Raw genomic sequence first — 70,339 nt, 5'->3', positions numbered from 1 at the left:
GTCCCAATTGATGTTAGATTTCTTTGTTGTTACAACCCTTTTTCGTTATTATAACAACACTCCCACAATAACATATAAACCCTCCTCACAAACTAACCATGAATTCCCAACTATGCCAACGATTATGCTCTAAGATTTGCTTGAACAACCACATAATCAACTTTCTTTTCACCTTCAACTTCAAAAAACTTGCCTATCATGCAACAATGATGCTCCAACAAGTGTTATTGACTACCTTTTTGGATAAGTAACTATTGGATATTTTCAGCTATATATAAAAAATGGCAGAAAAAAATACGATTGCCACATCTTATGAATGCTATATTATATAAAAGCACCTTTTTACCACACAACGGGAATTCGATCAATAGCGATTTGGTTTGTTATGGTACCGCCATTTGCTATTTATATTTAATATAATTTTCGACACCGAAAATATAAAAGTTATGTAACATTAGCAAAAAATACATTAAACACAGGCACACAACTACTTATTTAAACTTTTTTTAATTAACGAACGTAACTAAATGTATATAAGGCAAATGATGCAGGAAATCCATAAATACACAAAATTGTGTTGATGAATCAAAATATAGAGGTTTTTATATTTTGGGTCAACCCAACTATGATCCTTATAAAAAGTTGTCCATTTTTTACTTATGACTCAAATCTTAGGTCAGTTAGTCTTTCCTCCAATCGCTACGTTTCTTCAATCTTTTAAAGGACAAAGATGTTAAAAAACATGTATGAACACTCATAAATGTACAAACATATGGAACCTAAATATGCAAGAATCATCAAAAAACCACCACTGTTTGTCACGTTTTGTCACGTTAAAACTGATTTGGTAAGTTTGACCTAAAGAGCAATTTAACCAAAACCTTTTAAAATACTGAAAATGCCCTTGGTTATCAATGCAGCAACCGAAATCTAAAATGTGTTGCTAAATTTTTGTTTTACACTTTGACTGGATTAGTTGAACATATGACCAGAAACCAAACTGAAACACATGATATTTAAATAGCCTTTTTCAGCCATTGTCTTGATCAATATAACAAAAATGTCATGTGAAGGTTTGACAGATGTATTTTGGTCAAACGCATGGCAAAATTGCAGATTTTGCAACCCAATTCTATTATACCAAAAATCAGAACCAATGTGCCCAACAAACATATTTTAAAATCATAATCAATACATTATAAGAATGCCCCTACACAATTTGATGTCAGAATATGTATAGTCAGTACAAACGGGATTTTAAACCTTCAAATTTATTGAAGTCCTTTTGATTAAACCATAAAAGTTTTATAATATAGAAATATTAATTGGTTATTTTGTTGTCAATTACTTTTCTTGGTCTGCTTGTTGTACTTTTAGGCTTCTTGCTAGTTGCACGAGGTCCTATTCGTTTTATTTTTAAATAAAATTTGGCCTTAAAAAAAGTTACTTCTAAGCCATCCATCAAACGTTCCGGTTTCAACTGCCATCTAACAATATTATTTTGGTCTCTTGTCTAGCTAATCCGATTTATCTAAAAATTAATACATCTAAACATAGCACCCGATAACTATTTTTTTGAAAGCTTGCAATCAGTACCGATTTTAGAAACAAAAAAACTTGTATGTAAATAAAATTCACGACTCACAAAGTGAAAACCCATTTCATCGATACAAACTCAAAGTATACAAATAAACACCAATTTACTATCTATCGATGCACAATAGCACCAAGCACATCAAATCCAGTACAACAACACCAATTGTGGTTGAAAACATCAAAATTGCTAGGCTTTTTAGCATAAATTTAATGTTCTTTATTAGTCATCATTTTTTTAGATATGTTCTATGCATGAATTGATTAGTATGAAATTTAGAGTTTAGACATTCAACATTAAAAATAAATACATTTTAAACTTATAATTCTCTCCTAACATCGATTACCAGTTAACCAGGTCTTCATATGACAGCTCACTGTCAACCAGGTCTGCACCTGTTCCCTTACCATTGACCACAATAAGTTGGGTAGCAGATATAAGTGCAGCCCCGTCTGTTAATTTAAAGATAGCATAGTAGCAAATTTTAAATAATATATGCATAACGAAAACTTTAAAATCACAAAATAAGAAGCAAATATTAACTGAGATAGTTGGCGCTGAACCCTGTTCTCCATAGCTCCTCTTTGCAAGTATTTTAACCTTACGCTTCTCATCTACACACATTCTCCTGATCCCATTGGGAAACACTATTTTCATCAAACCATAGGTATTAATAGATAGACCTTAAAATATGTTATTACTTTTAAGATGTGGGATTTATTCATACCTTCATAATGTCATACATTTGTGAAAGCATTAATATGGATATAAATGTTAAACTAAAATGGGGCGAAACGGGCCATGATGAGTGTACCTCATGCATGTATCTTTAGTTGAGTTATCTTATAATCATTTAATTTAAAACTAATAAAGGTCACAATGGGTATGAACAACTACCAAAAATCATGGATCTTTTAATAGTATGTAAAAGCATGATTATGTACATGAATTGCTTCATTAAAATGTGAAAGCATTAATGTTGTTGCCTAATTGAGAAGTCAGCACCCAAACCAAATAGACCACATTTAAAATGACCCGTTTACAGTTTTATAAAAACCCGTTTTGGCCCACATCAATGTTAACGTTTTTAAAGCGACTTGTTCTTACCTTGTAATCCACCAACCCGTCCAAACTCGCATGATTATTTTCTTTCAACTTGACTTCAATTAAAAGGAATTAATTTAATATTCGAAGTAGTTTGAAAATGAGAAACTTTTTGTTTCATAATTCTTGTTATGTGGAAGTTAATGGTAATTTGACAATTTTTCCCCTTCACAACTAACAGCATCTAAAAAGGGTCTTAAGCCTCTTTCGCCAGGTAAGCAAGAGTACTTCCAGAATCAATTATGGTTCCTACTCGATTGCCTGACGTGGCAAACATTAATGGGTCAATGGATAACGTTTGACTGTTGACCGGAATGGTCACTAGATTTAAATTCTAATGTGACCTGGAACATCAAGATAACATGTCTAAGAGAGGTATAATAGTCAAACCATGGACAGGAGCATAATAAAGTCAAAGGTCAAAGCTTTACAAATGGGGTCGATTCATATCACTAAAACAATAATGTTAATAATGTAAAGATAAAACAAAATGTGTGGAATGCCTCAATCAAGGTTTTAGTTTTGAGTTTAGGTGTCTCTAGGTGTAAATGAGTCAAGTCACTCGTTAGCCACTAAAGTTCGGCTTGCTAAAATCTCGAATCGAGCCGAGATTAAATGATCTCGAGCTTAAAAATAAGGTTATTTAATAAACGAGCCCAAGCTCAAGCTTCAGTTATCCTGCTCATGTGGCTCGCGAGCGTAAACAAGCCTATTATTTATAATTTTATACAACTTTAATTTAATATATGAAATATAAATTTTTGCAATAGTAATGATCATATTTAAATATACGGTGTAAATAAGTAGATATCATACATTATGTTATATAAAACTTATAACATGGATATACATAAAATATTAAATGTATATGAATTAGTAAAAAATAATACATGAGCCAAGCTTGAGCAGACTATTATTATTATTATTATTATTATTATTATTATTATTATTATTATTATTATTATTATTATTATTATTATTATTATTATTATTATTATTATTATTATTATTATTATTATTATTATTATTATTATTATTATTATTATTATTATTATTATTATTATTATTATTATTATTATTATTATTATTATTATTATTATTATTATTATTATTATTATTATTATTATTATTATTATTATTATTATTATTATTATTATTATTATTATTATTATTATTATTATTATTATTATTATTATTATTATTATTATTATTATTATTATTATTATTATTATTATTATTATTATTATTATTATTATTATTATTATTATTATTATTATTATTATTATTATTATTATTATTATTATTATTATTATTATTATTATTATTATTATTATTATTATTATTATTATTATTATTATTATTATTATTATTATTATTATTATTATTATTATTATTATTATTATTATTATTATTATTATTATTATTATTATTATTATTATTATTATATTATTATTATTATTATTATTATTATTATTATTATTATTATTATTATTATTATTATTATTATTATTATTATTATTATTATTATTATTATTATTATTATTATTATTATTATTATTATTATTATTATTATATTATTATTATTATTATTATTATTATTATTATTATTATTATTATTATTATTATTATTATTATTATTATTATTATTATTATTATTATTATTATTATTATTATTATTATTATTATTATTATTATTATTATTATTATTATTATTATTATTATTATTATTATTATTATTATTATTATTATTATATAAGTTTGGTTTAATATATTAAATACATATATTTATATAATAACTTACATTATATGTAAAAGTATGATAAAAATAACTAAATAGTATACATTTTATTAAATAGGAAAGTTATAATTGAATATTCATACATATAAAATAAAGACAATCCCAAGCGTTTAAAATAAAGCTCAAAATAAACCAAGCTCAAGCTTGGCTCGTTCACACCCATGTCTTTGAGAGGCATAATGGTCAATTAACTTCCAACCAAAAGTCGGAAAGAGAACTTACTGTGACAAAATAAGCGTAGTACACATCATGTTCGGCTCAATAACTTGCCCTAGAGTGCATCCAGTGCCACCCCTTGTGACGAAAGTTGCTAAATGCCCGTTAACCCCTATTAACCAAACCCAAATATGCTATCAACCACTCTATCAGTTTGGTCAAATCTCTAGTCTGACTCAAACTACATATGTTCAATAGTTTAGATAAAACAATAGATTATTATTTTAATAATCAAATCACATTTTAACACCTTAGGTTAGACCGTAGGATATATATATATATATATATATATATATTTGCAGTTTATAGGAAGTGGTGTGAAGTGTATAGTATTAGTAATTGTATAAATAGAGGAAGTAAATGTACCATGTTGATACCAATGCAAAACTTGGCTTCAGCTCCCAAACCTCCAACATGTCCCATGATAGAAAATGCATCTTTCTGCATATATGTAAAAACAAAGGCATCTTCCTGCATATATGTAAAAAGTAAAAACACACTGCATATGGTCATTTATATACCACCAAAATGTAATGATATGCAATTCAACTGGGATGACCCTATATTTTGTAACAAAAAGACTACCTATATATGCAATAATATGTAATTCAACTACATATATGTTGTAGAGAATCAATGTTTTGAAATCTATACAGGATCAGTTTGTGCATTCCGGTTTGAAACACACGATCCCCTCTAATGGCTCCAGGGTCAGCTTGAAGTGAATATGTTGCTCCTATCAACTTAGGAGCAACACATACTCCCTCCCACGCCTTGCCCGATACATTGTCAAAAGTGAAAAACAGTAATCTATTACTTTTGATAGGCTATCAAAAAAGGAATGTGAAGGTACCAGGAATCATGATTCATTACCATACAAACAACCGGACCAGATGTAATATAGGAAATAAGTTGGGGGCAGAAAAGAAAGACATACACTTCACCTTTGATTACAACTTATGTGTTAAAAGAAAAATAAGATAAACCTATAGAACCTCTAACTTCATTTCCCAACCAATTGAGTTCGAGTTTCATCATCAGTATCCTGGAGCCTCCCTCCTTCCTTAAAGATCCGGAGACATTAATATAGGCCGTCGTTTCCAGGGACTCGGTCAACTATCATACACGAGCCATAAATTAAAACCTCAATTATTTATCACCAATTTTAGTCAATAAGTTATCAATTCCATTCAACAGAAAATTTGAATGAGACCATACCTGTTTCTTCAATTGAATGAGTCCCTAGTCGTCATCGAGATTTGGGGGATTTATAAGGGTTTTGAAGAAATAGCAGGATGCATTATTAATTATGTAACAGATATGCTTTGAATTCGCGACGGTAACAGAACTGTTAAATTATTTAAGAATTTGAAGGAACTCTTGAAAACTAACGGTTTTTGTAAAAATTTTTGTATGTTAATGTTATTTGAGTTTAGTTTTATTATTTTGTTATATCTAAATTTACGATTACAATTTTGAAAATTAGTTTTTATACATATATTTGTTTTGTTTTACACCTATGAATTTGTTAGTACATAAATTTTGCACATATGTAAACTTGTGATTAATATATGTAATCAAATTTTTTTATATAAAATATTATAAAACTATTCTTAAATAATGTTAATATATAAATAAAGTTAAAAAAAATGTTTGTTTGTGTAGAGTTTCAAGAGTTCTTAAATTTTTTAGAGTTTTTAAATGATACCAACTCTCTCTCTCTCTCTATATATATATATATTAAAATCAAATGTTATAACCCATTTAAGAACTATCCGGGTTTGGTGAGACCTATACCCGTGAATTTGGGTCAAATGCATGAGAAACCTTCATTTACAAATAATGCAATCTGGTGACTTTAGGGAATATATGGAGCAACCAATGAGCTTTTAAATGTTTCGTTTGTATATATTATAGATATTACGTCACATGGCGTTGACTGGACCTATCATTCACCTCTTCCCATCGAGCCACCGTTCACTTGAGCCCTTTGAGGTCCGTTGGCCTTTCGCACTCATATCCTTTCACTACATTGCCTATCGCGACCGCTAGACGAATAGCTCTTGTCCATCACGCCACCGTTCGCTTAACACCCGTTACTATGTTCGCAAGTGACGTGGCTCAATTTATTTGTTCGCTGGACCACAAGGGACAATCTAAAAAACATCAAACCATATACAGGGGTGTGATAAAGGCCCATAGCATTTTGCACACCGCCAATGAGGCGTCATGAGGTTTGTTTGTTTTTTTTGTTCAAAACGTTATGTAGATGGCGCCTCCATTCACCAATTTCAAAAACTGGGGGGGGGGGGGGGGGGCGTTGCATGGGTATATTATAACAAAAATTAATCATTTTTTATTTTATTTGAACTCAATCACTATATTTTCTCAGCGCCGACTGACCACCTTCAAGGAAATGCCTTGACTCTAACTCAATTGAAAAGTGATAACATCCATAAAATAATAAATGAGTAATGATTACAACGGGTTATTGGATCGGGGTTATACCACTACACTATTTTTTTTGTCATAACCGCCATTGCGGATGTGACTGACACGTATCACATAAGTCACTTTAGCCCTTACAGTCCCATTGACTTAGAATTTCTTTGTTGACTTATGATATTCAGTTTTATTTGACTTCGTCAGCAACTTTATGAATCATCCGATTACCCGAAACATTTCATTTCTATTCTCCCCTCAAATTAATACCTTCCTAATTTGAACGTTGTCAAGTATTTTTATCGGCTATCTTGATTAAAAATGTATTAGCCTAGCCTATTAGGCATGTGATACAGGTTCGAACATCCACACACTAATCAATCCCGAATAATACAATTCTTTAATCTGATGATAAAACTCTTGAAAATATATATTAAATTATTCAAATATTTTCCCCAATAGTTAAATAAGGCCACATTTTTGGGTTTGCCAAATTTGAATAGTCTGATTCGTCTTTTAATTACAACTCGTTCGATAGTCATTACCTTATTAAGAAGCAAATCTAATACTCGTAGCCCATGCGAAAAAAACAATAATCAAATGACTCGAAATCAATATTGTAAAAATAGAATCTTGAACTCGATCAAACAATTGCAAAAACTTGACTAACTTTGACTTTATTTGATCTACCCGATCACCAATCTCCTGAAAATTCCAAAATACCCCTACTACCAGCAAATTCTCGCGATATATTAAGGTTATCGTACAAGATGTCGCATGAGGAAAGTTATCGCACTGAGATTTATTGCAAAATGTAGAAAGTTATCGCATCTAACTTAACGCGCATCAAAGTTATCATATCCAGAAAGTTATCGCTTAAAGAAAGTTGTCACTAACATAAATTATCACTAATTAGCTTATTAAGCGATAACTTACAAATTAATTAAAGTGTGCCATATGGCACATATCTTAAGAACATGATGAAAAACTTGACAGTTATGATGCGTATTATGTAAAGTAACATCAATAAATCCTCAACCACGAAATCTAAGCATGTATCATAAATTTATCAAGGAACTAACCCTTCTTGGCGATTCAGGGTAATATAAACGTCATAGAGCATGAATTGAACACCAATTTTATCATCTTGAATCGATTTGACTAACATCGATCTTGAAATCCATATAAACAGAATTTGAACATGTTTTTAAGTTTTGAACCTGGTAAAATCAAGCCTTGAACGTGGGGATAATTGAGTTTGAACATGATGAATATGAGTTTTGAACACTGTAAACTTAAATCGAATGGGGTAACTTTCAAATTAAACACCGTAATCTTCACCTTTGAACATGTTGAGCACCCAAACCCCTATTAACGAATACACCCGGCTATTCATAATAAAATCCTCATAAAAACACCAAATTATCAAAATAACTTTATAAAGTCTTCATCGAATCCTCATATATTTATTAGAAACTTCAAAAACTTCAACAAAGTAACGTCTCAGTCGGATAACAGTGGAATTAGAACTCGAAAATCAAGAGCAATCACGAATCATACGACTGTTAAGCACGATTTAATCCATAACTAACTCTGATACCAATTGTAGATCATGATATGAATCTAAATCCCACTTGTAATTAAAACCGAGGTGGATATGCCAAGTGAAATCAAACAAACAAATAAAAGATTAAAATGCATAGCAATGTGTAATGATTCTATAGAATAACCGAATGTTTACAATATAGTGAAGGAGGATACTTATATTATATTAAGCCACATCCAACCCTGGGTGAGCTTCCTTTGGGTGACTGATTTCGCGACACACACACGTGATATGAACTATAAAAGCCATATTTATACTAAGTTTTCGCATAAACATAAGGTTCTCGCGTCTAATATAGTTCTTGCATGCCATAAGCAGTCTTGAAGTTATAGCTTATTATAAGTAGTCGTTAATCCCTTAGTGATAACTTCAAGTAATCGCTCGACTATCATAATTTTTTAAGTTGTCGTTCTTTGATGTTATAAATCATCTTTAGCCCTTGCAAGTTACAAATACCTATTATTGTTTTATTATTAAAAATACATATTTTTAGTATTATACTCTAAGCTTTAATATTTTCAAGGTTTGAAAAGTATAATTTACTAGTTTTTATCTCCCGTATTACGAGGGGTGTTTTATATTATTTGTTTCTAATATTTATTTATTTATTGAGTTTTTATTCTTTTTATTGTATGAAAGTTAATAATATATTTATGGTTTGATGATAAATTGTTTCACAAATAAATGAGATGTTATAACCCAGTTTAAAAGCTATATGAGTTTGATGAGACTCGAAACCCGTTTATTTTTTTTACTATATAATTGGTTTTTTAATTATAAATAATATATATCTTTTTTTAAATAAATCAGATATTAATTTTTTAGTATATCCTTACTTTATAGGATTTTATATCAAATATTTGGTGAAATTAGTTTTTAATTTAATGAGATGTTATAACCCGTTTAAGAAAAATCTGGGTTTGATGAGACTCATACCTGTCAATTCAGGTTAAATGCATGAGAAGCCTCCATTTAAAAAATCAAGTAAATCTGATAAATCCAAAAATGGGGAAGCGAACACATCGCGACACGTAGGGTTTTTATATTTTCGTTTATATATATTATAGATTTTATTATTTAAAATTTTACTCAATCTTTTTAACTATACAAGCGAGAACATAATCCATCAATATATATCACCTGAATACAACTCATCACATGTAATAATGTTACACGTTATGAGATAGATGATACAATATATCTGACGTAGTTTTGTTTGTTACGTGTATCAAAACTACTTCACTTCATATAATTTATTTTATGGGGAAAGTTATAATACAAAGTAAAACAAAAATAAAAATTATGAGAAGTAATTTAATCTATTGATTTTAGACTAGTTTGAGACTAGTGTATTACACGGATAATTATTGAAAAAAAATAATATTTAATAATTAAGCGAAACACAAAAAAATAAACTTATCATGCATATTAAGAGACGACGCTATATAGTAATGTTTAAAACAATTTTGATATTGATTCATTTATTTCCATCGTTCAAATTAGTATTTACTATTTAATGTTATTAATTAACAAATAATAACAGATAATGAATGATTTTTGTAGATTTAGTTGGTTTTAAATTGTGAGGATTAATATGAGAGTGACAAGTGACAAACTATTGCAGGCTTTTATTAGAGAGTTTAGATTTAAATATGGATGGTGGAGATTAATTTAGTAATAAAAATTGATTAGAATGACATGGATGTAATAACACACTTATAATGACTTTCTTTCTTCACATGCAAAGCAAATGTCAATTTCTCCATCATTAAAACGTTTAAAATATTTTCATAAGACATTTTTTAGAAATTTTTTTACCATAATAAAAAGCGTCTTTTTATATTTAATATGAATATCATATTGTTATATCAAAATAAAAAAAAAAGTTAATGAGTTTTTTTATATTGTGTTATTTGGTTGTCCATTATGTTTTTTAATAAGATTTTTCTATGCATGTGTAATGGATTTTGGTCATTGTGTTTTTCAATTGGTACTCATATTAAAAATAAAAATTAAAACAAAGATTACGTCATTGTGTATTTTTGTTTGTCATTTTGTCTTTATGCTTAACATTTGTCTTTCTACTTATCATTGTGTTTTAGTCATTTTGTTCAGCATTCACTTAATTTGAGAAAAATAATATTATGTTTATTGTGTATTACGTTCAAGTCATTGTTTAATATGTAGATTCCATTGTGTTTACGTTTCAAATCATTGTCTTATATGTATTACCATTGTGCCTTACGTTTCAGGCCATAGTGTTATATGTATTTATTATTGTGTTTTATTTTTTCAGGTTATTGTGTAATATGTATTCATTATTGTGTTTTAGGTATTAGATAATTTGTTTGTAGTTTTCATTATATTTACATATTATTACACAACGGTGTTATTAGTATTTAAAAAAACAATGATCAGTTGAAAGACACAATAGCGAATAAAACACAATGAGAAACAGAAACACACAATGACGAAAAAAGATACAATAGTAATCAAAAAGACACAATGACGTGTTTTTTTTATTTTTATATAACAAAATCGTATTTATATTAAAGATAAAAACGTTTGTTTTATGGTGAATTTTATTTAAAAAAAATATCATATGAAAATGTTAGACTACCTTTACGAACAACCTCACAATGTGAGAGGTCGTTACACTATTTAACAATTAAAAAATAAATTAAATCAAATTAATATCACAACCCAGCTGTCCTCACACTCATGACTCTCATCATTTAAATATTCTTTTCTTTCTTCTTTTCTTTTACATAATTTATTTTCTATAAAAGTTTGATTTTCTTTTAATATTTTATATTATTTAACTTATATTAAAATTTTAAAATCACATTTTTGTTTAGTTTATTTTTATGAGCATTTCGATGTAAATTTTATTAAAAACGGATCATTTTTAAAAACTTGTATTTTTTTAATATTATTATATGTAAATTATGTATATGCAGTATTATCTATCGTATGTTTTATCTTTAGTTTATTTTTAATTAGCATGTAAAATGTTTAATTATCAAGTTACGTGTGTGTAAGATATTGATTTTTCAACTTATGTGATTTATGTATGTATAAGATAAAAATAATATGATATTATCTGCTCATTCTAACATATATTCATAGACCTGTGACTAATACATGGTGACTAATACATGGAGTATTAGTCTTGAGACTAGTACATGGAATAAGTCTTGATAGGTTTTTTTAAAATTTTAATAGATTTTATATAATAAATTAAAACATAATATATATGTATTATGTATTAAAATAATTGGGTTTAATTGGGTTGTGAATAAAAGTGAAACATTGGATTAGGTTGGGTTGTGTATGTGAAAGAGAGAGAAATTAGTTTTTTATTAAAAAGTTGGGTTGGGTTGTTGATAAACTTAGTCTTATCCACGTTTAAAAATGACAAATGAATTAACATGTGACTTTCATGTGGAGAGAGAAAATGTGTACTAGTATTACTTTTATACCCTTAATCTCTTTGATCTCCATTTTACACATGTCAATTAATTATGATTTCTCACCCTTCTCTTTTTTTTTTTTGCCTTTGTAGAATATCTCTAACTCTTTGTTTTATATATCAAGCTAATACCCTTTTTTTCACCAACAATTTTATATAATATGTACTTCACCATAAAATCCTTCATTTCAAGGGTACATATCTTTTTTAACACGTTTGAAACCAATACTCGAGTGAGTATTACTGAGACGGGATGTCAACTGTTCACACTGATTTTGACATTTCATGTTTGACTCACCCATTAACACAATCAAAGAGAAAATTCATCACTGTGAGAAAATCCTATTTCATCATGTTTCGAACCTAAGACTATAACTCTATAGGATATCAAGTTTTAACTATCACCCCACTAGATGATCAATGCCTCTCTAAGGTTACATACATGTCAAAACGATGTTTTAAAAGAAAAAACAAAAATATTTGTATGTAATAATTTTTGTAAATATTATCCTTTAGTAATCTACGCACCGTAATTTCCACTGTGGAACAAGGCGAAATACACCGTATTTATATGTGGGAATTTTATTTTGTATTTTTTTTAACTTTCACCAAAATAGAATAACGCATTTGTTATAAATATTTTTTGTGAGATAAACTTTATGGTACATAAATATCATGTGATAGTTTATTTACTTTTTTTTCTTTTAATAATTTGATGATGTATCTTAAAGTTAATGCGTACTGCCTTTTTTTTCCCTTTAGTTTATTCGAAATCCGTAAGAGTTCTATTTATACGATCTCATCATTAAAATAGTGAAATATCGAAGGGTCCTGTAAGTTATTTTTTTTAATCTATACTATATAGTATATATGAGACCTCTTAATTTGTAAGATGTACAAAACTTGTTGCTTTTAGTACAAACAACAATGCATAAGGTTAAGGTTAAGACATTTTAGGGGCAATTTTGTCTTTTAATAATTTTGTCTTTTAGCAAAAGCAAAATCTTATGGTTTATTTTTAATTTATTTAAAAATAATTACAAATTTGGTCCTTTAACTTTAATAACATTTTGTTAATTTATATAATAGTTACATATATACTCCTTATTTTAAACCAACAACCCCAACGACGTTTAAACGTTTATAACTTTTTCACACGCTAATGTTTTTTTAAATACACCGTACCATAAAAACGAGTATTTTATTCTCTTTAATTTGAGTATTGTACTGCTATACTTTTTTCATTTTAAAATCTTAGCGTGTTACGTGATTACCATTAAATAAAGACTGACAAACGAATCGAGCGGGTTCGGCCGTTCGGGTCATGGGTCAAAAAGGTTAAGGTTGGAATGAGTCGATACAAAAAGGTTATTTGGTTTGGGTCGGGACGGGTTTGGGTTGAAATGGGTCAAGTCATAACGAATTTTGGCTAGAACATTGTCAAGCGGAACGGGTTGCGGGTCAAGACGAGTTCAATGTAGCGTTATGTGCGCACCAACACCTGACTGAGTGTGCACAGTCGTTGTGTGACGTGCTTACTAACACCGGTTAATATTCCAATGCCGCAATACGAGCATACCATCGTCGGGTTACGCGTGTACTATTGTGAAGTCACACATATACAAAAACAATAACACCGGTTACGCATCCGATGTCATGTTTGCGTGCATACCCCGCCGCATCGCGCGGACACGCAACTAGTTATTATGTATGTATGTATGTATGCGCGCGCATGTGCCATGAAATGATAAATTTCAATGATGATGATATTAGTAAGAATATTTATAAAACCGTTGAAACTAGTCAAAACCGAGTTAAGGTTAATGCATATCTAATGCATATCGGTTTATGATGTTCAACCAGGGTTCATTGTACGGTTTATAGTTTGTAACCGATCGAACCTAACCAATGAATATATTAAAAACTTAAAAAAAAGATACTTGTTTTGATCCTTAGGTTTAATAAATATAAATAAAATATTTTTTTATGACTATGTAAATCTAATAACTATTTTAATTACGATAGACATATATAATTAACTAGTTTTTATCTCCCGTATTACGGGGTTGTATTGTATTAGTCGTTTCTAATATATATATATATATAGAAGGTTAGTATCATTTGAGAACTCCAAAAAAGTTAAGAACTTCTAAGAACTCATAAGAACCAAACATTTTTTTAATTTTTTTCATATATTAACATTGTTTGAGACTAGTTTTACCATATTTTATATATAAATTTTTGATTACATATATAAATCACAAGTTTACATATGTGTAAAATTTATGTAATAACAAATTTACATATATGCAAAAAACAAATTTAGATATGTGTAAAAACTAATTTTCATAATTGTAATCGTAAATATAAATATAAATAGTGATAAAACTACACCTAAATAACACTAACATACAAAAAAATTTATAAAAAACATTAGTTTTTAACAGTTCCTTCAAGTTCTTAAATAATTTAAGGGTTCTGTTATGATACTCATCATATATATATATATATATATATATATATATATAAAGGGGTTCAAATAAAAAACAATTGTTTTGTGAGAAGTGTGAGAAGGCCTTAAAATAAAATACACCACCTAAAGAGGACACTATATCATGCAAATAGGAAACTATACAACTTTTAGAAAACTATCAATCTCAACCACTAGATCCTATATCCAAGGGTATACATTTATTCTTATACTTCTCACAAAACTATTGTTTTTTACGTTAACCCTATATATATATATATATTGGAATTTAATTTTATTTGTTGTGAAGAAGTTAATAATATACTTAAGATTTGATGATGAAATGGATTCACAAATAAATGAGATGTTATAACCCGGTTTAAAAGCTATACCCGGTTTAAAAGCTATATAGATTTGGTGAGACCCATGACCCGTTTATTTTTATTTATAAATAATATATTTTTATAAAAAAAAACATATATTAATTTTTAATATATCTCTATTTTATAAGATTTTCATATAAAATATTTGTTGATACTAATTTTTAATTTAATGAAATGTTATAACCCGTTTAAGGACTATCTGGGTTTGGTGAGATCCATATCCGTAATTTCGGGTCAAATGCTTGAGAAACCTCTATTTACAAATAATACAATTTTGTGGCTTAAGAGAATGTAGAGAGCAACCAGAGAGCTTTTAAATGTTTCGTTTATATATATTATAGATATTATCAATTACGTTCTAAGTTTTACTTAACATTTTTCACATGATCCCTTTATTAATCTTAATATAAAAAATCAATCCTTTTAAGTCGACTCATTTACTAAACTTCCGAACATTTAATGGTACGATTTCCATGCTACTAAAATCCAACCGAAAGCCAACCTGCTTCAGCTAGTCCAATTTAGTTAAAGTTAATATCATAGTTACCCGCTTAACATAGATATCTTATCAAGCCAAACCGTTAGTACATCACTTTGAATAATTTATAAATATTTTTGAATAATTTGGAAAACTTTTATAGCATTACCAAGCACCATTAGACATTTGATCTAATGGTATATGGTGGTGTAATAATTGCATTCTCTCTCCTTTTCAAATTTAATAAGAGACAAAGTTAGGTGAATTTAAGACTTATACACTAACCGTTAGGCTGAGGGGTGTGGGGGGCGCGAGAGGGGGCGCGAGTGGAGGCTCCAGCCAATAATATTGTGACGTGTGGCAGAGAGAGAAACTTGATAAGATGGGTGTTGGAGCCCCCGCTCGCGCCCCTGGCCCTGGTGTGGAGGGGCGCGAGCACGGGGCGCGAGCGGATTTTTTTAAACATTCCCAACGGCTATATTTAACATTCCCAAGCCTTTCTCGCGCTCTTCCCAGCCGCTACCATTCTTGCGCCCACCTGGAAATCCGCGCTCGCGCCCCTCTCGCGCCTCGGTGGCCTCACGCGCCCTTTCTCACGCTCCACACCCCTCAGCCTTAGAAAAAAAAAACAAAAAAGTTATATAACATTAATGCACAGCATTACAAAAAATTAATGCTTATCATTTATGTTGTCTAACTATATATTGTTATGAGGCTGAGGGGTGTGGGGGGCTCTAATGGGGGCTTTAGTGAGGGCTCCAGCCAATAATATTATGACGTGTGGCAGAGAGAGAAACTGGATAAGGGGGGTGTTGGAGCCCCAGGCCCTGGTGTGGAGCTCCAGCGATTTTTTTTTTTTTTTTATAAATATATTCAAACAACGTAATATTAAAAAAACTCATAAATTATTAAAAAAGCACACATTAATAAAAAAACACATTAATATCTAAAAATAAAATAAAAATTAAAGTACTAAAAAAAACATTATTCTTATTCTTCGGCTTGGTCTTCTTCGATCAACCTCTTTCGGATACGTTCATTTTGCTTTTCCATTAGCATTTGATCGACCGGATTTAGGTTACTGAAGTCTCTAGTAAGGAAGTCCAAATCTCTCATTCGACTTTTTTCCTTTTTGTCATTAGAGACCACCTCCATGGTTTTGTTGAATTTATTGAGGGATTCAATATAATCCGGATAAAACATCGGTTGGTGCGGTGACGACCATAAATCGTCGTCAATATAATCTGAATCTAGGTTTGGGTACCAATTTCCAGCCATTTTTTTAAAAAAAAGTTGGGAAGATGGGTTGATTTTGGGTTTTATTTTGAAGTTGTGGTGATTGATATGGGTGAAATGAGGTATTTTATAGATGAAAAAACGTTTTTTTTTTAATTAAATAAGAGCCCAACGGCTCTTTGTATATGTCCAACGGATCTTTGCACACTCCCCTATGCCACTTTACTCTCTCTTCTGCCGCTATTCCACTCACGCCTGCATGATTTTTCATGCTCGCGCCCCGCTAGCGTCCCGGTGGTGTGGTGTTAGCGCCTGGGGGCGCGAGCGGAGGCTGAGGGGTGTGGGGGGGCGCGAGAGGGGGCGCGAGTGGGGGCTCCAGCCAATAATATTATGACGTGTGGCAGAGAGAGAAACTTGATAAGATGGGTGTTGGAGCCCCCGCTCGCGCCCCTGGCCCTGGTGTGGAGGGGCGCGAGCACGGGGCGCGAGCGGATTTTTTTAAACATTCCCAACGGCTATATTTAACATTCCCAAGCCTTTCTCGCGCTCTTCCCAGCCGCTACCATTCTTGCGCCCACCTGGAAATCCGCGCTCGCGCCTCGGTGGCCTCACGCGCCCTTTCTCACGCTCCACACCCCTCAGCCTTAGAAAAAAAAAACAAAAAAGTTATATAACATTAATGCACAGCATTACAAAAAATTAATGCTTATCATTTATGTTGTCTAACTATATATTGTTATGAGGCTGAGGGGTGTGGGGGGCTCTAATGGGGGCTTTAGTGAGGGCTCCAGCCAATAATATTATGACGTGTGGCAGAGAGAGAAACTGAATAAGGGGGGTGTTGGAGCCCCAGGCCCTGGTGTGGAGCTCCAGCGATTTTTTTTTTTTTTTATAAATATATTCAAACAACGTAATATTAAAAAAACTCATAAATTATTAAAAAAGCACACATTAATAAAAAAACACATTAATATCTAAAAATAAAATAAAAATTAAAGTACTAAAAAAAACATTATTCTTATTCTTCGGCTTGGTCTTCTTCGATCAACCTCTTTCGGATACGTTCATTTTGCTTTTCCATTAGCATTTGATCGACCGGATTTAGGTTACTGAAGTCTCTAGTAAGGAAGTCCAAATCTCTCATTCGACTTTTTTCCTTTTTGTCATTAGAGACCACCTCCATGGTTTTGTTGAATTTATTGAGGGATTCAATATAATCCGGATAAAACATTGGTTGGTGCGGTGACGACCATAAATCGTCGTCAATATAATCTGAATCTAGGTTTGGGTACCAATTTCCAGCCATTTTTTTTAAAAAAAGTTGGGAAGATGGGTTGATTTTGGGTTTTATTTTGAAGTTGTGGTGATTGATATGGGTGAAATGAGGTATTTTATAGATGAAAAAACGTTTTTTTTTAATTAAATAAGAGCCCAACGGCTCTTTGTATATGTCCAACGGATCTTTGCACACTCCCCTATGCCACTTTACTCTCTCTTCTGCCGCTATTCCACTCACGCCTGCATGATTTTTCATGCTCGCGCCCCGCTAGCGTCCCGGTGGTGTGGTGTTAGCGCCTGGGGGCGCGAGCGGAGGCTGAGGGGTGTGGGGGGCGCGAGAGGGGGCGCGAGTGGGGGCTCCAGCCAATAATATTGTGACGTGTGGCAGAGAGAGAAACTTGATAAGATGGGTGTTGGAGCCCCCGCTCGCGCCCCTGGCCCTGGTGTGGAGGGGCGCGAGCACGGGGCGCGAGCGGATTTTTTTAAACATTCCCAACGGCTATATTTAACATTCCCAAGCCTTTCTCGCGCTCTTCCCAGCCGCTACCATTCTTGCGCCCACCTGGAAATCCGCGCTCGCGCCCCTCTCGCGCCTCGGTGGCCTCACGCGCCCTTTCTCACGCTCCACACCCCTCAGCCTTAGAAAAAAAAAACAAAAAAGTTATATAACATTAATGCACAGCATTACAAAAAATTAATGCTTATCATTTATGTTGTCTAACTATATATTGTTATGAGGCTGAGGGGTGTGGGGGGCTCTAATGGGGGCTTTAGTGAGGGCTCCAGCCAATAATATTATGACGTGTGGCAGAGAGAGAAACTGGATAAGGGGGGTGTTGGAGCCCCAGGCCCTGGTGTGGAGCTCCAGCGATTTTTTTTTTTTTTTTATAAATATATTCAAACAACGTAATATTAAAAAAACTCATAAATTATTAAAAAAGCACACATTAATAAAAAAACACATTAATATCTAAAAATAAAATAAAAATTAAAGTACTAAAAAAAACATTATTCTTATTCTTCGGCTTGGTCTTCTTCGATCAACCTCTTTCGGATACGTTCATTTTGCTTTTCCATTAGCATTTGATCGACCGGATTTAGGTTACTGAAGTCTCTAGTAAGGAAGTCCAAATCTCTCATTCGACTTTTTTCCTTTTTGTCATTAGAGACCACCTCCATGGTTTTGTTGAATTTATTGAGGGATTCAATATAATCCGGATAAAACATCGGTTGGTGCGGTGACGACCATAAATCGTCGTCAATATAATCTGAATCTAGGTTTGGGTACCAATTTCCAGCCATTTTTTTAAAAAAAAGTTGGGAAGATGGGTTGATTTTGGGTTTTATTTTGAAGTTGTGGTGATTGATATGGGTGAAATGAGGTATTTTATAGATGAAAAAACGTTTTTTTTTTAATTAAATAAGAGCCCAACGGCTCTTTGTATATGTCCAACGGATCTTTGCACACTCCCCTATGCCACTTTACTCTCTCTTCTGCCGCTATTCCACTCACGCCTGCATGATTTTTCATGCTCGCGCCCCGCTAGCATCCCGGTGGTGTGGTGTTAGCGCCTGGGGGCGCGAGCGGAGGGGCTCTAGCGCCCCCGTTGAAGCCCCACACCCCTCAGCCTGATAACAAATTCAAGCATTCACACTCACACATACTAATTATAAGACGCTAATGACATGTGACAGGTTAAGGAATTAATTAATCATTTTTCATTTCATTTGACTTTAAATAGTGAGAGACTTGTCTGAGACTCAAAAACCACCACCCCGACCGTTTTCTTCTTCTTCTTCTTCTTCTTCTTCTTCTTCTTCTTCTTCTTCTTCTAAACGTTATTATCGTACACCTCAGTCACAGTTACATCTTTTACATATATATATATATATATTCACAGTTAGTTATACACACATCACATCTAAGGGTTAAAATGAGGAGAGATACTAGTCATGAGTTGTTGGTGACAAAGGAAACGGCCGATTTGAGGAAGGTTTTGATAGCTGCACACTTTCCCAAACGTCTATCCAAGAAACTCGTTGAAGAGACAGACATCTGCCTGGCCGTTGGTGAGTTTTCGGTTGTCCGTTACTTTTGATCAACTTGATTTTACTGGGTTTGGTTTGTGGTGTGTGTCTGCTTGAGTCTGAGTCGGTGAATGTTGTTCTTCTGGACGATGATGACTAATTTTATGTCGTTTTGTCCTTTCTTGTATTTAGCTGCCTTTCATTAATCTTTTTTTTTATTAATTTTTATATAAATTTCCGGGAAATGTGAGTATTAAATTAATATAAATAAAAACGTTTTATGTTGATGTTCATTGTGTATTCATAACCTAGGTTTTTTTATTTTTGTGGTTTGGGTATTTTGGTAACAGAACAAATCTTCATCATTTAATATGTTGGATAAATTGTGTGTACAGTTGTACTTTTGGCTACTCAGGTTGTAAATTTGTGCATAATTGGTTAACTTGTTTGCACCATGAAGCTTTATGTTATGTTATCAAGATTATCTAGGAAATGAATTGTATAATGATGATGATATGTTGATTTGTGTTGCAACTTGTTTAAAAGTGAGTTTCCTAAAAGAAACATTAGAGAAGTAATATGTGTTGTACTACAATTTGTTACTTCTAATTTAGTTCTTGTTGTGTGGTGTGTTTTAATTCAGATGAAATATTGGACGAAAAGTTTCCTGTTGTGACTTATAGAGTGCTTGGCTATTATGTAATCGGGTTGACGAGGATATACTACATGAAAGTGAAGTATCTGCTTGATGACTGCAATCGTAGGCGGAACGAAAGGGAGTTATTTTCCGATGGGAGGAAAAAGGTCGGTGCTAATTATGGTGGTACGCGTAGTTATACTTTTGTTGAATCTATACGTGCACAATGCGGTTCACTCAGCCTACCGGACTGTTTTGATCTCGATTCATATGATCTAGACGTTGTGCTAGATGATACCAGCAAGTAAGTCTATTTTATTGATTGTTTTCGTTTTACATTTTCATCATCATTAATTTATTATTAACCGTTGTGTGTTTGTTTCTCTGATATTACAGTGACCATGTAAAGCCGCATTTGGAACTGGTGCTTAAAGGTAAAGCTTTTAGGTGTACATGTTTTATTGTGTAATAGTATAATTTACATGATCGTTTAACCTAATCATATGATTCTTCTCATACAATAGATACATGGGAAGATCAGCGAAGGGTGTGTCACGCGTTGGGAAAGGTACATTAATTTTCTCCATGGAAGCATAAATTATTTATTTGGCAAGTCTTTTTAGCTTATTGAAAATAAATGTTGTGATTGTACTTGACAGGAACACGCGTCGGCTTCTACTTCAACTTCTGCCATGCCCACAGAGTATGTAATTAGTAATTTATTAGTATGTAATTAATATATATACTTGCACTCAAGTTATTTGTTATATCATTACAGTGTTGAACTAGACGCAAGTGTGGAGAAATTTATGCATAGATTTGTCCTAGAAGAGCGTTTGGACCCAATGGTACTAAGTGTCAGTGATGATGAATTGATTCTCGATTCTGCACCGTTAATTCAACAAGAACCCGAACCCGAATTGAATAATGACATTGAACCTTCTATGATCTCAGAAGGTGTAGCAAGTTTTGATAATCAGTCTGGTGATGAAGAGGGTACAACAACTGAGCCGACAGTGGTGTCAGAAATGGCATCACTTGACAACTTAATAATTGAACCAAGTCCCGACAAAGGTCAACTGTCGGTTGCGGTCGATGTGACTCCCAGGTCAAGGGCTCCCGTTGTTACAGGTAACATGTAATCAGAGTTGACCTATTGTTGTTAATGGGCTTTTAATTATGGAAATGTTGATTCAATGCAGGTAAGCGTAAACAAAGATCCGTGGCTGTTAGTACCCCTGCTTCGAGAACAGATCTTCGGGCACCACGGACGCGCAAATGCGTTTACAACTATGCTTTGATGTTTCCTGATGAGTGAGTTCATCATGAGCATACCCTGATTTATTTTATTATATTTTTTATGAACCCTAAATGGTATTCTGTTCAATCTGGCAGGGTGTATAGGGCACGGGCTTCCGATGAAAGTTATCCGGTACGCAAAAGACGAACCCAAACTGCTGCTATAGAAAGAAAAGACAAACGTGCGTCTACTGATCGTTTCATGCAGCCAGAATTTTCTAGTAAGATTTCCTTGTTTGTTAGTTATTCTGTTATCAAATTTAACATATAAAACAGTTCATTTAATCATTTTTGATTCGTTTTTAGTAAATTTTCTGCCTCATATTTAACAATCTTTGTAGTTTCTCCAGGCTTTCAAGCAGATCTTAGCTCGGCGATTTCCGCAAACGTGCGGGTGGTGGTAGAACAAGTTGAAGAAACGGCGGGGCCCACAATATCAAAAGGCGATGAATCAAAGCAAGTGGCGGTAGAAGATGTTGAGGCGGCAGTGGGGCCCACAATGTCAAAAAACAATGAAGTGGGACCGCTTAATGTGCATATGGTGTCTGAGGAAACGGAAGCTGAAGTAATCGCTCCTCTAACGCCTGGAAACCAGTCAGCGTCATTGAGGTTTGATGAAGCCTGTGAGACATCCATGATCAGCGAAATGGGACCCATAAGTTCATGTGAAAGTCAAGAGAGAATGATGTCTCCAATCAGGGATGGAGGTTTGGATGAGATACAAACGGCCGAGGTAATCTAGTTGTTACTTTGTTAATCGTGTTATGTATAAATGTTCTGATATAATTATTGTTGTGTCTGAACAGTCTCAGGGGCCGAGTACTTTGGGAGAGGAAAATCAAGAAAATGGTAACAAAGTTGCATGTTTTCGGTTTTCCTACTTTTTGCAACTTTATTTCTGTATAAATCCTAATGTTTTCCTTTTTTGACAGTGACTTCAGTTCTCGTTGCAGAAAAGTTGTCGGCTGCCACAAAGTAAGTTTGATAACATTTTAACGTTATTTTGCTTAGAATCCATCTTCAAATGTGTATTAAGATTTACCCTATGTATTATACAGAAGCGTTGGCAGTTTCTTGCGCAGTAAGTTTGCGCACAGCAAAGAAAAGGGGGAAGAGGAAGCTGTAAACTTATCCCGGATTTTAATGCACAAAACAAAGAAAGAAAGCGCAACGTTTTTTTATCAGATTCTTGTAAGCCCCTAACCACAACAAAATCTAAACATGTTTACTTACATTGAGACTAATATTTACCTTTTTTATTCAATAAAAATCAAATAGGTGCTTAAATCAGGTGGATACGTCGACGTAACACAAGAAAAACCGTACGATGAGATCTGCTTGAAGCAGACCGAAAAAATGACGTCGGCGTTTGTATAAAAAGATTATACCGGGAATAGTTGATCTATAGTTGGTCGGTTGGTGTTTGAACTTTTTAGGTCTTTGTTTATTTATGGTATGAACTTATAGTTAGCTTTAGATCCGGACTTAAATTATCTGGTTGTCGGGTTTAGTTTTGACTAGTCTTTCTAGTTCAACAATGCAAAATTGATGTTCTTTCCTTTACTTGTTTCTATTTTTCTCTTTCGGGTTCATTGTGGTTTTGTTATTTGGTGCTTTGTCTGGTGGTTAATAGAGCCTAGATGGTGAGGTCTTGACTCATATTTTGTTTGAACATCCTACTTGACAATCTCGACATCCCGATCACGATGGTAACCAATGCCAAAATGGTTTTGAGACGGGCACGAGAAGCAAAATTGTTCTTAACTTACAGCGACAGGAGACCAGATGGAAAGAAGAAAGTTGATGTGATACAAAGGGACCCGTTCCGTTGGCCAGGTATAAAAAATTCGACACCTAATGACGGGAAATCACCCTCCTGCTACCAGAATCTGTAAACATTTTACATATAAATGCCATGTTTTTCTCTTAACAAAAACATAAGTTGGACCCCTACAATATTGGTTATAACAAAATATTTGTTACCATTGTTGACAAGTTAGAAAAGAACCCTTTGAAAGCGGATATAACCTATGATAAAGTTTTGTTGGTGTACACAATGGTGGGAGTATTGAAATTGGAGGTTGATCATTCACCATCGACCTAATTCCAGTAACCTTCCTTGTCGACTTAATTCCAGTAACCTTCCTTCCACTGGTTATGGTGAATTAGAAGTTATTGTATTCGTGAAATGTTCCATATATGAGTTTTCAACGTTTAATTATTGAAATCATCCTTATTCAGAAGCAACTTACATGCAAATTTTTAGATTCGTGTATAATGTGTTGTTATAAACAAAAACTTGTTTAATAACAAATGACATTGTTACTACAAGGATCCATCTAGATTCTATCAGCGTGGTCACAACAGGTGAGAATATTTCCCCGTCTTGTGAAAGCTCGTCTGAAGGGGTCTATGACAGAGGCTCCAGGATCACTCTCAGTTGCTCAAGTCAGCCCATGATTCATCATAATCAACATAATATGATTATGAATGCATATGCATTAATAGAAGGTAGGCAGGCAGCAGCAGAGAGATATATAAAGAACATATATGGGCTAGGATGTTTATGACTTGTTATCATCGGATTCTTTTACGTTTGTCATATAGGATAGTTCATGACTTCATGTTAGCATGTGGGCTTCAATATAAGGTTTATTGTAGATCAGTACGTATTGGGTTAATACTTAACATGTGTTTGATAAGTCCTAGCTAGCAATATACCAAATAAATTTATAAAGAGAAAAATATATATATTATTTATCAGGATATCAAATAATAGTGATTCACGTATATATAATGAACTTAAGGGTTTAAGTAACGTATTAATAAGTTAGGTTCAAAAGTTAGGTTTAAGTGAATAAAATGAGAAGGATGATAATGATTTGTAGCCACACAAAAAACATCTAAAAAATTTAAAAAAAATCATAACTAAAATTTAATAAAAAAACGAAAAAAGTAAAAACACAAAAATGTTTCCGCCCAAACCCTGACTACTCATTCTCAAAAAAAAAAAAAGATACAATGACGAGTGAAAAAGATTATTGTATATTTTTGTTTATCATTGTATTTATGTTTATTTTTGTCATTAGTTGTATCTTTTTTTCTTGATATTGTGTTATATTACTCAAAATTGTGTTATATTTTGTTCGACATTGTGTTATATTTTGCGACCTATTGTGTCTTTTTTAGTTATAATTGTGTCTTTTGTTCATTTTCGTCATTGTGTCTTTGATCATGACATTGTGTCTTTTCATAAATTTTTTTTTGAACGGGAATAACGGGAGAAACATTAGCTTTTTTAAATTTTTTCGGTTTTTATTTATATAGTTTGTTATGATTTTTGAATTTATTTTCAAGGGTTTTTTTATATGGTTACAAATCCCAGACTTCTTATTTTTGCCACTTTACCCTAATAAGACATACCCTATTTGGGACTTTAGGGTTGTTTCATAATCATACCGTCCGTAAACTCGAATACTACATAAATATGTTACCCCGTTGAATCGTAAGTTGAATAAATAATAAAATAAAAATAAACGTGTGATACTCCAATGTGAGAAATATATAATTACATATAATTTCCCTCCAATCGTAAACCACTCTTCCTTATCCCTCCGTCTACTTTCTCACAACTGAACTCAACTCAACGCCACCAACAAAACAAAAATATCCATTTCTGTTTCTTCACATTCACAGTCCATGTTTCAATCTCAATCCAAACCCTAATTCCCATTTCAATTCATTCAACACCAACACAACTAACCAATGGACGTCTCGTATCTACAACTATCCAAATGCATCTTCAATTTCTCTGTTCATCCCAGTTTCACTCCCAAATTCAAATACTGCTCTTCGCGCTTTGGTGCTCTCAACATGTGTCTGGCTTCCACCTCCGACACACTTCTCTCCGGCAACTCTTCTCCCACACTTGATAACGACGAAGACTTGAAATCATGGATGCATAACAACGGTTTACCGCCCTGTAAAGTTGTTCTTAAAGACAGGCAAGCCTATGATTCACGCCATCCTCCCATTCATTATGTCGCTGCAAGTCAGGATTTACAGGTTGATGATCCATTTCGGGCATTTGTTCTTTTTAATTAGTTCAATTAGGTTTTGTTTGATGATTATTATCTTTTACTCAATCGCAGGCAGGCGATACCGCGTTTTGTGTTCCGAATTCGTTGGTTGTAACGCTCGAGAGAGAGTTCTCGGGAACGAGACCGTCGGTATGATGCTCGAGAGACTTCTCACGTTTTAATTATATGATGATTACGCATATGCAAATGTAGACAGTACTAGCATCTTGCTGTTTGATTGAAAATATGACTGACTGTGCTTTCTTTGTTTTGATTGCAGCTGAACTGTTAACCACTTGCAAATTATCCGAGTTAGCTTGCCTCGCATTGTATTTAATGTATGAGAAAAAACAAGGAAAAGAGTCTTTTTGGTACCCGTATATCAGAGAGCTTGATCGTCAGCGTGGTAGGGGACAGCTAGCTGTTGAATCGCCACTCTTGTGGTCCGAATCTGAACTAGATTATTATCTGACTGGCAGTCCCGTTAAGGTATTTCGTCTTACTCATTATATCTAAAGGAAGCTTTTCACATTAACCTTCGCCTGTTTAATATACGTTTCTTAGGATGAAGTTGTTGAAAGAGCAGAAGGCATCAGAAAAGAGTACAACGAGCTTGACACTGTTTGGTTTATGGCTGGATCTTTGTTTCAGGTGTTTTTCTTTGTCATTTTACTCATTTTTGGTTGTAATGGTTTTGTTTATTTAATTTCAATTCTTTACATGATGCAGCAATACCCATTTGATATCCCCACAGAGGCTTTTTCATTTGAGATATTTAAACAAGCCTTTGTAGCAGTTCAATCTTGTGTTGTGCATTTACAGGTTTGTTCTACCATCTGATAACACTTGGTTGTCGTTAGTTTGTTTCCAATGTGTTTTATAGCTTTACAAATCTATATATATGTTCTTGCTTTAAATGTTAACTGGTCTGTAACTTAAAATTCAGAATGTGAGTTTGGCACGAAGGTTTGCATTGGTTCCTCTTGGACCTCCTCTGTTGACCTACAGAAGCAACTGTAAGGCCATGTTGACCGCTGTGGATGGAGGTGTTCAGTTGGTTGTTGACCGCCCATATCTAGCTGGACAGTCTATTGTAGTGTGGTATGATATTATTGATATCTGTTTTCTTTTGGATTATAAGTTTATAACCTGTTTAGCTTTTTTGTAAGTGCATTGTTGATCTTTATTTCACAAATCACTTGCAGGTGTGGTCCACAACCTAATTCAAAGTTACTCATAAATTACGGTTTTGTTGATGAAGATAACCCTTATGATCGCGTGCTGGTTGAGGTTAAATTGAATATCTCATATCTTCCGACTTCCATGCAATTTTTTATTATTTCATTAATCTTTTTTCTGATCTTGGTTGTAGGCAGCATTGAATACTGAAGATCCTCAATATCAAGAGAAACGATTGGTTGCTCAAAGAAACGGAAGACTAACCATACAAACTTTTCAGGTTTAACTTATCTTACTTACACTATTAATTAATATATACTGCAGATGGTTGTTAGATATCAGATTAAATTTTATCTTTCATTAGGTTAAAGTGGGGAAGGAAAGAGAAACCGTTCTAGATATGCTTCCATATATGAGGTTAGGTTATGTTTCAGTTCCTTTAGAGATGGAGTCTGTTATATCTTCTCAGGGTCCAGTATGTCCGGTAAGTCTGTTATATTGTCGGTTTCAGATCTAAGTTCTCTATTTTTATTATTTTCCTTATTATTTTTTCCGTGTTATGATATTACAGGTAAGCCCATGTATGGAGCATGCAGTTTTGGACCAACTAGCTACTTATTTCAGAGAAAGACTTGCAGGTTACCTAACCACTTTAAGTGAAGACGAAGCGTTGGTAATATTTTCTGTTTCTTTCAAGTTTGGATTGCTACTTGTGAAATCTAGCATTTAAGTAATGTGGTTTTTTGGAATTCAGTTGGCAGAGTGTGATATAGATCCCAAGAAACGAGTTGCTACAAAACTTCTGATGTGTGAGAAGAAAATACTTAGCAGATGCTTGGAGGCAACTGTTGATCTGATAAATCAGTTACCAGATCTTTCTTTATCTCCATGCCCAGCTCCTTATGCGCCTCTATTAAGATGAAATTCGATCTAAGATTTTGGTTCTATAAAACTTCATATGTTTTATGCAAAGGTCAGGTAAGCTGTTTATTCATGTTTGTGTTTTGTTGCATACATTAAGTGGGGTTGTTTTTCATTTCCTTTTGTTACTATTCGTTTCCAGATTATCATGGAAAACATCAAATCTCCTGGTCATCATTGATACCCTGTCCTGTTTGATTTGTTGTACAAACCAGAAAGTTTCAAGTCTTGTACAGTTTATGGACCGAACATGCTTCTGATATATTTGAGCCTATATGTTTCTTTTAAATAGCATAGTTACAAACTTGACAGCAAGTGATAAAACTATATTCGTGTACATGCTTCATAGAACGCATCATCAATACCTTCCTCACTGGTAGTACTAGGTAAAACGTATGCCCAAAACAGGGAAACACTGCTAGCGATGGCTGCCATCACTAGCAACAAGCTTAGTTTGGATCAAAAATACCCGACACTAACAACACAAACAACAACGGTTCCCGCGAGATACAGTCACACCAGCCTCAAGTTTCGTTGAGCAGAATAAAATTAGCCCGGATTCTCGATACAGCCGAACCACGAGAACATGAACTAGTCGTCCAAGATCACCTTCCAAAACCTGCCAAATTCGAGAATAGCAATGGAACAAAATACCCTCTGGGTGCAGAGAATAGTATTTTTTAGGAAACTCAAAAACTGATCATTCAATTACGAACTGCAGTACAAAATGAGAAAAACTTATAACTACCCACGCTTGCTACACTTAGGGAATTAAAAGCTGCTTTGAAAACTTTAAACAAATTAAAATAAAATAACAACTATTGCAACACGGATAGGATTTCGTTGGACTTGATTAAGAGTTGGGCTAGTACTAAACTGACCCATGTAGTATCCAATGGGTTCGGATCTTTAGTTGTAATCGGGTCCTCAAACTTGGAAGGGGTTCTGCATGATCAAAATAAGGCTGTAGGTTAGCAATATTAAAAGTCGTGGGCACACCGTAATCGCCTGGGAGATCAACCATGTATGCATTATCGTGGACTTTGGCCAAAATACGAAAAGGACCATCTGAACGCGGACTCAGCTTGGATCGACGTTTGGAAGGAAATCGCTCTTTACGAAGATGAACCCAAACGAGATCACCAGGCTGGAACAGAATGTGCTTACGCCCTTGTCCCGCCGATATTTAATAAGTTCGTTGTTCTTGCTTATCTTGTCATGAACCTATTGGTGTAAGCGTTTGATATCAACAACAAAATCACTAGTTTTTTTGCTGAATTTAGAAGTATCAAGGGCTGCGAGATCAAGAGGTGTCTTAGAATTCAATCCATATACAACCATGAAGGGACTAAACCCGAGAGTTTTACTTGGGGCTCGGTGTATGCGAACTCAGCCTGTGGTAAGCCATACCACTGTTTCAAATTGGTTTTGATCAGAGCACGGAGTAAGGAACCAAGGGTATGATTGGTCACCTCCGTTTGACCGTCTGTTTGGGGATGACTTGACATGCTGAATTTGAGAGTAGTGCCCAATTTTCTCCACAAGGTCACCCAAAAATGACTGAGGAACTTAACATCCCGGTCACTCGCCATTGTCACTACTTATGATCTAAACAACATCATAAGTAGTATGACAAGCAACAAAATGGGTCATTTCTGAGAAACGGCTCACCACAACCATAATAGAATACTTCTGGCGCTACGTACACAGGGCAAACCTATGATAAAATCGAGGCTAACGTCTTCCCAAGGAGTCACGGGAACATGTAATGGCATATATAATCCATGGGGGGAAGAGTGACATTTAGCCCGATGACACAGCAGACGTCTGACGTATAAAATGTTCCAAGTCACGCAGAAGCTTGGGGAAAAAAATGAGTACAGAGCATTAAAATAGATTTCTCAATCCCATGATGATCTGCTAAACCTCCTTCGTTAACTTCTTTAATTATCAAATCCCAAAAAATTTTGACGATGTATAATCCAAAGTCACCCAGTGTCTTCTGGAAACTCCGTTCCTGATCGGCTACAAGTACCTTGTTTCTCCTTTCACTCAATGTTTCTTCGATTCAACCGGCATATCCAATTACAGGCTATGCCCATGCTTTGGAGGGTTCTGAGCACTATCGAGAAAATCATCGAGGAGCAAGAAATCGACTTTGGTCTTCCAGAGTTATCACACCTATACACCCTTAAAACCCACGGTCATTTTTCGAACGGGCACAATCTTCGGGTATTGTAATACCCGAAGATTGTGCTCAGAGGGTTCTGAGCACAATACTGGAAAATTCTCAAAAATGACTCTTAATAGTCTGGAAGACCGAAGATTGTGCTCAGAACCCTTAAGACCGTGGGTTTTAAGGGTGTATAGGTGTGATAACTCTGGAAGACCAAAGTCGATTTCTTGCTCCTCGATGATTTTCTCGATAGTGCTCAGAACCCTCCAAAGCATGGGCATAGCCTGTGATTGGATATGCCGGTTGAATCCAGTATCCGTTGCGATGTATAATCCAAAGTCACCCAGTGTCTTCTGGAAACTCCATTCCTGATCGGCTACAAGTACCTTGTTTCTCCTTTCACTCAATGTTTCTTCGATTCAACCGGCATATCCAATTACAGGCTATGCCCATGCTTTGGAGGGTTCTGAGCACTATCGAGAAAATCATCGAGGAGCAAGAAATCGACTTTGGTCTTCCAGAGTTATCACACCTATACACCCTTAAAACCCACGGATAATTATTGTTCCGATTCATTCGTATGTTTCTAAAATATTGTATGGAAGTCTCTAAGACCAAATTTCTGATCCGATTCAGTTCTCAGAGGGTTCTGAGTATGGGTCAAACCACTGAATCGGATCAGAAATTTGGTCTTAGAGACTTCCATACAATATTTTAGAAACATACGAATGAATCGGAACAATAATTATGCCTTGACGCCACCCCGGGCACAATCTCCTTTCACTCAAATTTTTCCAGTATTGTGCTCAGAGGGTTCTGAGCACAATCTTCGTATGTTTCTAAAATATTGTATGGAAGTCTCTAAGACCAAATTTCTGATCCGATTCAGTGCTCAGAGGGTTCTGAGTATGGGTCAAACCACTGAATCGGATCAGAAATTTGGTCTTAGAGACTTCCATACAATATTTTAGAAACATACGAATGAATCGGAACAATAATTATGCCTTGACGCCACCCCGGGCACAATCTCCTTTCACTCAAATTTTTCCAGTATTGTGCTCAGAGGGTTCTGAGCACAATCTTCGGGTATTAACAATACCCGAAGATTGTGACGAGGAATACAAAGTTGTTGCTGCCGAAAAAGAAACCTATTACAAATGTGATAAACTCCCTTAGCATGATTCTGGCAGCTTAAAAACACAATACCAAAATCCGGGTCAGTGGCATATTCATCTTTTAAGATGTCAAAACCAAGAATTCGGGGCTGTAGTGAATTAAGCAGTGAGTATTTGCGTGACAACGCATCATCACCTTTATTTAACTTCCCGGACTTGTGTTTGATACCTCACAAATCTGGAGGAATTCCATCCACTTTGCATGTCGATGCGGGAGCTTACGTTGGATTTGGATGTATTTGAGAGCGTCGTGATCAGAATGTAGAATAAACTCGAAATCAGGTAATGTTGCCAATGGTCTTATGCTCGGATTATTGCGTAAAACTCTTTATCACACGTTGAATAGCGTCGTTTTGCATCATTTATTTTTTTTCACTAAAATATGCAATTGGACGCCCTAATTGTGATAAAACGGCCCCAATTCCCACCCCGGAGGCGTCACATTCAACCTCGAATACTTCGTCAAAACACGGTAGAGCTAACATTGAAGTTGAGGACAAAAACCGTATGAGTTCTTCAAATGCAGTTTGGGCTTGAGGATTCCATATGAACTGTTTCTTCTTTGTGATTTCAGTTATGGGGGCCACAATAGTGCTACAATTTTTAAAAAAACGTCGGTAAAAAGAAGTAAGCCCAAGAAAGCTGCGTACTTCTTGTTTAGATTGTGGTACGCGCCAGCCAGAATTGCTTGGACTTTCCTGTCATCAACCTTAATTCTCTGGGCAAATACAACATATCCAAGAAAAGTAGCCTGATGAACAAATAACTCACACTTCTCCAAATTCCCGTACAGTTTTTCCCAATCAAGAACATCAAACAGTTGTTGTAAATGTTGTTGATGATCAATTGCAGTAGAGCTATAAATTAGTATGTCATCAAAATATACAACAATAAATATGCTCAAAAAGGTTTTAATACTTGATTCATCAACCACATGAAAGTACTTGGAGCATTAGAAAGCCCGAATGGCATGACGAGCCACTCATACAATCCTTCTTTGGTCTTAAAACCCATTTTCCATTCATCACCCTCATGTATAAGTATTTGGTGATACCCACTTTGTCACACCGGACTTAGGGCCTAGTTGGTACTGGTTTTGTAAATATATCAGAGTTGCGGGTTATTTTTAGCAGAAGATTTTGGTTATAATAAAATATTAATTTACATTGAAAATTTATTTGGAAATTAAATACCCAAGTATTCATTTACAAAAGACTTGTTTGTATTACCAGGATTTCATTATAAAAAACTGAGCCATCTTGTAGCGTGAGCTTTTATCTCCATGATGGCTCCAATCCTTACTATTGCTTACTAATACTTGGTTATTTGCAATGGGTGGGAAAAATACGTCAGCTCTGTGCTGGTGAACACGTATGACTCTAAAAATATTTAAAGTATAGTTACTGTTTCGGTCAAAAATTAACGAGGTAATTTTATAATTAATTTGTATGAGTCTCTACTCTACCAATTCATTGATATGAATACATATTCATTAAGTCTTTTCCAATTTTGAGAATCCCAATGAATCCCTCATTCAAATTCGTATGTGAGGTAGAGTGCTTGATAAAAGATATGGTGAACACAATGATTTGATTCGAGGGAAAAAGCCCTTGATCTTGAGGATCTCCGGCACAAATGTAACATCCTAAAATTTTTAATGTTGAATAAAGAAAGTTACGTTTAGTGATTTCGCGTTATTAATTAATTAATATCGAGTAAGGAGCGGATCATGGACTTAGATTAATTGAGATGGGTTAAATGAGAATGGGCCTTAGGTCCATGAGCTTTAAGGGATATAAATATCCCCTAAAACCCTAAACCATCATTCATTTCCATCTTATTCTCTAACACACTCCAAAACACACACACACCACACACCGCCATACGGCCGGCGGCCGAGGGAGAGGAACGAACAAGATCCGAGAGAGAGTGAATGATTAGTTGTGATTAAACAAGTTAAACGAGATCCAAACGAGCACAAAAAGGTATGTTCTTGACCTTTAAAGTTTAAAGATCCAAGCTTTATAGTATATACGGGGTATATATACGAACGGTTAGGGAACGTAGTGGGTGATGTCGAACCATAACAAGGGTGTTAAAATCGCCAAAATGCTTGATGAAAACCAAACCCGTGGCTGAACTGGGCAACTTCGCCTTCAAAACGATAACTTCGCCTTCAAAACGATAACTTCGCCTTCAAAGCTTAACTTCGCCTTCAAGGCTTAACTTCGCTTACGGCCAAGTTCGCCTAACTGGTAACTTCGCCTAAAGCTAAGTTCGCCTAAGGTTTAACTTCGCCTAAAGCTAAGTTCGCCTAAGGTTTAACTTCGCCTAAAGCTAAGTTCGCTTAAGGTTTAACTTCGCCTAAAGCTAAGTTCGCCTAAGGTTTAACTTCGCCTAAAGTTAAGTTCGCTTAGAAAATAAATTAAAAACCAAATGGAAAATGTGTTAAGACAGTTAATGTAAATGAAATTTTTCCAAGCTGACCTGGCAGCTCGACCCCAGCCAGGGGCTCTGCCCCTTGGACCCTGCTAGGGGCTGCCGCCCCTAGACCCCGCTGCCAGGGGCGCTGCCCCCGGACCCCCGTTCGTTGTGGGTACTAGTTAAGACTAGAAAGATGATATGAGTAGTGATAGTTAATTGATACGTATACTTGTTATATAGTCAGCCGTGCACAACTGAAGAAGGGGATTACGATTAACGGTGAACGTAACCACATTCAGGTGAGTTTCTAGCCCCACTTCTGTGTTATGTTTTCGAGGCTGTGTGCATACTCGATATGTTTGTTAATACACTTATCCTAAGTGATAAGTGTATGCCTTATATGAATGATGTGAAATGTATGAATGATTGCTTGTCAGTACGTGAACGATCTTTGGATATTGTACGTACTGTCAGGTTGTAGTGTTACGTATAAGGTAAGTATAATGTATTTGCTCATATATATGAATGCGATAAAGTTAATAAACAAAGGAAATGCATGGTTGTATGGTAACGAAGAGGGACCAGACCCTTATAATATCTGTGATGTTAGGGACCAGACCCTTATAATATCTGTGATGTTAGGGACCAGACCCATATAATATCTGTGATGTTAGGGACCAGACCCTTATAATATCTGTGAGGTTATAGGGCGAAAGGCTCTTTAAAACGTATGATTATGTATGTAAAGAAAGTATGAAGGTAAGAATGAAAGTATATGCACTTATGTGTGTATGAAAGAAAGTTAAGATGTTAAGTATGAAATGTAAGAAGGTATTGTATGATTATGTGATTAACTAGAACTCACTCAGCGTAGCTGACTTTTAGTATGCACGCAGGTGAGTAGGATGAGGCAGCTCGCTTGAGGAGACACGTGGCACCGAATAAGAGGCTGGCATTGGAAGACTCAAGACGTTTAAGTTTAATGTTTCGTTTATTTTGAAAGACAAACTGATGTTTTAAGACAAGACGTGTTTTGTTATGAAATGTTTTATGAAAGCTTTTATATTCCGCGAATGTTTTAATTAACTCTGATATTTAGAACTGCGTTTATGAGTAAATCCAACACGAAAGTAGGGCTACCGGTAACGGGGCCTTACAACAAAAAACCCCGGACGGTGAAAACTATCACCGTTTATTTATTAATAACAAAAAATGTTGATTACAAGTGTTGAAGCTGATAATCGATCAAATACTAAGTGTTACAATGAGTTTCAGTAGCTATGAGTGCGAGGTGTGTGTTCTAAATGACCAATTCAGCTCGTTTAAATAAACAAAAGAATACAACTGAAATTCCGAGAAATCCGGGATAAACCCTAGACTAAGTTTTCCACTATCCGTTGCTTCACACGTTTGAGTTGACGAAGCCTCATAAATAATCGTTGCAAACCCATGTCTCTTATTAGCACATTAAACACGTGGTTATATATGCAAAACAAACAAAACAATAAAGAAGAATTGGACTAGCGAAATGTAATCCTCAGAATACTTGCACCGGCAGGATAGGTTGAAATCCTTAAGTCATGATAAATCCTGAGGATAAAAATCTGCTCCCAACAATCCCATTATCCTCAGGATTCTTGACTCCCATATCTTCATCATCGTCAGATATTTCATTGACACCCTGCTCTCCTATTGCTGGGCTTAGGATATGTATAATAGGAATCTTGACACCTTCCGGTATCCTGAAGGATGAAGCTAAATACGCTAGGGCATCTGCTTCAACATTCTCTTCTCTAGGTACCTGTGAAATATCAAATATTTCGAAACACTTTGCTAGTTTTTTGACTAGCTCTAAATATTTCATTAGTTTTTCTCCTCTAACAGCATATGAACCATTAAAATGATCAGTTAATAATAATGAATCAACATGTACTTGAATAAACCTGATTTTCATGTAGATTGCTAATTGTAATCCTGCTATCAAAACTTCATATTCTGTCTCATTATTTGTGGCTTGAAATCTGCAGGATATGGATTGAGTTATAATGTCCCCCTGTAGCGATTTCAGCAGGATCCCGAGACCTGTTCCTCTAACATCTGAATCACCATCAGTGTATAGAGTCCACTTATCTTCGGTTTCCTCAAGTTGTTGGACTTCCAAGTCTGCCTCTTCTTTAAGTTCACTGGTGAAATCAGCCACAAAGTCTGCTAATGCCTGAGATTTGATGTCAGTCCTAGGTTCATATGCTATATCATATGCACTCAGCTTCACAGCCCATTTTTCCATCCTACCTGACATTTCTGGTTTTCTCAAAACAGACTTAATAGGGTAATTAGTTTTAACACAATTAGGGTGAGTTTCAAAACAGTGTATAAGTTTAGTAGATGCCATAATAAGTGCTAAAATTAATTTCTCAAGATAAGAATACTTGGCTTCAGCATCCAAAAGACTTTTACTTACATAATAGATGGGATGCTGTTGACCTTCGTGATCCTTGGCTAAAACTGCACTTACAGCATCATTTGATACAGCTAGATATAGAGATAGAGGTTCACCTTCCTCGGGTTTTACCAGCAGAAGAAAGATAAGCTTTCAAGGATATTAAAGCTTCCTCATGCTTACTGGTCCACTCGAACTTCTTATTTTTCCTCAGGATATCATAAAATTCTTTGCACTTTTCTGAGGATCTGGATATGAATCTGTTGAGCGCTGCTATCCTGTCAGTTAGCCTTTGAACATCCTTGACTGATGCTGGGGATTTCAGATTCAGGATAGCTTGTATCTGCTCTGGACTCGACTCTATTCCCCTTTTGGTGACCATATATCCCAAGAATTTGCCAGCCTTCACTCCGAAATGGCACTTCGAAGGATTCATCTTCATGTTATATTTTTCGAGGATATCAAATGCAGTCTTGAGATCCTGGAGGTGATCCTCAGCTTTCTTGGACTTCACCACCATATCATCAATATAAACTTCCATCGTGTCCCCCAGTTGCTCTTTGAACATCATGTTAACTAACATCTGATAGGTTGCACCTGCATTTCTAAGTCCAAAGGTCATAGCAATATAACAATAAATACTTGTGGGAGTCATGAAGGCAGTATCTTCTTGATCTGAAGGTTCCATTTGGATTTGCTGAAATCCTGAGGATGCGTCCATAAATGTCAGCATTTCGTGGCCAGCTGTAGCGTCTACCATTGAATCTATGTGTGGTAGAGGGAATGGATCCTTAGGGCAGGCCTTATTCAAGTATGTGAAATCTACACAAACTCTCCATTTGCCATTCTTTTTCTGTACAACCACTACATTTGCTAACCATCGAGGATATTGAACTTCCCTAATCATATTTGCTTTCAAAAGTCTTTCAACTTCTTCTTGGATGATTATGTTTCTCTCAGGTGCAAATTTTCTTCTCTTTTGATGGATTGGCCTTAAAGAATTATTAATTCCAAGTTTATGTGTTATAATATCTTTGGAAATACCTGTCATATCTTCATGTTTCCATGCAAATGTTGACAGTCTTGACTTGAGGAAATCGAGCAACTTTGACTCAATATCTTCAAGAATGCTCATTGCTATCAGCACTTTGACTTCAGGATCCTCGGGATATGGAAGTATTTCTTTAATTTCTTGTTCCCTGGCCTCCATTACGTCTTGTGCCGGCTTCTGTAATTGCTACGCCTGCTGGGATTTGGCAGTACACTTCATATAAGAGGTGTAGCAATTCTTTGCATCTTATTGATCACTGATGATTTTGATAACTCCCCACGGACGTGGGAGTTTCACACATTGGTGATAAGTGGAGGGGACTGCTTCCATGTCGTGTATCCAGGGCCTGCCTAATATAATATTGCAACAAGACAAACAGTCAATAACATAAAATTTTTGCATTTTGTTTACCCCTTCAACATATACTGGGAGCTTGATATCCTCAATAGTGTTCTTAGTCTCTCCACTGAATCCAACCAATACTGAGGACCTAGGGATAATCTCATCCTCAGGAATATTCATCTTTTTCAGCACATCTAGTTGAATAATGTTGACAGAGCTTCCACCATCAATGAGGATCATGCGCACATAATGGTTAGCCACATATAATGTTATTACCAAACTATCATGGTGAGGATCCTGAATATTGACTCTATCGCTTTCATCAAAGGATATGGTCTTTGCTTGAGTGAGAATGGATGTCTTTGTTGGTCTGTCAACCACTTCTAACTTCCTTTGATCAACATTTCTTTTCGCAGCAGAATAAGAGGTTCCACAGATGTCAGATCCTCCGGATATGAACATGATTATTTTTGCATTTGTTGGTGGAGGAGTCGCCTTCTCAGGAACTTTTTCAGGATTTTGTTCTTTTCCATTCTTCCAGCCAAGTAGCTCTTTCAAGTGTCCCTTGCCGAGAAGATAGCTAATCTCCCTTCTGAGTGCAATGCAATCATCAGTCAAGTGCCCGAAATCCTCGTGGAAGGCACACCATTTTGACTTGTCTTTCCAGGTTCCTTGTTTCTCCATTTTCCTTGGCCACCTGGCTTTTTCACCTAAGTCCTGCATGGCACACATTAATCCACCAACATCAACATAAAAACAATATTCAAAAACCTTGGGATATTCTTCATCATCCTCATCGTCTCCATCATCTACTGCATTAATCCTGGGGTTATCAGGCTTATAGTAAGGTTTTGACCGATATGATTTTCCTGGGGATTCTGCCTTCCTGTTTGTCTGATCATATTTTGGGATATCGATCTTCTTATGGCTTTTCTTATCATCCTCTAGCTTGATAAACCTCAAAGCTCTGCTTCTTGCTTCATCTAACGACCTGCACGGAGTCATAACAAGATCATCATAGAAAGAGGAGTCTTTCTGTAACCCCAGATTAAGAGCTTACACTGCCGAAGCAGGATTTAGATTTGGGACCTCCAGCGACTCCTTGCTAAACCTGGTAATAAAATCTCTCAAGGATTCCCCATGATTCTGGGTAACCCTATAAAGATCACATGTCATCTTTTCAAACGTTCTACTGCAAGAAAACTGGTTATTGAACAAGTTAACTAAATGAGAAAATGAGGTGATGGTGTTAGGAGGAATACTCAGTAGCCATTTCATGGCTGCTCCAGTCAAGGTAGATCTAAATCCCTTGCAAAGACATGCTTCCTTGATCTCCATAGGGATTGGGTTGATCTTCATACGCTCCCTATACTATGCAACATGTTCCTTAGGATCCGTTGAACCATCATACAGTTTCATATTTGGGGTTTGAAACCGTTTTGGGATCTGTACGTCACTAATTGATGGCACAAATCAGGATATTTTGTGACTATCTGTGGGATCTTTAGCTATGGGACGGATTACACCAGGAACATTCGAGATCATGTCCTTAAGCTTCTGTAATTACCGGGCTAAACTTGAACTTATGCCTGCATCCTGTAAAAATCCTTGATTAACATTAAAGGGAATTGTATTGAAAATGTTACCCTGATTAATATTCTGAGGAATAGTGTGGGTGTTGTATCTTGTATTCCAAAACATAGTATTTCCTGGGGTAGCAAATGGAGTGGTCAAAGTGTTTGCTTGCATCAGGATAAAGTCTCCCTGGTGCACCTCAGAGGATCCTGCGAACTGCTGAGTCTGAGCAGATGGTTGCTGAGGATTATGGAATCCTGGTGAAGGTACTCCTGAGGATCCTGCCTGTTGTTGAAATCCTGAGGATACTGCCAGCTGATATGGACCTGAGGATCCCGTCTGATGGAACAATCCCGAGGGCCCGGACTGTTGAAACAATCCTGAGGGTCCTCCCTGCTGCGACAATCCTGAGGATCCTGCATGTTGAAAAGGCCCAACAGAGGATGCATGCAAGTATCCTTGGGATCCAGATGAGTGCAATCCTGCAGACCCTGAGTGCTGGAATGATGAGGATCCAGGGTTGTATTCCATGGTCGACTCCGGACGGACCAATCCTGAAGATCCTGGAGGAGTGAAATCCTGAGATCTCGAGACTATTGGTGTGAATTCTTCCACCGGCTTCTTGGCTTTCCTGATATCTTCCAGTTCCCCCATGAGCATCTGGTTGGTCTTGTTCTGGTGATCCATCTGTTCCTGTAACCGTCTATACATAGACAGAAGGTCATTGTTAGATACCATGATGGGATCCTGGGGAGACGGTCTCGATCCTGAGAACACGGGAGTAGCAGGTTTCTTCTGAGTGTTGTCAGGTTTCTTCGGGATACCACCAACAGGAGGAGGAGGAGGCATAGGAGGCCTCACAGAGGAATCTGAAGCTGCGGCAGAAGAGGAAACATTCTTTGGTTGGGAAGACATGTTGTGGATGTTGAAAGTAGGGTTTAATTTGAGGGTTAATAATGATCAAAGCACTGTTTGCCCCACGGTGGGCGCCAAATTGTTTCAGTAAAAAATTAACGAGGTAATTTTATGATCAAATTCGTATTTGAGGTAGAGTGCTTGATCAAAAATATGGTGAACACAATGATTTGATTTCGAGGGAAAAAGCCCTTGATCTTGAGGATCTCCGGCACAAAAAACCCCGGACGGTGAAAACATCACCGTCTATTTATTAATAACAAAAAAGGTTAATTACAAGTGTTGGAGCTGATAATCGATCAAATACTAAGTGTTACAATGAGTTTCAGTAGCTATGAGTGCGAGGTGTGTGTTCTAAGTGACCAATTCAGCTCGTTTAAATAAACAAAAGAATACAACTGAAATTCCGAGAAATTTGGGATAAACCCTAGACAAAGTCTTCCACTATCCGTTGCTTCACACGTTCGAGTTGACGAAGTCTCATAAATAACCATTGCAAACCGACGTGTCTTATTAGCACATTAAACACGTGGTTATATCTGCAAAACAAACAGAACAATAAAGGACATTGGATTAGCAAAATGTAATCCTCAGAATACTTACACCGGAATGATAGGTTGAAATCCTTAAGTCATGATCAATCCCGAGGATAAAAATCTGCTCCCAACAGTTACAATACAAATATAGTTGTACAAACTCAGCAGAAAGTATTTCACTCATGGGATTTGTACCACTAACCTACACACACAAAAGTGTTCCCCGAGCCACGAAGCCCCTAATGGAGAACTAAATTATGACTGTTAGCCCGCGGCCACGTAGCCTTTGACTGTTTAGACTAGACAGTTATGTATGGATCCAGAAATATGTGTAATCGGTCTAAGTCGCTTTTGTTTTCTACTTTGTATTATAAAATTTTAGAGATCACGTACTCTCATGTAAACTTTGTCTGACTCTTTAAGATAAACAAACCGTTCATCTTATAGAGTATATATATGTTTTGACTATTTGTAAAGGTTTAACGTATTCACCTGTATCGTCGGTGTGCGTTTGAAAACCTTCTTGATTGTGATTGAGAATGATATTAACCTATACATAAATAGGTAAATATTTGGATGGTGTTTCTTGATTAAGCTATTGCTCTTAAACTTAGCCTTGATATAGTGTTCAACTTTGTCTTTGAATGAAAATACTCGTTTTACCGTGGCGTTTGATGTAGCATGCTTTGGCTTAATAGGTTATAACACGTTGGTGAGTTTCTCCAGGTAAGTAAACGGGTCCTGCGGTTGATTGAGATTTATACGGATTACTTTCCTTTGCCAAGAAACTCACTACTAGTGATATCCCCCTTACAGTTACTACATGTCCGTCAAAATATAACTTTGTTAACCTTACTTCATCAATAAGTAACGTTTTTTGAAATCTCTTTATGAATAATTTAAAACCTTTTCAAGGTTAAAGACCATAACCTCCTCTTAATGTCTAAGCTATAATTTAAATAACTTAAACAAAAACCCTGCCTAAAAGCGAGCACTCGGAATGATAATAATAATAAGAAGAAAAAGAGCGACAAGTCGTTGGCAGGGCTTCAGGACTTCGTTTCTTGCATGTTCTTCAAGAAAACGAGTTGTCGGTTGGCCAGTGTAACAACTTGGTTTTTCCAATTTATATTACCCGACCTGTTTTACATTCGGGAAATTTCACCAGTAAAAATATCGCGTTTATCGAGTCATTATTATTATTTTAATATTATTAAATATTTATTAAACATCTTTGAAAAATATACATTTTAAACCATAAACTCTAGTTTTAACCTATTATGTTTCCACCTTCAATCTCGAGGGACTAAAATGCAAACTATGCTTATTATAATCAGTTAACCCGTTTACCCGTATTCCAAACCCGCAACCGTGACCCAATTAGCAAACCCGCAACTCGTTTATTATTCTTGGACCTTAATTCTCGTCGTTTATTTGGAAATTGAATCAATATGTGTGTTAATCATACCAAAACGGCCTACGGACATAAGAGAATTAGGAAACTACGATTGTTTATTATAGTTATTACGTATATGAACAGCCGTCTATAAACCCGTTTATGATTATACAATGAAACAATCATAATAATTCAATTAAATGTACAGTTTGCGTCCTTTAGTCATCGCCAACATTAGCCCCATCTTTTATTACATTAATTTTCGTGTCTAATGTCGTGTTCTTGACCTGTGGCTGCCGTAATATGTTGTAATCAATTAAGTTTCGTCTGAACATCCAATAAGGTAATTAATTATATGTCTACGTTCTTCGTCATTCACTCTCCAATAAACCTATGATTAATTTGTTAAACGTAAATGAGATTAACCGATTAAGATTGTTAGGGTTTATAGAGTAAATTGGGTTTTGATGTCTGTGGTTATTTATTTTTGTTTCTGGTTCATAACCATCTGGCACACCAGCCACCGTGTGTGTTGGTGTGCTTCTTATCAGCGGCCACTGGTGCGGGTTCGATTTCCAGCCATGGCAGATTGTTGTTACTTTTTTTTGTTTTAATTACTTTATGATCTAAAAGGTTTTTTTATTAATTTAATATTGGTAATATTAATAATAAATAAACATTATTCTATTAAAACTGATATATAAACCGACCATTTTCTGAACTTTGGTTAAAAACCATATATATATATATAGGATAATTAAAAATTATTTAAGTTTTTATAATAATGATATTAATAAGGTTTTAATAATTGCAAAGGGTTTTTGTATTAAATATTTAAAACGAGTTTTACTTTAGAATATACCTCATTAATTTAAGTTCAAGTATTTTATAAAAGGTTATAGTTTAATATAAATATTATTTTTTATTATCTTATATTTACAATATTAATGAAATATTTATTAATACTAAAAATGTATATAAATATATTAAACATATTTTTAGTTTAAAATAAACATTTAAAACAAACCTCTTTATGTAAACTGTGAAATCTTTATAAATATTTATTTAGATATTTTTATGTAACTTTGTATAATTAAATTATGTTATTTACGATAAAACTATGATAATAAAATTAATAATTAGTCTAAGTAATAGAACAATCGTAAGAAAACTCGATCATCAAATTCCGAACCTCCATCTAGTTTTAGCTTCGTATTCAATCTATATTTATTTTCTTTCTCAATTATTGTTACTTGGGATATCTCGTCGGTATTTCCCGAAGAACTTGATCTACCTTTATATCTTAACGAATCTTTATCTCTTGTTTAATTTCTAAGGTGTGTATCTCACTCCCCTCCTTTTAACTCACATTTAACCGTTTTGGGGATATATACATTTGTAGATATTTTACTATTATTTAATACTCAAACTTGCAACTGTTAGTCTTGTGTGCTTAACAATTTATGCCTAACGTGTTATATGCTTTACTTGAATACATGTCAGAGAGGTCCATCATATTCTCAGATTAGTATGATCATACGCCTGTCGTGTTAGCCATCGTTCAGTTCATCTAACATCGAGCTTACCGACAACATTATTTACTTGCTCATTGGTTAAATTATTTATCTCACTTGACACAGTTTGCTCTTTTATATTATTACTATTATGGTGTCTTAAATCTGTTGTTTTACTCACTCAACCTAGTGATGACAAAACCTATTGTATTTTAACGCATATGCAGGTTACCATATGATATGATTAGCAAGATTTGTTGAAGAAATTTAGGATTGCATGCTAGAGAAGAAGATACAAGAATTAAATCATGGGATTTTGTTTTCTTGCTTCATTTCTAAATTATGTAATTTGTCTACTTTGATGTACTTGATTACATAATTAAATTTAGTAGATATTGTCACTTTTAATATTGCATGATAGTACTTTGAGAGCTGTGAGCAATCAGCTAACGCCTCGGCATTTCCGCCGAAAGTTGGGGTGTGACAGCCTTGTAAGTTGGGCACAGGTTTCTAGGCTAAGTGTGTGAATATGAATGTGTTTTTGGAGTGAGAAAGATGATGTATATAAAAATATACATCTTTTTAGAATCAAATAATCTCTAAAAACTACAACTTCTATCAAATAATATAGCTCATATAGCTACTTATCATGCTAAAATGTATTTTCAGGTAAACCCAATCCTTAAACAAAGAAACGAACCAAAAGCCAAAGAAAAATGAAAGAAAACCCAAGAAAACACTCAAACACGCCCCCATGCCACCCTGGACACACCCCCATTCTTTCCTATGCAATAAAAGACACAAATCTGCAAGAAAAGACAAAATACTGGACACGTGGACACGGGGCCGTGCCTCAGGAAACATGGGGCCGTGGTCACCTTTCAGAAAGACAAAAGAAATTTAAAAAAATGACCAAAAACACGGGGCCAGTAACAACTCGGGTTTTCGAGCTTATACTTTTACCCGACTCGGTCCAATGTTCGGGTTATTTTTATTAAATAAACATAATTGTGTTTATCGAGTTTAAATCAATTAATATATTAATATTTAATTATTTATAATTATATCTTTAGTACTTTGACACATTTAGCCCAAAACATAAGATTTATCTCCTTTTGTGCCCACATTCAAATTTCAAGGTCCTTTATGTAATTATTATCATAACCCATATTATGCAAACGGATACCCATCATCCAGACCCAAATCCATATTTGTTTCTTGTACCCGAAATCGTAATCTATTGATTTAAACTTTGAATCTTCGTTTGTTTGTTGTTATTGATCTCGTAATTATCCTAATCATCTTAATCCCGGCTTTATGAACAATTTAATCGTGTTTAATTAATTTGATAATCAACACCTGCAACTACCGGTTCTTGATCCTTTTAGCGCCGACTTGATTATGTCTAATTAACCTTTCACTGTTCATCATACAAGGTAAAGAAGTATATGGTTTTGATCGCGAGTCTGCGTTTATCAAAAGCCCCATAATCAATTTGTTTAATCATGACAGGATTAACCAAATTGATTTGCTAGGGTTTATGTTCATTCTAGTTTAAACTGCTGGTGTTTATAAGTAATGGGAACTAGGTTATGTTGCACGTCGCTGGTAGCCCAGCTGGTTAAAACTCTTGAATCACGGGGGGGGGGGGGGGGGGAGGTCGCGGGTTCGACCCTTGCCAACCCCGAATTTTTAGATCTTTTTAATTATTTCCCTTTTAAATCATTTATTAAATATAATAGTAATAATTACAATTATATAAAAGCATTTTATTAAAAACCAACTTTCTAATACTTGTTTTTCTCACATTTTTTTCGTGAAGAGGAATTGTTCTATTTCCAAACTTTACCTTCAACAAGCGTAGATTTTTTTATTTTCTTTTTTTACCGATCACGAATCGTGTGTATTTCTCGTAAGACTGAGAGTAATAAAAAATTCAAATCGCACCATCTCTGTACTAGGTAAATACCTCTTTTTCTCTTGAAGTTGTTGGAATTATTCGTATATGTGTGTGTGGAGTTAATTGCCCGTTTGCCCCCTGTGGTTTGTCAAACTAGCACGTTTGCCCCCAGTGGTTCCGAAATAGCACCATTGCCCCCTGAGGTTGTTTTTTTAGTACCTGGGTGGCCCTTGTATTATGTTTTTTTAGCACGTTTGCCCCTTTTGCAGAAAGGCCGTTAAATAGGGACGTCAAGTCACGGTCACGTGCCATTCTGGTGGGGGTAAATTGGTCTATTTATGTTATCCCTATTATAAAAACAACCCCTCACCTAAATCTCCCTCAAAACTAACGGCTGCCCTTCCCCTCCATTTTTTACTTGCAGGTCTCCGGCTTCTAGTTGCAGGTCCTTCAATGGCGATGTGCAAGTGTGGAAAAGTATCCGTTGTCCGAACATCGTGGACCGATAACAACCCTGGCCGTCGGTTCTACTCTTGTCCAGATCCGGTAAGCATTTAGTTTTCACAAACCTCTACAAGTCTGGTTTCAAACGTTGTTTCTCGTCCGATCAAAACCCTAAATCACCGGTGCGAGTTGTGAAGAAATCGAAGAATGTAGGGTTGAAGAATCGAAGGGAAATATGTGTATAAGTGAAACTGACTGTGACGTTCCATCATTTCAATGTTAAAAGACGAAAATACCCTAACTTTCTGACACCAAACGGTGAAAACTAACGGACGTTCATGTTTGGGGGCACCCGGGTACTAAAAAAACAACCTCAGGGGGCAATGGTGCTATTTCGGAACCACTGGGGGCAAACGTGCTAGTTTGACAAACCACAGGGGGCAAACGGGCAATTAACTCGTGTGTGTGTGTATAAATATATAATAACTTAAAATTTAATATTTTGATATATATAAAAATCAAATAAACTATATATATAAATATGTTTATGAAACTAAAAATAATATTTTTCCAAGATATGTTTTATTAATTTAACCAATTATTTTATACAATAAATCCTTATATATATATATATATAATATTTTATTATTATAATATTAACTTAATAATGGTTATCAGTCTTCAAATTACTTAGCATATTCGTACTTCTCTTTGTTCTTTATTAGGCTTTAACGTTAACGCGTGACTTCTTGCATTCTTAATATTCTCATTCACCTTGTTCGTCTATTGAGGTGAGTACCACATTCCCCTATTTTACTCGTTTTTAATGTTTTGGGGACATATGCGTAAATTATATTTCTCATATATACTTATACACAAAACTGCAACTTTGTCTTATGTGTTAACAACTTATACTTTACTTGTTTATGTGCTTATATGCTTTCGCATTCGGAGAGGTTCAACATAATCTCAGTCTAGTATGATCATACGCTAGTCTTTATAGCTTTGTGCTTCTCGACATCTCAATTATACTTGCTCATTTGGTTAATTTTTTATTCTCATATGACTTGTTGCAAATACTTATTTTCTTTATAAACATTTAAACTGGTGTGTTGCTCACTCAACCTTGTGTTGACAAAACCATTCTATTTTCAATGCATATGCAGGTATTCGTTTGATGTGAAGTACAAGATCACTTAAGGATTTATGATAGAGGAAAACTTAATGAGACATATTGTCATTGATTGATATATGTGCTTGTGTATTTGAATTTTGTATGGATAATTGTTATTTGGAAATTTATTTAATAGATATCGACACTTTTAATAAAGCATGATAGTAACCTTTGAAAAGCTGTGAGCAATCAGTTCACTCCCCGACATTTCCGCTGTAAGTTGGGGTGTGACAGATTGGTATCAGAGCCGGAGGTTTAAGATAAGTCGTTAGAAATTGCCTTAGACACATGTTTAGGAGCCCTACACGTGCCTATTTGTTTACCTTTATGTGTTCAAATTTGATTGTTTATAGCTTTCTTAGATAATTATTTATTGTATTGTTATGAACACACACACAAACTCCAAGGCTATGCCTTAACATTCAAAGAAAACTTTTCAAAAAATTAGATTGCTTTTATTTTCGGGAAATTCCTTAAGAATTCCCACCTGTTGTTTTCGCTCGTACACCTTAAGGCTAGGTTATGTGGCATGTCCCTACGATAAATGAAAGGGGAAGAGAAACTGTGAGTTGGGTACTGGAAAAACGGTTCCAAGAACCAAAGTTAAGACGCTATTCCTTACCTGGGTGATAATCTGACCACAGTACTCAACCCTATGGACCTGATTGAGACCCAAAAATGCCATATGACCAACACCTTAAGCTGTCAACCGTGACCACGTTAGTGGTTGCATTCCTTATAATATTTTTAAGACGAATTCACGGTGGTTCGTGACTAAAATCGGTTTTTCCCGATTATTGTGTTCCGTTTTTTAATGGTTAGTTGGGTGAAAATTCCATGGAACCCACGGGCACTCATACTATCCATTTCTTAACTTGCTTTCGTATTTTTGTTGGAATAATCAAATGTGGTGATATACAAGATATTCTGACTACCCATACTTATTTCGATAGTTCGTTATTTAGTTTGGTCGGTTAAAACGTCGTGTAACGCTCATTGGACCGACATACTTCATTGCATTGTTAATTCGTTGGGACAATCAAATTGCCATGTAACGCTCATTGGCTGTCAAACTCAGTTGTTTTTCGTTAGTTCGTTGGGTCATTCAAATTGTCATGGAAAGCTCATGGGAGGCCAACATCCACAATTTATATTTCGTTAATTTATTGTATACTTAATCAAACAAAAATCTAAATTTTAAACTGACTTATCTCCTTATGTAGTCATCACACATTAATCATATTGACTACATCATTTAATAATTATTAACGCTATGTAACCCCTCATCTTATAATCTTTTACTTTTAAGCCATATGACACAAATCCCCTTATTTCTTAACATAAAGCTATTATAAGTTATATGCATACTTACACATTTTACTTACATACTTAGACATTTTATTAATCTAATGATTTTCTCAACTTATCCTACATCTATAAATCCTCATTTTTGGTCCATATAGAATGTCGTCTCTAAGAAACCAACGTCGTCACCAACGTTCATCTGGTTCACGCGATCGCCGCTTGGCTGCTAGGATCACAAAAGAATTCGCTGCTGCAATGCCCACGATAGTCACTCAGATCCAAAGCCTCAACTCCAACGGATTTGCCTCCTTGTCTGCACCAAATAACTATGATTTCCTTAACTTTTTGAGCACCAAACCTCCATCCTTCCGTGGTGAGGAAATGCCACCGCTTTGCTTCAATGGTTCGAGGAAATGGAAAACATCTTCATCCACTGCGAATGTCCGGATGCCAAACGGACCAACTTCGCCTCAAGCTGATTCGAGAGTCGAGCTGTCATATGGTGGAATGCCCTGAGGAATGATAAAGGATCTGACTTGGTCGTATCCATTCCTTGGGAAGAACTTAAGCATGCAATGAAGAAGGAGTTATGCCCGGAACATGAACTGCAAAGACTTGAGACTGAATTTTGGGAACTCAAACAGGTTGGTGGGGATAACTCTACCTACTCAAACCGTTTCCGTGAACTTAGCCTAATCGTACCTCACCTTGTAACCCCCGACAACCGCGACATTCAGAAATACATTAGCGGTTTAACAAGCATTTTCCGTGATGCTGTGACGAGTCATGATCCCTTAACCATCGGTGAGGCTATGGACCTAGCTGCTTCCCTCACTGACAGTCATGTCAGGGATGGAACCTTGTCTCGCAGGGATTCCAAGCCTAATCCTGACAAGACCGAAACCGACTTATCCTCTTATTCTAAAACCGAAACCAAACCTGCTCCCTACAACAATCACCGCAACAACAACCACAACAAGCGTAAAGCCTATGCCGTTAATCAACCTAATAACCAATCTCCTCCTAACCAAAACCAAACTGCCCCGAACAAAAATACTTACCTCGGTCCTCATCCTCTATGTTCCAAGTGTAACTTTCATCACTCTACCCAAACCCCTTGCCGACTATGCACCCAATGCAATCTTTATGGCCACCTTGCTAACACTTGTTGTATCCCGCCTAATGCACAAGCCACCTCACGTACTCAACCCGGTACTCCTAAAACCCGTGCTTGTTATCATTGTGGAGACCCAAACTATCTTCGTATTATGTGCCCTCAACTTATCCATGCCCATCAAGCCCAAACCATGACTACACCCTACTACTTGACACATGCTCACCAAGTTCAAACCCAACCATCTCATATCCTTCAAGCTCCACCCATCAACCAAGGTCAACCTTACTTAACCCAACTATATCAAGCCCCGCACCCGCAAGCTTAAGTGTACCAGGCCTACTCTACTCAAGCACCTGTTATGCAAGCTCAACCCATTCAAGCTATTTCAAGTCAATCTACCTCAACTGCTCCTACTTCTATGAATGCAACTCCTCACGGTGCTCCAAGTCAAGTCAATTAAACTACTCCCGGATCATGAAGACTTTGCCATTCCCTTTATCTTAATTTTATTTTGTCTTTCTTAATTTCGTATTATAACGCCTCTTTATGGCTTTGAATTATTTCCCCATTTGAACTATATATCTTCTATCCTATGAATAAAGTTCCTTTTGTTTAAATAGATTATTTATTAAAGCCTACCCATACCTTATTTCCTTACTTTCAATAAGTAACCTTTTCTTCAACTTTAAATACTTATATTTTTGCGATGTCTTGGATATTTCCTTGCTTTAGTAAAATCCACTGCAACTTTTGAAATTATTTTGTACATTTGTGATTTTCTAGTTAAAAATCCTTGAAATTTTTTATTTCCCCACAATCATGTTTTACTTAAACGCTTTGTAACCCACACAATGGGACGAATTATGTGGACCATCCGACGATCTAAGTAATTATGGATGCATACATAATTACCAAAGTCCTCGCATGGAAATCATGATCCGAATAGTTGTGTGACATAATATAGAACTGTAAGTAGTTGAGATAACGGTACAAATGTAAATATGATAAGGACATGGTGGATACGCCGCTGGTACATCCTATATATAAGTGCCCTTATCGGATTTTCATTTGGAGCGTTACTTCAACTATTTAAAGTTTTGTATTATGCATTTTTATTTAATGGTGTTGTTATGATATTCCTTAATTTCGGGACGAAATTCCCTAAAGTATGGGAGACTGTAACAACTCGGGTTTTCGAGCTTATACTTTTATCTGACTCGGTCCAATGTTCGGGTTATTTTTATTAAATAAACATAATTGCGTTTATCGAGTTTAAATCAATTAATATATTAATATTTAATTATTTATAATTATATCTTTAGTACTTTGACACATTAAGCCCAAAACATAAGATTTATCTCCTTTTGTGCCCATATTCAAACTTCAAGGTCCTTTATGTAATTATTATCATAACCCATATTATTCAAACGGATACCCATCATCCAGACTCGAATCCATATTTGTTTCTTGTACCCGAAATCGTAATCTATTGATTTAAACATTGAATCTTCATTTGTTTGTTGTTTTTGATCTCGTAATTATCCTAATCATCATAATTTCGGCTTTATAAACAGTTTAATTATCTCCAATCGTTCATCTTCATCCGATTTGAATTTCAAACTAAACCCTGACATCCGATTTCTGTATAACGAACGTGATAATTCAATTAAACGCACATGTAGACTCCTTATGCCAGCGCAGACAGTAACCCTTTTATTAATTTGATCATCAACACCTGCAACTACCGGTCTTGATCCTTTTAGCGCCGGATTGGTTCTGACCAATCAACCTTTCACTGTTCATCGTACGTGGTAAAGAAGTATATGGTTTTGATCGCAAGTTTGCGTTTATCAAAAGCCCTATAATCAATTTGTTTAATCATGACAGGATTAACCAAATTGATTTTCTAGGGTTTGTGTTCATTCTAGTAAACTGCTGGGGTGTATAAGTAATGGGAACTAGGTTATGTTGCACGTCACTGGTAGCCCAGCTGGTTAAAACTCTTGAATCACGGGGGGGGGGGGGGGGGGTCGCGGGGTTGACTTCTGCCAACCCCGGATTTTTAGATCTTTTTAATTATTTCCTTTTTAAATCATTTATTAAGTATAACAGTAATACTAACAATTAAATAAAAGTATTTTATTAAAAACCGACTTTATAATACTTGTTTTTCTCACGTTTTGTTTGTGTATATACGTATATATAAGCATGTATATATATATGTGTGTGTGTATAAATATATAATAACTTAAAATTTAATATTTTGATATATATAAAAATCAAATAAACTATATATATATATGTTTATGAAACTAAAAATAATATTTTCCAAGATATGTTTTATTAATTTAACTAATTATTTTATACAATAAACCCTTATATATAATATTTTATTATTATAATATTAACTTAATATTGGTTATCAGTCTTCAAAATCGATCTTGTAAATTTACATAGCATATTCGTACTTCTTTTTGTTCTTTATTAGGCTTTAACGTCAACGCGTGACTTCTTGCATTCTTAGTATTCTCATTCACCTAGTTTGTCTATTGATCTATTTTACTCTTTTTCAATGTTTTGGGGACATATGCGTAAATTATATTTCTCATATATACTTATACACAAAACTGCAATTTGTCTTATGTGTTAACAACTTATACTTTACTTGTTTATGTGCTTATATGCTTTCGCATTCGGAGAGGTCCAACATAATCTCAGTCTAGTATGATCATACGCTAGTCTTTATAGCTTTGTGCTTCTCGACATCTCAATTATACTTGCTCATTTGGTTAATTTTTTATTCTCATATGACTTGTTGAAAATACTTATTTTCTTTAGAAACATTTAAACTGGTGTGTTGCTCACTCAACCTTGTGTTGACAAAACCATTCTATTTTCAATGCATATGCAGGTATTCGTTTGATGTGAAGTACAAGATCACTTAAGGATTTATGATAGAGGAAAACTTAATGAGGCATATTGTCATTGATTGATATATGTACTTGTGTATTTGAATTTTGTATGGATAATTGTTATTTGGAAATTTATTTAATAGATATCGACACTTTTAATAAAGCATGATAGTAACCTTTGAAAAGCTGTGAGCAATCAGTTCACGCCCCGGCATTTCCGCCGTAGGTTGGGGTGTGACAGGGCCGCGGCTCAGGAAGCACGCCCCCATGCTGAGTCAGCTTGTACAATCTGATAGAGCATTTAATGCTACTGGATATGTGGACATGGGGGCGTGCCTCATGGAGCACGGGGCCGTGCATGGTCCCCTAGACAACCTATAAATAGAGGAGCATGTTGCACTCATTTGGTGTGCTTGAAGAAAACTTCTATACGAGTTTCTCTTATAAAACCACCCACATCACACTCACATTGAAGATCTTGTGGAGAGTTTAAGGCTTGGAGGCTATCATCATCATCATCATCGTCATCATCATCATCATCATCCATCACCATTGAAGAAGGAAGATTCATCCAACATTAGGTTAGATTGTTCTAGTTTGATCATGTGTTTGTTATCTTCATCTCTTTTAATGTTCATAACCATGCTCATTATGAGCTAAACTCCAGTTACCATCTAACTTCTATGAAGAAGCTTTGTTTTACTTGATGATTATGTTGAACATGTGATTTAGTTTGGTAAAGTACATGGTTATTTTGCAATTATCCTTTGATGAAGAAATGTTTTATCACTTTAACTCAATACATCAAGGTTGCTGATTAATAATCATTAATGATTCACTCATGTTCTTGGAGACTAGAAATGGTAAAAAGAATACATTGATAACTTATTCAAGGTAAAACATGGACCCTTATATTGAACTTAGAAATGATGAGATATAATTTATGATCTATTTCTCTATTTTTGATAATTCTGAAATAATAACGTTAACATGATTGCTTAGGTAATCATTCTAGTAAAAGAAATCATATGTTAATGGAATGTGTAAATATAATCTAATTATATCAACCAAGGGGAGGTTGTGTGAGTTAACTACAATCACCCAAAGTTGTTAGGATTGGTATTTGAGAAAGTCAATCCTAATCTTTCTACTTTACCAAACTACTTGCCTATTTAAATTGGCATTCTCGTGGTAGTATGAGATTAAGCAAGGATGGACTTGAAAATACGCATGCTACTTTCTTTTATGTCATAGAATATATTCACTTAGAAATGAGGGGCTATTATATCATATATTATATGGGCAAGTTTATCACATGTTTACTTAATAATCATCAAGGAATAATGAAGTTGACTCCTGATCTTAGATGGTAACCTTCATATAAATGAATTACTCATTTAGAATTTCTCTTCTTGTCACCTATATATTATATACATAAGTATTTCTATTTTATAAAAAGTTTGAAAATCAACCCCAAAATGGTTAAACTCTCCGATTAAAGTAAAACGAAGATTCATTATTAGAAACATTTGTGTCCACGTATCAATACTTGGTTCTTAGCAATACTATTCTATATATACGATAGGCACACTTGCCTATTTTTTGTGTGTTTAGTCTTAGTAGAAATCACTATTATAAATTTGAAACACGATCTTGTGCAAACGCTAAATCTTCTCTTTTATATTCAATCGCACGCACAACAAACATCAAGTTTGAATTTAAAATTGTTTATAATTGTAAAAGTTTTAACTTTTATTTTATTTTCTTTTTACTAACTATTAGATTAGATTTTTTTAGGCTAGCTTAACATTTACTTTAGCTTAAATTTAATTAACTTATACTTTTTCTTATTTAAAGTAGCCTAACCTTTAGTTTAACTTCCACTAACCTTTAGTATTAAATAGTTTAAATTTGATTTAACCCCATGTATGTCCTCTACTTTCGGACCTGAGCTTGTTTCTCCAATTTCTAAACCGGAACGACTTTTTCGTCGATGACCAAGTAAACGGACTGCAGAAACCACTGAAAAAATCAAAGACGAGTCAGTAGACGCCACCACATTTGGAGAAAATCAAACCGAAGAAATGATGGAAGCACAATACAATAAACCAAACATGAGCCAGTTTGCCAAGCCAACTCTCGAAGGCTACGGCAATGGAGTGGCTCCACTCGATATCACCGAACATTTCGAAATCAAAGCAAGTACCATTCATATGGTGGAAAATTTAGTTCAATTTCATGGTCTCCTCGACGAAGACCCTCTTTCTCATATATCGCGATTCTTACGAATCCGCAGAACTTTCAAAATTCAAAACTATTCAGAAGATCACATCAAACTCAAACTCTTTCCGTTATATCTAAGGGGTCAAGCCTTAGAATGTATAAAATCTCTTCCTTCTGGTTCCATAAACAATTGGGACTAGATGGTTGAACAGTTTCTCCTCAAATACTTTCCGCCTGATAAAACTTTCAAATACCGAGCCAGCATTACCGGATTCCGGACCGATGATGATGAGTCATCACACGAAACATGGGAAAGATACAAATGTCTTCTGAGAATATGCCCGCATCATGGACTGAGCGTACAGTTACAAACTTTCTTTGACGCACAATTCAGTCAAAACAAACAGTCCATCGACCAAGTCGCCGGTGGAGACCTGGGGTCCGAATCACCTAACGAAGCATTTGAAATCATGGAGAAGGTAACAAAGAAAAGTTTCGCTTATAAACGACCAATATCTACACCAACTTATAAAGGAAGGAACCATGTCGATTCCAACACTCTTGTCACTACACAGCTTGAAGCCCTCTCTAAAAAATTCAAACAACTTCAAGCCGAACTATCAAAAGCCAAGATCACCTGTTACACCTGTGGAGAAACTCATAAGACGTGTGACTGCAAACAAGTCATTATAGCCACGGAAGAAGTTGACTTCATCTCCCGTCAAAACAACGCTTTCAACAACAACTACAATCCAGGTTGGAGAAACCATCTGAATTTCAGTTGGAAGGACGGAGGTAACACTCAAACTCTACCGGATTCTAAAAGAGGTCGATGAATCAATCCTTCTAGCCTAAACCTCAGTTTCAAGAACAAAGTTCTAGTAGCTATCAAAATCCAAGCTACTCCAAAATTGAAAAAATGCTGATCCAAATCATGACCAAAACAAATGAAGCAGAAAAGAAGGCCGACTCAAGAGCCTTTAATATTAGCGGAGTATTGTTAAAGCATGAAGCTTACCTAAAAATCCAACAAGCATCATTGCAGAATCTAGAAACTCAGATCGGACAGATTGCCCGACAATTGTCTGAAAAACCACCTGGCACTCTTCCAAGCAACACAGTAACAAACGCAAATGCAACAGCCAATGCTGTTACATTAAGAAGTGGCACAACCATTGTTGCCTCACCAACTTCAGAACCAGTTATGGAGAAGGAAGTCCCTGATAAGACGTAGGAGGTACTGATTCCAACAGGCACCGTACAACCTAAGGAAGCAGTCCGAACTTATGTTCCACCTATTCCATACCCTGGATGGCTTAAACATGAGAGATTGGAAGCTCAGTACGGGAAGTTTTAGAACTCTTCAAACAACTCCACATCAACATCCCTTACGTCGAAGCCATTGCTCAGATGCCGAAATATGCAAAGTTTCTCAAAGAAGTGCTGACCAACAAAAGGAAGCTGGAGGAACTCTCGCATGCCACCTTGAGTGAAGAATGCTCAGCTGTCATCCAAAACAAGTTGCCACCGAAAATGACCGATCCAAAGAGCTTAAGTATCCCTTGTTTCATAGGAAACTTGTCTTTTAGCAATGCCCTGGACGACCTAGGAGCTAGTATTAACTTAATGTCATATGCGGTTTTTTCAAAACTAGGGATACGAGAACCAAAGCCCACCCGCATGAGCATGCAATTAGCTGACCGATCCATTAAATATCCTCGGGGCATTTTTGAAAACATACTTGTCAAAATTGACAAGTTTGTTTTTACAGTAGATTTTGTAATACTAGACATGAGGAAGACACAAGTGTACCTCTGATTTTAGGAAAACCCTTTTTAGCCACTGCAAAGGCTATCATTGATGTTAGCACTAGCAAACTCACTCTCACGGTCAATGACGAGGCTATCACTTTTTACATAGGAAAATCTATGCAACATCCGCAACATCACGATGACACATTATACATTGTGGACGTCATTGATTCTATCGTAAGTTGCTATGTGCGAAAAACCTCCATCAATAACCCACTAGAAACACAAATCTTAACTGAAATTATCACCAAACCCATTTTAGAAAACGAAAACCTCGACGATAAAGAAGTTTCAGAAGTAATATATGAGATCACCAAATGTAACGAAAAATCAAAACCATCAATCGATGAACCACCAGCCTTAGAGTTAAAAGAGCTACCAAACCATCCTGAATACGCCTTTCTGAAAAAAGACTCTCAACTCCCAGTAATCATTTCATCTCACCTTTCTAAAGAAGAGAAAGACGAACTTCTTAAGGTTCTTAAAAACCATAAGAAAGATTTCGCATGGAAGATCATGGATATCAAGGGCGTCAGTCCCTCCTTTTGTACTCACAAAATACTCATGGAGGAAGAATACAATCTCGTGGTCCACCATCAAAGACGTCTCAATCCCAACATGCAAGATGTGGTGAAGAAGGAAGTAATCAAACTCCTTGATGCCGGATTAATCTACCCAATCTCATATTCACCTTGGGTTAGTCCAGTTGAAGTAGTACCCAAGAAGGGAGGAATGATAGTTGTAATGAACGAGAAGGACTAGCTGATACTAATGAGGAATATCACAGGCTGGCGAGTTTGCATTGACTAACGGAAGTTTAATGACGCCACAAGAAAAGATGATTTCCACTACCTTTTATCGATCAAATGCTTGAACGTTTATCTAGAAAAATGTTCTACTGTTTTCTGATTGATTCTCCAGATACTTTCAAATTCCCATTGCTTTTGAAGATCAGGAGAAAACCACATTTACGTGTCCGTATGGCACCTTTGCCTACCGGATAATTCCATTTGGACTATGTAATGCTCTAGCCACCTTCCAACATTGCATGGTGGCCATCTTTCATGAAATGATCCAACACTCTATGGAAGTTTTCATGGATGACTTCTCAGTCTTTGGAAACTCTTTCGATCATTGTCTGAAAAACCTAGACAAAATGTTGGCTAGGTGTGAAGAAGTAAATTTAGTACTTAACTTGGAGAAATACCACTTTATGGTGAAAGAGGGCATTTTCTTGGTCATAAGATATCCCAAGCAGGACTAGAAGTTAATAAGGTAAAAATCGAACCCATATCCAAATTCCCGTCGCCAACTTCAGTCAAAGCCATTAGAAGTTTTCTAGGTCACGCAGGATTCTATCGCCACTTCATAAAAGACTTTTCCAAAATTGCTAGACCTATGACCAAACTTCTTGAGAAAGATGCACCATTCGTCTTCTTAGAAGAATGTGTTGAATCATTCAACATACTGAAAGAGAAACTTGTCAACGCACAAATCATGACTACACCCGATTGGACCCTTCCATTCGAGATCATGTGCGATGCAAGTGACTTTGCAGTTGGATCCGTACTCGGACAACGCAAAGAGAAACACTTTAGCCCAATTTACTATGCTAGTAAAACTCTTAATGATGCACAAGAAAAAGAGTTATTAGCAGTAGTTTTTGCCTTTGAAAAATTTAGATCCTAGCTAGTTCTTTCCAAAACAGTAGTTTACACCGACCATGCTGTCATACGATACCTCTTCAACAAGTAAGATGCAAAACCCAGACTTATCTGATGGATTCTACTACTCCAAGAATATGATATCAAAGTTAAGGACGAGAAAGGAGCAGAGAATGTAGCAGCATACCATCTTTCATGCTTAGAATGCCCAACTTCAGAAGAATACACAAGGAAATTATCAATGATAATTTTCCACATAAAGTCCTCATGCATATCCAAGCATTCATGAAAGAGAAAGACGAAAGTCCTTGGTTGGCCGATTTCGCGAACTATTTAGCTTGCAGAATCCTAAGAAAAGGGCTAACTCATCAACAACGGAAGAAATATTTCTCCGACCTTAAGTTCTAATTCTGGGAAGATCCGTACTTGTTTAGGATAGGAGTCGATCAGGTTGTTCGTAGGTGTGTATCAGGAAAGGAAGCCTTAGATATCCTCAAACACCACCATGAAGGACCAACTGGTGGACACCACAATATTGCCAAGAAAAGTTTTTGACGCAGGATTTTTCTGGCCCACCATATATAAAGACACACATGCTTTGATCCAAGCATGCGATACTTGTCAAAGATCCGGAAACATCTCAGCCGTAAATGAGATGGCTCAAAAGGGCATTCAAATTTGTGAAGTTTTTGATGTATAGGGAAAAGATTTCATGGGCCCGTTTCCTAACTCATTCAGAAATAAGTACATCCTTGTAGTAGTCGACTACGTGTCTAAATGGGAAGAAGCACAAGCTCTTACCACTAACGATGCTCGAGTAGTTTTACGATTTCTGAAGAAAGTTATTTTCATGATTCGGCACTCCAAAAGCCCTAATAAGTGACAGAGTTACTCACTTATGCAATGCCTTGATGGACAAAGTTTTAGCACGATATGGAATTCACCACCGTTTGGCAACACCATATCACCCTCAGACCAGTGGGCAAGTGGAATGTATCATCCTACTTTTGATAATATTAATAAAGAAAATTTCGTCTGTTATTAACGCGTCGTGTATCAGTTCAGATAAATAAACTATTAGCGGGTGGGCTTGGACTTTAAAAGATGGAATTGGCCTTAGGTCCATGAGCTTAAAGGAGTATAAATACACCTTAAACCCTAATCCTTTCCATTTTCATCTATCTCTACACCATAGCCTACACCATCAAAAACACACACAAACACCCTCCTATATCCCGAACCAAGATCCGAAAGAAAAGACCCGAGCTTGAGGGTGTTAGGGTATCGTGACGACCAAAACCTACACCAAGGCTAGATCACAATCGCAAACCGACTCGCTTAAAGGTACGTATTACAACAAAACACTTGTTCGGATCGTATAATACCTCTAGATCTGTGCAAATGATAAAGGCTAAACAAACGCAATGGTTCTTGGTGAAAACTGTTAACATTTGATAGGCTAATCGATTGTATAATGAACCTGGTATAAACATTGATCAAACGCACCAATAAACCTTAATGTTTAGATGTTTGGTGGGTTGGGGTTAGTAGGCGCTGTTATTCCGAGAAAATTGATACCAAGTTTGTGTTGTTTCATCATGACTTGAAGTTTAATCACAGATCTGGTTCGGTTGACCCATCTGTGTTCTTGACGATTTTGACTTTGACATCTTGAGTCAAAGATTGGATAAGTTTGATGTTTATTCGTTATGTCAAACGAATCGCTAACCATTTATTAGGCAATCATATCGAATAAGACACATTCGCGTGTCTTGTAATGAATGAACCCCTCATTCATCTTATAAAAGTCACGGATGGTTTTCATCATTCGTTACCCGCTCATTCGTCACATTGAGACAGCGAATCAAGCCATTCGTTATAAGGCACGCTAGCGTGTTCTTATAATGCATGAACCACTCATTCGTCGTATAGAAAGCACGAATGGCCTTAGTCTTTCATTATGCACTCATTCGTCTCAAATCAAGCCATTCGTTATAACTAATGGAATCATTCGTGATAACGAATGGGATAGCAAATGGTGCTTATCCAGAATGAATTATTACTTGAATATTTAATGAAAATTGGGCTTTTGATGAAATTTTAGTAAAGGATATTTAATGGAAATAAAATTTTTCTAAGCTGACCTGGCAGCTCGACCTCAGCCAGGGGCGCTGCCCCTTGGAACCTGCTAGCGGTTGCCGCCCCTAGACCCCTGGACCCCCGTAGCTAGGGGTTACAATAACTCAGACGTATGATGTAGTTAGAAATAGTTAATTAATACTTGTAATTATTATACAGTCAGTCGTGTACAGCTAAAGAGGGGTATTACTATAAACTCAGAAAGAAACAGGTCCATGTGAGTTTTCGCCACATTTCCTTGTTATGTTTTCGGGGCTGTGTGCATACTCGATGTGAATGTTGATACACTTACCTTAAATGGTAAGTTTATGCTATAATGATTGATGTGATAATATGTATGAATGTTATTAATGAATTCTTGTCGAAGTGTGAACGATCTTCGGATATTCCACGTATTGTCAGGGAAAGTAATGTGTAGTATGTCTAGTATGAAATATGTATGTATGAAGGTAAGTAATGAAATGAGTATGTACGAAAGTATGTGCGAAGGTTAAAGGGTTGCAGACCCTAATAGTATCTGCGAAGGTTAAAGGGTTGTAGAACCTTATAATATCTGCGAAGGTTAAAGGGCTACAGACTCTTCTAAATTGTGCGAAGGTTAAAGGGTTGCAGACCCTAATAATATCTACGAAGGTTATAGGGCGAAATGCTCTTTAAAATGAATAGTTAGTTATGTATGAAATGCACAGACTAATAGAATGAAAGTATGAAAGAAAGAATGAAAGTATGTATAAAGAAAGGTAACAGGTTAAGAATGTGATATGTATCTTCGGATACGTATTTATAAGTAAGTATGTGTATATATTGTATGTTGCCCGATTAACTAGAACTCACTCAACGTAGCTGACTTTTAGTATGCACGCAAATGAGTAGGATGAGGCAGCTGGCTTGAGGATGACACGTGGTAGAAGAATAAGAAGCTGGCATCTGAAGACCTGTGATGTTTTTATGTTGAAAGACAAGAGATGATAATACAAGATTTAAAATGATATGTAATATTATGGTTGAAGTTTATATTCCGTGAAAAGTTTTAATTAACTCTAATATTTAGAACTGTGTTTACAAGTAAATCTAACGAAAAAGTAGGGCACCGGGACCGGGGCCTTACATGGAAGTCTCGAATCGGGGAATTGAAAGGATTCTAGAAAGAACTATAGGAATGAATCGCAAAAATTGGGCAGAAAAACTAGATGACGCTTTGTGGGCCCTTAGAAAAGCCTACAAAACCCCCATAGGAACAACACCCTTCAAACTTGTTTATGGGAAAGCATGTCATCTACCAGTAGAACTAAAACAAAGGTTTACTGGGCTCTTAGAGCATTAAATTTTGATCTAATGTCCGCCGGTAAAAATCAGGAAGATCAATTTCACGAGCTCGAAGAACTAAGAGCACTAGCCTATGTAAACTCCTGGTCTTACAAGGAAAAGACTAAACATTTGTACGACGGCCACTTGAAAGGAAACAAGAAATTTCAAGTTAGTGATCGTGTTCTGTTATATAACACACGCTTACGACTTTTCAAGGAAAGTTGAAATCCCGTTGGACAGGCCCATACATAGTTGAATAAGTTTTTGACTATCGGACAGTCGAGATTTCAAATTCTGACGGCCACAAGTTCAAAGTTAATGGACATCGATTAAAACCATACATCGATGGACCATTCGAAGATGTATCGAAGGTCGTAATCCTCCACCAAAACCAATGAACATACTGGAAGTAGGGTCTGGCCAAAGACTCTCATTAAACCAGGCCTTGTATATATGTTCAATTGTTTTACAAAAAAATATTATTTGTCTCAACACAGGGGGGCTTGCCTCAGTAGGCATGGTCTCGTTCCACAAAGTGCGGGCCGGAATCTTTGTTGCAAAAATCTCAGTCAGTCTGGTTTGTAACAGAATTGTCAGACCAAAAGCACGGGGTCGTGCTTCCTTCTACATGGTTCGTGCCTGGTAACTATTTGGCTATAAATTGCACCTTTTGCCAAGACATTTCTTGCACCAAACCAAACACAAACTCTCACCCCTGAAAAATCAAAATGCCAACTGAGATGAGCAATGAAATCCCCGTTCCTCGCTAACCGAGAAACAAAACCCGACACATTTCCAAGACCGAGCTACTCATCAAACTTGAAGAGCTCATAAAGGAACTCACCGAAATGAATCTCCTTGCAGAAATTCGCCTCATACAACTCACCGAGTCAGTGGAAAGCATGAAAATGGAACTACGGGACATCAATGAACAACTTCGGTTTCAAGTCCTTCGTTTCACTTACTTTCCTCCACCCTGGCCGTTCGATGGAGGAGATCCGTTCGTTGGAATTTAGAGATTCATCTTTATCTTTTCATGTGTAATCAAGTGCAATAGGCACAAAGTTTAGGACTTTCGGGCTTAACCCGATTCAATTTCATGTTCTAGGAAAACTGGGCTTATCCCAAATATGTGTTTAGGACCTTCTTATTAATGAAAAGTAATTGTAGGACGTTCAAAATGTTCAATTAACATCTTAAACATTATTCCGAAAATTCTTGTTCTCCCGTTTTACTGAAAAATCAAAGAAAATATACCATTGACAAAAAGAATGGGTCGTGCTTCATCTTACACGGGGTCGTGGTCACCCTAGAATCTTCAGCATGATACGCGCTGACTCTGCACAATTCTCTGAATCAGAAACATTTATTCTCTCAAAAACATGGGGCCGTGCTCAACGTTACAGTCTCTATATAATGCATTTCATCCTCACTATTCCATTCATACCAAACAAAAAATCCCTGAAATGGAAAATAAAAGAACGGAGTGGAAACCAGTGAGGAAATTCAAAAATGGTGATTCTACCTCACACCTTGAGGAAGAAATCATAAGAATTCAAAGCATAATAAGAGACCAAGTCGAAAGTAACATCCAAACAGAAGCTCGCTTGATCGAGTTGACAAACAAGGTTGAACTGCTAAGGTTCGAGAATTTCCACATTGTTGAGAACCACAATAACGATGTGGACTACAAGCTCAATTTCCTTAACCGAGATATCGAAAATCTCGATAAAAAGATTTCCAAGCTCTTGGAAGTCAAAAGAGCCCCACCACACATTCAATATCTGTTCGGGAATGATGGTCGTTAGTAGAATAAACCTTGTCTTGTCTTGTTAGGAATTGTTCTCGTTTAAGCTAGTTTCATGTTTCTCGGTTCATGTTGTTTAATTTTCGTTGTAACGTACAATAATTTAATGAAATTTCTTAGGACTTTATAGTTTTAACCTTAATCTTCAAAGAAAATCAGTTAAAAACAAACCAGCTCGTTAAATAAACAATTAAAACAAAAAGAACCTGACTGTTACATGCAGAACGGGGCCGTGCCTCATCAGGCACGGTCCGTGCCCCAACCTTCAGTACAGTTATAGATTTTTAATTAAAACAACAACTTCCTCATAACATAACCCTGAAAACACACTCCGCCTCTACCTGAAAACTGGCGAACTAACCCCAAAAATTCCAATACTTGCTTCAAACCTTCGATTTCCAATAAAAGGTATGTCAATTTGATAATTATATAAGTCTAATTCATCATTCTAGGTCTAAATCGGACCCCAAATCCGAAATTATTAATGAATCGGGTCAAAACCTGAAAATTAGAATGGTCAATCCTTTAAGTCTAGGGATTTGAATTAATAAATAGGTTTCACTAGTTTGAAACCTAGGGTTGGAAGAGGTTTTTAAGGAAAATCATACGGGTTCGGGTCTTGGAGGATCCATACCATTAAAAACAAACCCGGATGATATTCTTTGAAAACCGGGTTGAATCACAAGTTCGAATCTTAAAATTTTCAAAACTAGAATTAAAACCACGGGCCGTGTTTTTGCAAAACACACCCCGTGGTCAAATGCATGTCAACCAAGTCAAAATCAGTCAAAATGGCAAAAAAAACTGCCAAAACCAGTGCAGTATGGGGCCGTGTCTCTTGAGGCACGGGGTCGTGCTCGACCTTCTGTTCCACAACTTTAGTAAAAGTTTGAGAATAATCGACTAATCTTATTCTAAAAATGCAGATGGCTGAATACATGGACGATGAACATGCTATCTTGATCTTTCCTGAAAACACGGAACGTGATGACCGTTCCTGATAAAGAATGGGCTACGTAAACAGCCGACTTTCAGAGCCCAACTTTTATGGTTGCAAAGAAACTTTGAAGCAAGTAAACCAATGAAGAAGATAAGAGGCTTGTCAAGGGACCATGGACACGTGTTCTCAATCAGAAAGGCAAAGCAGTGACTGAATTGACTAAAGAATTTGTGGCTACATTCTCTATAAAGACAAAAGACTTATATATGTGGGACGAAGAGGCTGTTGAGTTCAGATGTGGAGGAGTATGGTACAAAACCTCCGTCACACAGCTCGGGATTAATTTGGGCATTTATATGAGCGATGAGACCGATACTCCCATATGGTGCGAGTCTATGACAACTTTTGCAGACGAAGATGCTGATGAATCAAGCGAGCCGGGAATCACCAGGATACAAGCATGGGAGCAGATCAGTTTGGGAGGTGAAAGATACTATCCGAGCAGCACCAAGAACACCGCCTTACGCGACCCACTGATGAGATACATTCACCGCTTGCTGAGCCACACAGTAGCTCAACGTGGTAGAGCGAGGGGGTCGTGGGGTTAAGGGATTTATGGGCCCTTTATTGCATCAAGAATGAGGTACCTTTCTATATCACGTACATGTTCTGTCAATTGTTTAGAACCAATGCAAATGCAAGGAGCCCAAATACCTCAATCTTTGGTGGTGCATGGATTTATAAGCTTTACAAAGCTTATGGTGCAGAAAAAGAAGGAACACGAAGCCCGAACCCAATCGCACTTGATCTCAACTTCTGTATCAGTATACAGATGGTCCAGCAAATAGACGATAACCCAGACCAGTGGAGGTTTCAGGATGCCCTCAACCAGGTCTGGGATCCTGAGCACCCCGCTGATATGACCATTCAGGACATACTTGAGAGGAGGGCAGGATCACCGCCACGCCAGACCCGCAGCTGCACTTACTCTCAGCAGGGCGGCCCATCATCATCAGGAGCCGGCCCCAGCTCGTCATACCATAGCCAGTACTCTTTCGAGGGGTTATACGGGCTCATTGACTAGTTCCAAACTCACACCACTGCTTCTTTTGACAGGCTATCAGGATATACTGATTCTAAGGCACAGCGAGCTGCAGAATACGCAGAGGCGAGGCGGGAGATTCATCAGTTGAGTGAGCTCATGGACCGGGAGCGGGGACCCTTTGATCCGAATCACCTGGGTAACTGACTAGTAGCAAAGATGGTAGGTCTGGTATGGGCATGGGGATGGGTGGTAGTACCTATCTGACATTATTATTATGTTTGTTTAAAACAATTTCTATATGGTTCTTGTTGGCTTGCTAATTATTATGGACGTGGGTGCCAAGACATTTGACTAGGAACTTATTTAGCCCGTGTGGGCAGGGTATGGAGTATTTCATACCCAATTTTCAGTAGTACTATGCCTTGGTTGTTTGTTGGTTGTGTTTTCTTTATTATTTAGGTACACTACAGGAAAACAGACGAAAAACAGGGGACACTCTGTCAAAATTTCGTTAGCCCGTAGGGAAGTTCCTTTCCATTTTAAGCCACCATACTTCATATGAATCTTATTATGAATCATCTTATGAATCTTTTCACATTGAGAGCAATGTGAGATTCAAGTGTGGGGAGGTAAATTACTTGACCAATTGCTTGCTCAACTAATTATAAGATTCTCTACATAAAATTTGTGTAGCAAACAAAGACTATTTTTAAAACAAAACCAAAAGAAAATCTCAGGTTTTTTTTTTGTTTTGTTTTGTTTTTTTTTTTGTGCAAATAACCAACTAAAAATCTATCATAATCTAAAAGTGAAAAACTAAAAAATAAGTTTTGTAATATTGAGAATAAATTTATGCAAAAAATGGCGTTTATACCCAATCCCTCCGTTAGTGTGAGCTAAACCTCATGCCATATAAATATTTTTTCGGAAGCATTGAGTGAGTCATATGTTTCATGTGATTTAGAACTTGTCGCAAATGTTCATTTCATGACCGCACGAAGCGTTGTAAAAAGAAGAAGGTAATATTATCACAATTCCCTCAAACCATTCTCCAAACCTAAACCCAAAAAAAAAACCCTTATCACAGGTTACATTTTGGCTAAGAGTGTTCACATACATACATCACAGGTATGATAAGATATAAAAGCGAGTGTGAGTAAACATTGTGAGAACGTGAAGTTTTGCATAAACAGAAGCTCAAAAACACAAATCACCTTTTTATATATCACTACATATATTCGTATGATTTAAGGTTGGTTATTTTGTTCTCATTTTCATGGAACTCTTCTATGGATGTTAAGCTATGGTCCTAACTTACAATTTTTAGAGAATATTTATAAATAGCTTTCTTGAGGACAAGTAAGGTTTAAGTGTGGGGATGTTTGATGTATATATAAATATACATCTTTTTAGCATCAAATAATCTCTAAAAACTGCAACTTCTATCAAATAATATAGTTAATATAGCTAATTATTAGGCTAAAATGTATCTTCAGTTAAACCCAAGACTCAAACGAAGAAACGGACCAAAAGCAAAAGAAAAATGAAATAAAACCCAAGAAAACACTCAAACACTCCCCCATGCCACCCTGGACACGCCCCCATGCTTTCCTATGCAAGAAAAGACAAAATACCGGACCCATGGACACGGGGAAGTGCCTCAGGAAGCATGGGGCCATGATCACCTTTCAGAAAATACAAAAGACACTTAAACAAATGACCAAAAACACGGGTCGTGCCTCAGAAATCACGCCCCCACGGTGAGTCAGCATGTGCGACCTGACAGAGCATTTAATGCGACTGGACACGGGGGCGTGCCACATGGAGCACAGGGTCGTACCTGGTCCTCCAGACATCCTATAAATAGAGGAGCATGTTGCACTCATTTTGTGTGCTTGAAGAAAACTTCTATACGAGTTTCTCTTATAAAAACACCCACATTACACTCACATTGAAGATCTTGTGGAGAGTTTGAAGGCTTGGAGGCTATCATCATCATCATCATCATCATCCATCATCATCATCATCATCATCCATCACCATTGAAGAAGGAAGATTCATCCAACATTTGGTTAAATTGATCTAGTTTGATCATGTGTTTGTTATCTTCATCTCTTTTGACGTTCATAACCATGCTCATTATAAGCTAAACTCCATTTACCATCTAATTTCTATGAAGAAGCCTTGTTTTACTTGATGATTATGTTGAAGATGTGATTTAGTTTGGTAAAGTACATGGTTATTTTGCAATTATCCTTTGATGAAGAAATGTTTTATCACTTTAACTCAATACATCAAGGTTGATGATTAATAATCATTCATGATTCACTCATGTTCTTGGAGACTAGAAATGGTAAAAAGAATACCTTGATAACTTATTTAAGATAAAACATGGATCCTTATATTGTACTTAGAAATAATGAGATATAAGTTATTATCTATTTCTCTAATTTTGATAATTCTGAAATAACTTCGTTAACACGATTGCTTAGGTTATCATGCTAGTTAAAGAAATCATATGTTAATGGAATGTGTAATTATAATCTAATTAAATCAACCAAGGGGAGGTTGTGTGAGTTAAATACAATCACCCGAAGTTAGGATTGGTATTTGAGAAACCGAAGTCAATCCTAATCTTTCTAATTCACCAAACTACTTGCCTATCTGTGACAACTGTAAAACTTGGTCAATGTCTGTACAACTTTAAGTCTTAATTAAGCATACTTGCGTTAAAGTAATTTTCCTGTTTATTAAATGCGTTGCCATTTAGTCATCACGAGTTTTGCAAAGTCATTCTTGCATGTCACACAAGTTAGGTAACTATAGGAATTAGCGGATGTACATAGAATGGTATAACTACACGAACATTGGTAATAAATTATTTAAACGACTCGGTATATCTAAAGAACCTATAATGTTTGTATTCTATGATATATGATTATAATTAATAATTTGTTTACATAAAATATCGACAACGAACAAGAAACGGTTTACGAGTATTTATTGTTATTCAAAATTGATCCTACGTTGTGTAATGTTACCTGATTAACAAACTTTAGCTTACATATAATACCTAAACAAATTTAAGCTAAATTATTTAAACTTAGATGAAAGAACTAATAATTTACCTAGTAATTAACATTTAATGTCATTAACATTCATTTCCTTAATTCTAAACCACATATGCAGTTCCTACTCTCACCCTCATTATTATTATTATTATTATTGTTGTTGTTGTTGTTGTTTTTGTAACATACACTCATTCTATTTGTTTATTTTCACTTTCATTAAATTATTAAAGCACATGGGGCAAGAATTAGTCAAAACATGTACAACATCACAACCATTCTCTCATCAAATCACTACCCATTCCTGCTCAAATTATCTCCATCAACAATCACCCCATTATGTTGTTGTGACCCTTGCTTAGATTTTACTCAACTCACTGATGGATTTTTATGAAATATGCTATACTTAACCCTTGCTATATAACAAGGACATAGTTTCATGCATCAAACATAAGCCAATTAGCAAACAAAACAAAACTTGCATACTCCCTCACTCCTATCGGTTTGTCGCTCACCACACCACAACCCTCACTATACTATCTCTTCTGAACTTCTTGCACACAAACAAACACACCTAGCTCTCTTGGAATCCCCCTCTCATGGCTGCAGCACACCACATCAAACCACCACCTTCCACCGCTAAACACCACCCGCCATCGGCGCACTGCCCGGTTATGGCCCTGAAACCGACCCAAGACACCACTAAGTCCACTATTAGACCCGAACCCAGTCCGAAACTCTCTACGGTTTCTTCTTCCCGTAAATTGAACGCATCGAACCTAGTACCGGTTTTCATTCTAAAGTTTGGTATGAAGTCTAAGTGAAGATTTAGAGCCATTTCAAGTGCACCTACATCATCTTCGTCATCTCTACACATCCTATTTCTAAGTGAGCTAAAACCCTTAATCATATTATGTTTTAACCTTGAGCTCATAGAATGTTCATGTCTAAATCACCCAAAAAGTTAGGATTATCTAAGATTCAATGTTGTCGTGGAGAGTGAACATAATTTGCTAGAGTATTGTCATGAGAAACTTTGTTAGAAACATTTAAATATACAAGATAGGGTGAAAGTATAAGCATGCTAAAATGCTACTCATACTTTGTTATAAACACGTTTTAAACTCTAATATTTAGATACAGATGAATTATTGGTTAAACCTATACATTGGTAACCTAAACACACATTAAAAATACGAATGGTGCTTTGTACGACCATTGGTGAAGAAATAGAGAATTTATGGATATACTATGTGTAAAGTTAGGGGTTAATAGACTCGTGATGCTTAAGCTTAAAGATCATGGATATTGTTAGTGAATAAATATACTAAATATTATGTAGTGTATTTGATATAATTAATTGTACACAGTTTGTTCAAGAAATGAAACAAGGTTTTGTAAAAGTTGGAAATATGATTCGAGTGGAAAAAATATTTTGTATTTGGTAAGTACGAGGAAAATACATATTTTAAAGTACAAATATACGGATACAAATGCATACTTTACAAAAGTGTACATTTAGAAAAATGTGTTAAAAGGCAGGGCCAATTATTTTATAATCATATAAATTTGTTATTCCGTCAAAACGAGCACATTTAGATAAAGACCATAATTTCTAAGTCATGACACCACATTTCTTACAACATAATATTTGCGGCTTATAAAAATATTATTTCAATCCTATTAGCAGTGGGTCGTCACACCACACTTTGTAAATG

The 70,339-nt window shown here is 35.6% G+C and overlaps 1 protein-coding gene and 1 pseudogene across 2 annotated transcripts; both read left to right on the top strand.

The window, feature by feature from the left end:
• Positions 1–20,011: 20,011 nt before the first annotated feature.
• On the top strand, positions 20,012–24,156 carry LOC143570900 (sister chromatid cohesion 1 protein 2-like). Its single transcript, XM_077056422.1, has 13 exons — positions 20,012–20,147; positions 20,749–21,046; positions 21,139–21,176; positions 21,267–21,310; positions 21,402–21,445; positions 21,521–21,873; positions 21,945–22,056; positions 22,138–22,262; positions 22,383–22,774; positions 22,848–22,890; positions 22,974–23,016; positions 23,100–23,232; positions 23,320–24,156. The coding sequence occupies exons 1-13, from the start codon at positions 20,012–20,014 to the stop codon at positions 23,416–23,418; spliced, it is 1,860 nt and encodes a 619-aa protein (XP_076912537.1). The 3' UTR covers positions 23,419–24,156.
• Positions 24,157–25,751: 1,595 nt separating this feature from the next.
• Positions 25,752–28,572, top strand: LOC143570892 (uncharacterized; annotated as a pseudogene). The gene is made up of 11 exons (XR_013142012.1): positions 25,752–26,106; positions 26,193–26,270; positions 26,401–26,609; positions 26,685–26,771; positions 26,850–26,942; positions 27,067–27,221; positions 27,326–27,410; positions 27,493–27,579; positions 27,664–27,783; positions 27,871–27,972; positions 28,054–28,572. The product of XR_013142012.1 is annotated as an uncharacterized LOC143570892 (transcript).
• Positions 28,573–70,339: the final 41,767 nt, after the last annotated feature.

This window comes from Bidens hawaiensis, unplaced genomic scaffold (assembly GCF_021521415.1).
Source record: "Bidens hawaiensis isolate Kalapana, Puna unplaced genomic scaffold, B.hawaiensis_p1.1 tig00025172_1, whole genome shotgun sequence".
Classification (NCBI taxonomy): domain Eukaryota; kingdom Viridiplantae; phylum Streptophyta; class Magnoliopsida; order Asterales; family Asteraceae; genus Bidens; species Bidens hawaiensis.
Note: the sequence above shows the minus strand (reverse complement) of the source record. Positions and strands in the feature narration are given on the sequence as shown.

Excerpts from the sequence above, each read along its gene's own strand:
- LOC143570900 (XM_077056422.1), top strand. The coding sequence starts at position 20,012 with ATGAGGAGAGATACTAGTCATGAGTTGTTGGTGACAAAGGAAACGGCC. Across the intron at positions 23,017-23,099 it reads AAGTTGTCGGCTGCCACAAA|AAGCGTTGGCAGTTTCTTGC; the intron begins GTAAGTTTGATA and ends TGTATTATACAG. Across the intron at positions 23,233-23,319 it reads CGTTTTTTTATCAGATTCTT|GTGCTTAAATCAGGTGGATA; the intron begins GTAAGCCCCTAA and ends AAAATCAAATAG.